The 72,089-nt window shown below is 33.4% G+C and overlaps 1 protein-coding gene across 1 annotated transcript; it reads right to left on the bottom strand.

Moving 5' to 3' along the window:
* Positions 1-19,854: 19,854 nt before the first annotated feature.
* LOC115717921 (uncharacterized) lies at positions 19,855-23,057 on the bottom strand. The gene is made up of 6 exons (XM_030646889.2): positions 22,747-23,057; positions 22,211-22,460; positions 21,677-21,895; positions 20,890-21,627; positions 20,294-20,775; positions 19,855-20,209 (listed from the first exon to the last, which is right to left on the bottom strand). The coding sequence occupies exons 1-6, from the start codon at positions 23,055-23,057 to the stop codon at positions 19,855-19,857; spliced, it is 2,355 nt and encodes a 784-aa protein (XP_030502749.2).
* Between the last annotated feature and the right edge of the window lie 49,032 nt (positions 23,058-72,089).

The raw sequence follows: 72,089 nt of genomic DNA, 5'->3' as shown, positions 1-72,089 counted from the left end.
TTTAATGCCAAATAATTCAAACCTTACCCTAGTGGAATGCTATAAATAGATAGTGAAGGCTTCAGGAAATTTACACTTAATTTTCTACACTTCTGATTCAGAAAACCTGAGCCTTTCTCTCTCCCTATCTTTAGCTGCCACTTCTTCTTTCTCTTCCCTCTTGAATTTCGAAATCCTTAGTGTATGAGTAGTGCCCACACACAACAAGTGATACCTCAATCATAGTGAGGAAGATCGTGAAGAAAGACATTCAGCAAAGGAGTTTCAGCATCAAAGATTCAGAGAAAGAGATCCAGGTTCAGATATTGATAATGCTCTGCTACAGAAAGGAATCAAGGGCTAGATATCTGAACGGAAGGAGTCATATTATTCTGCTGCACCCAATGTAAGGTTTCCTAAACTTTATATGTGTTTATTTCATCGTTTTAGAAAGTTCATATTTAGGATGTTAATAAACATACTTGTGAGTAGATCTAAGATCCTGGTAAAATAATTTCCAACAACTATATATATAAGAGTATATATGTATGTCGACTAGAGAGAAAAGAAAGAGGAATTCAAAAATTCCTATAGCCAAGTGAAGGGCAGTGAATCTGATAATGAGAGGTATGTATGAATGAGAGCTATAGAGGAATATTTATAGTATTTTCTTAGGGTTAGAATTAGAATTAAATGGAATTAAAAAGAAATAAAATGACCTTTTATTACTCCATAGCCCAATTCTATATAGTAGAAGCCCATGGATTTCAAAATTGTCATTTTAGTTAAACTTATCTTTTTTCTCAATAATACTATTTTTCTATTCTAACCATTTAAATGTTAATTTTTGTCTATTTAATAATTATAAATAATTATCAAATAAAACTACCATCTATCTTATTTATTAATTGGACTTACCAAAGTCTCTTAATTAACAAATAAACTCTTTATTTCCTTTTTCTTCTCAAATTTGTCTTTGCTTAGTGAAAATCATAAATAAGACTTAGTCTCATTTAGAATTCTAATTGATTAGCTAAAACGAATTAATTGAGTCTACAAGGGAATATTATCTTAGGTAGTGTCGGGACAATGTGCATATATAATCAAGCTCCCAATAAGTAGTTCTAGAATTTACTAAGTAAATTCCTTATCTTATTAATTCCTACGGACTCCACTATAGATTCAGAATTACTCTCTTGATTACATAGAACACTCTATTCTCCAAGAATACATACGCTGTTAGTTACCCATTGTTTTAATCTAAATACTAAATTATCCTCTATAGATGATCTACATTGAATATGGACTAAATTATCGTTTTACCCTTCAATGTATTTTATCCTTAAAATAGTTAGCTACTTGTTAATGATATTTTAAAAATTTAATATAATTACCAAATGAGACCTCAATCATTTAAACGCGTTTAGCCAAGCTCTAAGGAAACCACATCATTTCACTACTATGTACTTAAAGAAGTTATAGATTCTATATCTATGACTAGCACTCCCACTCAATTGTACTATCCTGCTCCAAAGATGTAAGTATTGAGCCAAACCTACAAGTAGGCTTTGAACAAACAAATCAAAGAACAAGAATAACACAGTTAAGTCAGAACTTAATCATCTCAAGATTAAGATCATTGATCTAAGATCAACTATTATAGATTTACCTAGAAAAGATATTCTATTAAGCTTACGATATCTCTTCCACTGTAAATATCGGTCCAGTCCGATGTATGGCCAATACATCCAATGCTAATTTACTTTACTAATGTCTTGGAAAAGATATTCCACTTATCCAAGAGTAAGTAAACCCTATCGCTGACTATCACGTCAGTGTAAATCTAGTACACTAATAAATCATGGGACTAAATAAATTGAAGCATACAATCACAATTATTTTTCACTGTGATAACATCATTATAATTGTGGATAACGATATGTTTGGGATTTAATAAAATTTTTATTAAACCTATAATCATGCATCAACCATGTGAACAAAGATTATGACTGAGTCATGATATGATTTATGATCTTTATTGAAAGTAAATAAGATTACAATAAAATTGGATTTCATTTATGGCACAAAATCCCAACATACTCCCACTTGCACCATTATAAAACTAAAGTGCATTTTAATTTAATCTTTTATACTTGATATTTTGATCATATGTAGTGTTTGGCATAAACTGTGTAATAGGATATGATAGGTTGTATTTGTTGGATTTATTTTACTAGGATCTAGATTTACTAACAAGTATGTTTCATTAACATCCTAATAGGAATTCTAAAACAATGAAGTAAATACATATAAAGTTTAGGAAACCTTACATTGGGTGCAGCAGAATATAATGACTCCTTCCGTTCAGATCTCTAGCCCTTGATTCCTTTCTCTAGCAGAGCATTATCAAGATCTGAACCTGGATCTCTTTCTCTCCTTCTTTGAGTCTGATTCTCCTTCTTGTTGATTGTATTCTTCACAATCTTCCACACTATGATTGAGATACCACTTGATGTGTGTGGGCACTCACTCATTCACTCAAGGTTCAAAATTATTGAAGATGAAAAGAAGAGGGAATGGTTTCGGCTATAGAGAAAGAAGGCTTAAAATTTTTACTGAAGGAATGTGATGTATCATCAATCTCTTTCTCTTAAGCCATCACTATCTATTTATAGGTAACCACCTAGGTTTAGGTTAGAATTATTTGACATTAAAATAATAGAAAAATAAATGGTAATTGCTTAGTGTGGCTGACCATAGGATGTTATTGGGCTCCAATTTGTAATTTTTCTATTTTGTCATTTTTCCATCCCAATTTCTCAAAAACGCCAATTTTCCAATTTAACCACTTAAATGCCGATTCCAATTATCTAATAACTAAAAATTAATTATTAAATAATATTGTCATTTAATATATTTATTAATTAGACATATAAAGTCTCTTAATTAACAAATAAAACCTAGAATCTCTTTTTTTTTTCACAATTTTGCCCTTGCTTAATGAAAATTCATAAACTAGACATAGTCTAACTTTAGAATTATAATTGATTAATTAAAATCAATTATCTGAGTCTTACAAGCAGTATGGTCTCAACTAGTATGGGGACCATGGGCCTATATAACTGAGCTTCCAATAAGCAGATCAAGAATTTACCAAGTAAATCCACTGACTTATTAGTTCCTTATTGCATCCACGCATAGAACTTAGAATTGCACTCTCAGTCATATATAACGCTCTATATGTTCCACGATTTAGATACGCTATTAATTATCCATTGTTATAATCCTAATTTGATCAATGATCCTCTAATAGATGATCTACATTGTACAGGGATTAAATTACCGTTACACTCTTCAATGTATTTTATCCTTAAAACACTTAGCTGTGTATATATGATATTTCAGCGAAGTGAAATGAGTACTCAACCATTTATCTCTGTTTAGCCAAGCTCGAAGAAAATCATCGTTTCACTTCTAAATACCTATAGAAGTTATAGATTCCATATCTATGTTTAGCGCTCCCACTCAATTATACTACCATGTTCTCAAAATGTACGTATCACCCTGACCCAAAAGAGGCTTAACTAACAAATCAAAGAACATGTATAATACTCTTGAGATTGAACCTAATCATATCAGGATTAAGATCATTTGATCTAGGATCAACTAGGTGATATTGAATTGAATAGATATTACGGTAAATTTAACATATCTAATCAAAGTTCAATATCGGTCCCTTCCAATGTATACTCCATACATCCGATACTGGTAAAATTTGCCAATGCCCTGGAAAGGACATACCACTTATCCAAGGTGTAAGAATACCTATCGCTGATTATCATGCCAGTCTAAATCAAGTGAACTGACAAATCAGGGTATTAAACTTTCGAACCTATTATCATGATTATATTCCACTGTGCTGACAACACTATAATCATTAACAAATACATATGCTCTGGACCTAATATAATTTATACATTAAACAATCATGAAATAAATCATGTGAACCATGCAACATAAAATGTTATTTGTGATCTTTATTAACTAGTAAATTTGATTACATTGAAATGGGTTTTATTTAGGGCACAAAACCCAACAGTATTCAGTATCAACCTACCCCACCATTACATTTTCCTTAGTCACAAAATACATGATTTTGTGAATTCCCCATCTATATGCTTTACTCCTCTTAGGGTACAAGATTCTTTACTGTTTGGAAATTACATCTGTGTCAACACTGAGTCTGAATAATTCCCTAATTGCCATTAGGGAATCCTTATTATTCATCCTTACTTGTAGAGTTAGTGACTCTAGATAGACTTTTACACTTCTTCATAAACCACTGCTCTACCCACACAGTAATCACCATGTCTTAAGTAGACTTTCTAGCATTGATGCAAGTCTAGAAAAATGATTGGTGTAGCCTAAGGGTTTTAATATACCACCCTTACTGACTAACATATAGTTCTTCTTCTTGTATTTCAAGATGTGTTTGATTATCTTCCAATGTTCCTTTTTGGATTTAACTAATACTTATTCATAGCTCCCACTCAATAGAAGATGTCTGCTCTTATTGCATACAAGAGTATACATAAGACCTCTTACAATTGGAAACAACCCATTAGATAAATAAATCCATGTCTGGAAGTCAAGTGACCTCTACAAGAGTTAGCCATTTAAAAGTTTCTGTAGCATCTTACTAATGTGAGTTGCTTCCAAGAAAGTAAGTAAATTACCATTTATACCACAGGCCATAAGGTTTGATGTTCTAATCAAACCCTTGATATTAGGAACGAGAAATTTCCTTAAGTCCATTGAATAGACTAAGCATGGTTTCTCATCTTATCCTTGTATTATGAAAACTCTAGGTTGCTCCATGTGAATGGCTAAACCATAGTTCTCTAGGCTTCAAATCTTAGTTCCTTATTTGGACTTTCCATTGCTTATTCAAACTAACAAATAGTCGTCATCACTAGTGTTATCCAAGTCATACTAGGGTGGGTTCCTAAAAACCCTCCCACTATGATTCAGTACCATGATAATATATCTAGGAACTTCAGTGGTATAGACCTTTTTAGTTGTAGCAATAAAGCAGAGGTTGTGGGACTATATTATATAATATAAGATGACGGAACACTTTTGTATAACTAATTGGTATCTCTGCTTCTATAACGCCCTAAAACTTAAGCGCGCTATAGTGACTTTCAACGTGCCACCTCTACTAATCAAAGGGTTTTTCTTGAAAATCGTGCCAAATTAAAACTTTTGATTTCATTACGAAACTTTATAATTTAATATATACATTTACATAGTCGGGATCTCAAGTAAAACTTATATAACTGTTAACAAATTACATTTTAAAGATTGGTCGCACAGCAACTACAAAATACAACCCCAGATGTCCCGAGACCGAACACTCCAAGTCACGTCGCCTTGACATGTACAATCACCATCCAACCCTAGAGCTCACTCTTGTTCAGCCATCGCCTTTCCTTTACCTTCACATGAATGTAGCATCTATGAGTTAACAGACTCAGTAAGAAAAGCATACAACAAATCATATAATCACGACTTGTTTCTAGGCACCCATACACCTATCCATAAGGCTTACCAGATGACTTAAGAACGTTCTTAACCGTTGGTGCTATTGACCATGATATCACCCACTACCAGCACTATGATTGCACTGCGGGACCGACACTATGTTCGTATCGCTGTGATAGCATCAATAACACCTGAAAGTATAATTGGCCATGATATCACTCTTAACCAGCACAATGTCTATACTGCTGAACCGACACAATGATTGCATCGCTATGATAGCACCAATTAATACAATATGGGGTGATTATCACTCTAAACCAGTACGATACCTATACAGCCGAACTGACACAATGGTTGTGCCGCTATGATATCACCCAAATCATATACAATCACAAACACAGCATGTATATATCACACATACATACATTCACATATATAATATGTTCTATACTATTCTTACCTCGTTTCCGAATTTAAGTAAGTTGGCCGACCTAAACAAAAAACCTCATGTTGGATGGATGCCCTAGTCACAATCACACATACAGGTAAAGGATATGTCAAAACCCTAATCCGGAAACCCAAACTCCAACTAAGGGTTCTGTTATAGACAACTAAAACTACAATATCCTAAATAACAAGGAATCACCCAACCAAGGCTCTGAAACTAACACAAATCAACAAAATGGATTGCTCGGTAAACCTATCCCAAAACCGGTTAACCGATTTTACAAGGCCTGACAAACTGGTTAACCAGTTAGCACTAGGTTTCCCCAAGCAATCCAAAACCTGATCAAAACGTGCCCAAACCTCACCAAAACTTCTAGAACACCTATATTGACCTCAAATAATATAAGTCAAGCAATAGTGTCCAGAAAAACATTCAAAAACCAAATATGCCATTGTTGAGCCAAGTTTGAGTTCTTAGAACTCAAACTTGCTCAACCAAAGAATTAAACTCCAAAACCAGATAATTCAGACCTAAAGCAACTCCAACTATCACAAGAAAATAATCAAGCACTAACCCTAATACAAACAGTAGCAAAATCACAATTTCAACATACCTAAACTAACTAATAACCTAAAAACTCCAAAAGAGAAGCTAGAGCTCTTTACCTTAGGATTTCTCTACTTTAATTCAGCTGAAAACATTAAAATTACACCAAGAAAACTTCAGCAAGCTGCTGGTTTAAGGGAGGCTCGAAGAGAGAGAGAGAGAGAGAGAGAGAGAGAGAGAGAGAGAGAGAGAGAGAGAGAGAGAGAGAGAGAGAGAGAGAGAGAGAGAGAGAGAGAGAGAGAGAGAGAGAGAGAGAGAGAGAGAGAGAGAGAGAGAGAGAGAGAGAGAGAGAGAGAGAGAGAGAGAGAGAGAGAGAGAGAGAGAGAGAGAGAGGGGATTCAATTTGATTTTTCCTTTTCTTTATTTTCTAAAATAATAAGTCTTCTTTCTCTAATTAATTCAAAAATAGAGTAATGCTAAAAATAAGATTTAGAGACCAGCTGTCTCATCCCAGAACAACCACTTAACCCAAAGATAGAAGATGACCAAAATGCCTTTTTATCCCAAAAGTTAACCTTAGCAAGCCTAGGGGTAAAATGGTCAAAAGCCATAACCCTGCTCACACTGGGTATTCTAATAATCTTCAATATTGATCCCACTAAGAAAAAAGTTCTAGACTTACCCATGTGACTCAAATGGCCGTTATCGCCGACCAAAAATCATAAAAATTGCATATTTCATATATAATATAAATAATATCTCTAGAGTTAATAAAATTTCTAGAATTGAAAAATTATAACTCTAGTGCACACTTTTAATAATGGGGCCCACAATTAAATAAATATATGCATAATTCTAAAAAAATCAATAATTAACGCTAATTGCCATTACTAATTCATATTCTAAAATGTGGTCATTACAGCTTCTTTGCTACTTTGTTTTTGAAGTTACATCTATGTAGTCATCACAAAGAAAAGTAGTATTTGTGAAAACAAACACTTTCTATTCTTGATGACAGTGTAGTCCACCCAAAGTCACTTTAGAATAGCCAACAAGCATGCAACCTCAGTTAGTAGTTCTAGCTTTTCCTTAAGATATGATCAAACTTAGATGGGACGACATTTACAATATTGGTTGCTATCTCAAAGGTATATCCTTAGAAGGACTTTGTCAGCCTCTAGTAAATAATCATAAACCTAATCATTTCATTAATATGCGACTCCAAAATTTTGAGGAGGTAAGTTTGATTATAATTCTAAGTTTATTTAAATGATCTTTGAGCTGCATATTAAATATTTCTGTACTCCTATTAGTTTGCTAGATCTTTTAATGACTTTCTTAACTGTTTTTGCTAGAAATTTATGAAATTTTCAAACATATCAAATTACTGGCATAAGTTAAATATCAATATTAACTGTCTAAGAAATTGAAGAATTACTCCTAACCACCCGTGGCTTGTACATCCATATGTCTAAGGACACCTGAATATACCATCCAAGTTGTTATGTAGTACAAATATCTCTTTTTAGTGAGTAATCTTGTCAAAGCCACTATGACAAGATAGAGTGCAATAGATAATCGATAGTCATTATCATTTTTGATGTATATGATTACTAGGTCTAGTTACAACAAAAAGTTGCTTCAATAATAATGGATACTCGGTCTTAGAATATCAAACTCATGTTCATATATCAACACTTAGTTTGATCCATGGAAATGGATATCTAAACTTGTGAAAGTTAAACACAGTATTTACATAGTCTAGAAATTCGTTACTATTCTAGCTTGGACCACCACTAAGACATTGTTAAACATTAAGTTCAGCTTGTGAATGCTTAATATCAATTTTAAATCTATAACTCAAGTATATGTTCAATTGATGTTAAGTAGAAATTTAGAAAGGAGATTCAATACCTGAAAACATGAGGATAGTCATCATTTCTTGGATAGAATATCTTTAATAAGTCATCCACGCTACTCAATTTCTTAGAAGAAATAAAGCAACATCATAAGTAGATGATTACAATCATTCCTGTCCAATGGTGTATGATTTCAACAATTTCCTAATAAAAAAGCTATAGAGAAAATCTAAAGAAAAAATTCAATTAAAATAAGAATTTAACGATGTCCCGAGAGTCAAGGTTATTCTTATTTTATAAACTTTTTCATTGTTTCAGTATTCTAAACACCAATCCTAGTTGTCACCTTTAGGGATGATTCAACAAGATTTTTTATTGATAAAATACTTATCTTACGAGATTTAACACTATTAATTTGTCTAATGGATGACTATCCAAATTACTAAGTTAGATCATCAATGAAAATTTGAAATTGATACTGCATAATCAATAATAAAAATAAAAGCAATGTTCAATATAAATTCTACTAACCCTAAAAATTAGCATATTTGATGGGTTTACTGTTGGGTTTTATGCCCTAAATAAAACTCATTTCATATAATCAGATTTACTTATTAATAAAGATCAGAAATAACATTTTATGTTGCATGGTTCACATGATTTATTTCATGATTATATGTGTATATAATGTATGAATTCTTTTTAAGTCCAGAACATATGAGTTGGTTAAAGATTATAGTGTTGTCAGCACAGTGGAATATAATCTTTATTATATGTTCAAAAGTAGATTCCCTGATTTGTCAGAACACTGGATTTAGACTGACATGGTATAATCAGCGATAGGTATTCTTACACCTTGGAAAAGTGTTATGTCCTTTCCAGGACATTGGCAAAGTTTACCAGTATCGGATGCATGGAGTATGCATTGGAATGGACCGATATTGAACTTTGAATTAGATTTTGAAACTTACCGTAAACATCTATTCAATTCAATATCATAAGTTGATCCTAGATCACATGATCGAAATCCTGATATGGTTAGGCTCAATTTCAAGAGTATTATTCGTGTTCTTTGATTTGTTAGTTAAGCCTAATCTTTAGTCTGGGCAATACGTACATTTTGGGAACACGGTAGTGCAATTGAGTGGGGGAGCGCTAACATAAATATGGAATCTATAGCTTCTATTTGGCAAATAGAAGTAAAGGATGATTTCCTTCGAGCTTAACGAAACGAAGATAAATGGTGGAGATCTCATTTCACTTAGGTGAAATATCATTTATACAGGGTTAAGTGTTTTAAGGATAAAATACATTGTAGGGTGTTACGGTAATTTAATCCTGTACAGTTTAAATCATCTATATAGAGGATCATTGATCACATTAGGGTTATAACAATGGATAACTAATGACGTGTCTATATCGTGGAACATATAGAGCGTTTCTATATGACTGAGAGTGCAATTCCAAGTTCTAAGTGTGGATTCAATGAGGAATTAATAAGTTAGGGAATTTACTTGGTAAATTCGGTTCGACTTATTGGAAGCTCGGTTATATAGACCCATGGTCCCCATACTAGTTGAGGCCATACTGCTTGTAAGACTCAGTTAATTGATTTTAATTAATCAATTATAATTCTAAAAGTTAGACTATGTCTACTTTATGAATTTTCACTAAGCAAGGGTAAAACAGTAAATAGAGAGTTTAAAGGGTATATTTATTAATTGGGAAACTTTGATTAGTTTTTATTAATAAATAAAATAAATGACAATATATTATTTAATAATTAATTATAGTTATTAAATAATTAGATTTGACATTTATGAAGTTGAAAGAGAGAATTGGCAATTTTGAGAAAATGGGAAACTAGAAATGATGAAATAGGAAAGTTTGAAAAGTGGAAGGATTTGTTTCCCTCTATGAATGGCCGGCCACTTAATGCTCCTATTTCTCATTTTATTTTTCATTTTTTAAATACCAAATAATTCAACTTTAACACTATGTGGTATTCTATATATAGAAGGTAAAGGCTTCAGTTTTGAGACACACACTTTACAGTTTATTCTCTCAAACACTATGAAACCGCCACTCTCTCTTTCTTTCATCCTTCTCTGTTTTTCGAATTCCCTTTAGTGAATGAGTAGTGCCCACACACATCAAGTGGTATCTCAATCATAGTATGGAAGACTATGGAATTTCTACATCAAAGGAGGAGAAAAGAAGATCCAGGTTCAGATCTTGGTGATGCTCTGCTACAGAAAGGAATCAAGGGCTAGAGATCTGAACGGAAGGAGTCATATTATTCCGCTGCACCCACTGTAAGGTTTTCTAACTTTATATGTGTTTATTTTCATTGTTTTAGAATTCATATTAGGTTGTTAATCCAACATACTTGTTAGTAAATCTAGATCCTGGTAAAATAATTTCCAACAACTGGCACCAGAGCCATGGTAATGATTTACTTTCATGTAATATGAATTAAAACGATGAATGCATGTTTTTGTGTTGATTTGGATGGTTTCATGTTGGTTTATGTGTTGTTTGATGAATGTTGATGTTGTACAGTTTCGTTTTCCATGAAAAACATTTTTTCAATTTTTGAAAATATTTTATTTGGATTCTTTGTGAAAAATTGAGCAATTTTTGTTTTTACGGAACTCGATTCCGATAAAAATTGAGAAAGATATGATTTTTGGAAAATCGGGAATGATGGCTGTGGAAGCTAGGTGCACACGTGCACCAGGTGCTTCGGACAACCTCCCATCCGCGCGCGTACGTGGGTCAATCACTCAGGAGCACGCCCGTGCGTCTCGCCTGGGAATCCTGCAGCCCGCCGAGTTTTCTCGGCAGATGGGGCTGTAATTCCCCTTGTCCGCGCGCGCAAGGCTGGTTTTGCAGCCTATCTGGGCTGCTCGTGCAGCCTTGGTGCCAGCTTTCCCAAAAAGTTGCGATTTTTGGGATTTTTTCCCAAAAATCCAATTTTTTCATGGGATTGTTTCCCAAAATTCATTTTTCCAATTTTAAATATTTCTAAATTGAAATGTTTCCAATTTTAAATATTTTCAATTTGGAATTTTTCTAATTTTAAATATTTCTATTTTGGATTGTTTCCAATTTTTAAATATTTCCTATTATGGTCAGATTTAAAAATTTGTTAAGTTCTTTAATATTTATTTATTATTTAATTATAAGATTAGATATTTTGATATTTAAGATATTTTAAATTAAAAGATATCTTTGTCTTTTTATTTAAAATATTATATTAAAATTATCTTATATGGCAAATTAATTAATTAATAAATTTGAAATTAACATAGATATTTTTATAGATATACTTACCATAATGTTTTCAAATTCAAAAATTTGTTATTTTGTTAAATATTTAATTATTTATAAATTATAAGTATAAAAATGATATTTTTTCTATATATATCATTTTTTCCTTATTAGAAATTTATAAATCATATCTTAAATATTTAAATAACATAGATATTTTTGTAGAGGTTTGAATATTGCTTAATTTGAGATATTTTGACATATAATTATGGTAATTATTATTTAACCAAATCTATTTTAAAATTGGTTTATTTTATTAAATTATAAGATCTGAAAGTGATATTGGAGATTCTTTCCTTTCAAATCATTGATCTTATTAGATATTTAATTTAATTTGATCAAATAAACCTAGATATTTTAAAATTAGTTTCCTTTATTTGGTTAGTTTAAGAATAATAATTTAATTATATTAATATCTTGATTCACATCTGTTACATGGACAATGTTTGTTTATATTGTTTATTCAAAACTTTTTAACAAACCTATTATTTATCTGATCTAAATTGCTATGATTAACTTGTTGACAGATCATGATCCAATGATCTGATTTTAATCATAGTCCAATTGACGATAGATCTTATAAATAATTTGTAATAGGTAAATTTTGTACTTCTTCATGATACTTTAATATTGTTATTTTCATGTTATTTAATTAAAGTTGAAAATTATTTTAAGTTTGGAATTTTATTTCAGAATAACTTAAGTTTGAATAATTTTCAAAATATATTTTATTTTATTTTATTAATCATTTCCCAAAATTTCAAAATTACATTTCTTTAATGTAGAAATTTCGAATTTTATTTGAAAAATAGATTAAAGTTGAAAATTATTTATTTAATTTTGGACCAACTTAAATCAGTGACTTTTTCATTTGATGGTTAATTAAAATAAATGAACTAAAATATAGAATAATTAGAAATTGGATTAATTAGTCTATGAAAGTCTAGATAGATATTATCTATTTTGCTTGAAGTATTTTTCTAAGTGTATTTAATTAAATAGAAAATTAATATTTAAGTTGATTTTTTAATCATGATACTTAAATATTTGAAATTTTTCTTAGATATTTAATTAAATAGGAAAATTATATTTTTTGTTGAAAATTAATTTTTATTAATTTTGGGCCAACATAAAATTAGAGTAATTTTCCAGGATTTATTTTATTTTATTTTAAAGTATTTTCGAAAATGCAATATATATTTATAGAAAATTAAATTTGAGTTGTAAATTAATTCAAATTAATTTTGAAACAACTTAAATTGAATAATTTTCTAAATATTTATGGAAATTATTACTAAGATGGAAATAATTCACGTTATTTATCCATCTAAGTATAATTTATAAATATTAAATTAAAATTTATATTTGGAATTTTTCATTCTAAATTGGAAATTTTAATTAAATAAATATATATTTAAAATAAATGGATTAAAATAAATATTAGAAGAAAATACAACCCTTCATTAAATAATGAGCTTTATTATTATAAGGATATTCGATCTCCATTGTTGGTTTTACATAGCTATTGTTTTAGTGAGTAATCCTCCCTAATGGAGGAACGTTCATTAGCAAGTTAGCACCGTTTAATCTCGAAAGATAAGTAATCTTGTAAGTTTTTTATATAGTTTATGACCACCCTAATGGTGGCGACTGTATAAGACTTGCAAGAATATGAAACAATGGTGGAAGCTCATAAGATAGAATAGCCTTGACTCTCGCCTAAACGGGACAACGCGGATTCACATCTTGATCGAATAAAAGGTTGCTAGAATGTTTGACATTTTAGATGAGCTGGCAACTCTATTCAATGAATGATAGCTTTGACTCTCGCCTAAACGGGACACTGATATCAGTTTGTTGAAAACCTTGGAAATTATTTAGGATTGTACGTTTTAGTATTTTCACTTGTCATTCCTACTTGCTATATGCTTTGATAATTTCTGAATTGTGTATGAATTTGTATTGAACCATGTTATTTTCTGTTATTAAATTGTAGTTTAATTTCGAATCTTCATTGTTGGTCTAACTTGATTTGTTTTTCTAATGAGATAAATCCCTAATGGATTTTCACCATTAGACTAACATAATAGTGTTAGATCTCGAAAGATAAATATTGTATATGCAACATCTAGCTGTTCATCAATTGATGACAACTTAGACTAGTATTTTACAATATGAAACAAGAAGATTGTATAAATAAGATTACTTTGACTCTCGCTAATCGGAGCATCGTTGGATTCTTATTTAAAACGAAATTATCCTAATTCCTCTTAGCTTATTCATTTCGAATTAGCTTAATGACATATCATTGGATGAATGGTCTATAAATCATATAAAGTCTTATTTTCTCTTAAGAAATTAGATGACGCATATGATTATATTCCTGGAATTCTATCCCAAAATGATATAAATCCTCAATCTTAGATATCTCCTACTTGTATAGGCAAATCATAGAGTTAGATTAGTAGTGGTGGTCCAAGAGAGAATTACTAATTATACAGTTACACTTTCACAAGTGTTTAATAACCATTCTCTTTCAATGGATTTAAACTGTATGAGTTTAGTATTCTGTGACCAGAATCCACTTGCACTATTCTAAGAACTCTTTGATGTAACTAAAGTTAGTCATCAAAAGATACAACCACATATTTTATAAATCTATGGCATTTGTATCTTGTTCATAGTGGTTTTGACAAGATCATTCTCTGCAAAGAGTTAATATGCCTATATCCACTGAAATTAAGTTCATCTCATTCGCAGATGGATGTACATTCAGGGGTGGATATGAGTTTTCGTTGTATTCTTAAAACGATCACTCTAGATTTTACCTTATGCAAAAGAAGTTTGAAATGTTTGAAAAATTTCATGAATTTCTAGCAATGGTAAGTGGTTAAAGATCTTGCGAACTGATAGGGGTGGAGAAAAAGTTAGTAGATATGCAGTTCAAAGATCATTAATTTGATTTTTGAATTATATCAAAATTTACCTCCCCAGAAATTCGAGTTGCATATTGATGATTAGTTGCTAGTAGTTGCCTTAATCCTTCTATGGTAATTTCAGAATGATGTAATGGTTGTATACTTAATGTAAATCATTACTAGATTCATGGATGACCTAATCGAAATCTTAAGAAAAGCTAGAATTGCTAACCTTGGTTTGCATGTTTGTTAGCTATTCTAGGTGATTAGGGGTGGAGCATCCCATAGTCATTAGACAAGAAAGTGTTTGTTTAAACAAATACTACTTTTCTAAGAAAATGACTAAGTCTGAAAGTAAAGTAGCAAATAAAGGAGATATTTTTTCTTGATTCCATAAGTGTTCTATCATCTTATTCGTTACAAGATGATCCCACTGCCTCTGTTGTCTTAACACAACTGAAGAGGTCTATACCATTTAGTTTTCTTTGACATAGTTCACGGTACCTTGTTGTAGTGGGAGAGTTTCTAAGAACTCACCTTCTTATGACTTGGAAGACACTAGTGATTAAAATCCATTGTGAGTTTAAACAAGTAATGGATTGTCAAGATAAGAAACTAAGAAGAAATCCAATAGAAGTATGGTTTGATCCATTCACATGGAGTAACCTTAAGTTTTCTATTACAAGGATATGAAAGGAAATTTTCGTTCATAAGTCTATTCAATGGACTTAACAAAACTTCCTGTTCCTAGTATTGTAGGTTTGAGTTTATCTAAACCTATGGCTTGTGGTATACCTGGAAATTACTTACTCTAATGCAAGCAACTTACTTTAGTAAGATGCTGAAGCTTTTTTCTTTCCAATGGAAATCTATAGAAGCTTCGCAACTTCTAAGCATAGATTTTATTTATCTAAGGAAAAGTCTCAACTATTCCAGAAAAGATAAAGCCATGAAAGAATTTCTTGAATCAACAGTGAGAGGTCTTAGATATGCTTTAGTATGCCTTAGACCAGACACCTACTGTTGAGTGGGAGTAATGAGTAGGTATCAGATTAATCCAGGAGAGGAACATTGGAAGACAATCAAGTAAATTTTTAAGATTAAGAAGAGGAACTATATGTTAGTCAATAAGAGTGGTTTTAAAACTCTTAGACTACACCACATCAGATTTCGAGACTTGCCTGTGTGCTAGAAAGTCTACTGATGAGATGGTGATTACTTTGGGGGTGGAGTTGCGATTTTGGAGAAGTGTAAAAACCTATCTGAAATCTCTTGGTCTACCAGAAAGAGACTGAATGTTAAAAGTTGCAGGAAAGATACTTTTTCAGTCTAAGGAAAGTTCTATACATTTGTGGCAGTGTTCCAACTTGCCTTAACTACTAGGGTTACTTCCTGAATAACAAAAGAGTAGTTGCCCAAAAGTATAGAATCCAGTATCCCAAAAGAGTAGACATATAGAGAGGAATTTCACATTATCAAGGATTTTGTGATTAAGGAAGAGTAATGGTGGAGAAGAGGTTGTGTTTAATTCAACCTGTCAGATCCCATTACGAGGAGTTTACTACTATTACACTTGATTGGTATATCAAGGTGTTAATGATTATTTGAAATGCACTTTTTGTTTTATATTAGTGCAAGTGGGAGTTTGTTGGGTTTTATGCCCTAAATAAAACTCATTTCATATAATCAGATTTACTTATTAACAAAGATCAGAAATAACATTTTATGTTGCATGGTTCACATGATTTATTTCATGATTATATGTGTATATAATGTATGAATTCTTTTTAACTCCAGAACATATGAGTTGGTTAAAGATTATAGTGTTGTCAGCACAGTGGAATATAATCTTTATTATATGTTCAAAAGTAGATTCCCTGATTTGTTAGAACACTGGATTTAGACTGACATGGTATAATCAGCGATAGGTATTCTTACACCTTGGAAAAGTGTTATGTCCTTTCCAGGACATTGGCAAAGTTTACCAGTATCGGATGCATGGAGTATGCATTGGAATGGACCGATATTGAACTTTGAATTAGATTTTGAAACTTACCGTAAACATCTATTCAATTCAATATCATAAGTTGATCCTAGATCACATGATCGAAATCCTGATATGGTTAGGCTCAATTTCAAGAGTATTATTCGTGTTCTTTGATTTGTTAGTTAAGCCTAATCTTTAGTCTGGGCAATACGTACATTTTGGGAACATGGTAGTGCAATTGAGTGGGGGAGCGCTAACATAAATATGGAATCTATAGCTTCTATTTGGCAAATAGAAGTAAAGGATGATTTCCTTCGAGCTTAACGAAACGAAGATAAATGGTGGAGATCTCATTTCACTTAGGTGAAATATCATTTATACAGGGTTAAGTGTTTTAAGGATAAAATACATTGTAGGGTGTTACGGTAATTTAATCCTGTACAGTGTAAATCATCTATATAGAGGATCATTGCTCACATTAGGGTTATAACAATGGATAACTAATGACGTGTCTACATCGTGGAACATATAGAGCGTTTCTATATGACTGAGAGTGCAATTCCAAGTTCTAAGTGTGGATTCAATGAGGAATTAATAAGTTAGGGAATTTACTTGGTAAATTCGGTTCGACTTATTGGAAGCTCGGTTATATAGACCCATGGTCCCCATACTAGTTGAGGCCATACTGCTTGTAAGACTCAGTTAATTGATTTTAATTAATCAATTATAATTCTAAAAGTTAGACTATGTCTACTTTATGAATTTTCACTAAGCAAGGGTAAAACAGTAAATAGAGAGTTTAAAGGGTATATTTATTAATTGGGAAACTTTGATTAGTTTTTATTAATAAATAAAATAAATGACAATATATTATTTAATAATTAATTATAGTTATTAAATAATTAGATTTGACATTTATGAAGTTGAAAGAGAGAATTGGCAATTTTGAGAAAATGGGAAACTAGAAATGATGAAATAGGAAAGTTTGAAAAGTGGAAGGATTTGTTTCCCTCTATGAATGGCCGGCCACTTAATGCTCCTATTTCTCATTTTATTTTTCATTTTTTAAATACCAAATAATTCAACTTTAACCCTATGTGGTATTCTATATATAAAAGGTAAAGGCTTCAGTTTTGAGACACACACTTTACAGTTTATTCTCTCAAACACTATGAAACCGCCACTCTCTCTTTCTTTCATCCTTCTCTGTTTTTCGAATTCCCTTTAGTGAATGAGTAGTGCCCACACACATCAAGTGGTATCTCAATCATAGTATGGAAGACTATGGAATTTCTGCATCAAAGGAGGAGAAAAGAAGATCCAGGTTCAGATCTTGGTGATGCTCTGCTACAGAAAGGAATCAAGGGCTAGAGATCTGAACGGAAGGAGTCATATTATTCCGCTGCACCCACTGTAAGGTTTTCTAACTTTATATGTGTTTATTTTCATTGTTTTAGAATTCATATTAGGTTGTTAATCCAACATACTTGTTAGTAAATCTATATCCTGGTAAAATAATTCCCAACATTTACCTACTCGGTATGTATTTCGTAATGCCGCCATCGATACTCGTAATTCCTAGGGGCACTCATGCAATTTGATGTGATGTTTGGTCCCATAGCGATCCATTGACGAGAGCAAGGGCATAATAAGGAAAGGTTATACATGTGTGGATGAGTGCTACGTGCATTGGTGTGTGAGGCAGTGTCAATGTGAGTAGGGGGCTGACATGCGAGCCATGGGTATGTGTGTAGGTTTTGGTGCGAGTGCATAGGGGCTTCCATGAGAGCCCATGGGGGGCTCGCATGCGAGTTGCGTATGTGTGTGGGAAGGAGCATGCGTGTGTGTGTGTACATGGGGGCTCACATGTTAGCCCGTGGGGGGCTCGCGTGTGATTCATGTGTGTGTGGGGGGGGGGGAGGGTTTACTTGTGTGTGTGAGCATGGGGGCTCATGTGCGAGCCGTGTGTGTGGGGGGTGTACGCGTAGTGTGTACGAGTGATGGCGGCTTGCATGCAAGTCCATGGGGGGCTCACATGTGAGACGTGTGTATATGGGAAAGGGGTGTTGAGTGTGTATTGCGTGAATGTGTCTTGGGGAGGCTGTACGTATAAGGTGAGAGGTGAATGCACACCGACAAGGATGACGTTGGATGAGGACTCAAGGGACAAGGTGTGCAAGGGAAAGCGTACCACCATCCCTTCTGAAACCTCTGAATGCATGGATGTACGAGTCGCAGCGACAAGACTTGCAAGGTCTGAGGACCCGACCAAGGGTATGCTACAACCACTCTCCTGCAACTTCCAAGCGGGGACCACATGCTTGCAACTGGGGATCACCTTCCTGCAACCACAGACCACAAGCTTGTAATCAGGGACCACCTTACACCAGACAAAGTAAGAGGTGCCAAGACACCTCTAGCAACTGCGGTCTACAGCTTGAAAGCAACGTTTTGTCCCTTTGGGACCACTTTCTATTCTAGGCCATTATAGCCTATAAATACCCTCTTCTCAGATGACAAGTTCAGACAAGGTTGATCCTTTGCACACAATTGTTAAAAATGACTAGACACTCTCGTCATTGTCAGTACGTGAAAACTCACCTTGACAAAGAATAGTTGGTTGCACCGGGGTGAGACCTGTCACCATCCACCGTTAGAAGTGGAGGTGCGAACATCAGTAGGGTGCAAATAGACAAAGAGCACCGGCATAGAGTGCCCAGTGAAGTCCCCAAAGTGATGGAAGACGTCAGTACAATCATCAGAGGGTCTTGCATAGGAGGCCAAACTCAAAGAGGGAGGGACATATATGCCTGAGAGGTAAGATGAGAACCTCACTCTTAGAACTTGGAGCGAAGACCTCTGAAAAACTTTGAGGGGGAGAACACCCCAGTCATATTTACAGAGGAAGATGCAAGAGCAGTGCATTTCCCACACAATGATCTATTGGTGCTTACGGTGTTGATGGCTAACACCAGGGTACACTAGACATTTGTTGATAACGAGAGTTCAGTAGATATCCTATACTCACCTGTTGGGATTATTTTACCAGGATCTGGATTTACTGACAAGTATGTTAAACTAACATCCTGAATATGAATATCTCTAAAATAATGATTTTTTTTCGATGAATCAGAGATTTCATTGCATAAACAACCAATTACAACATTTACAAACTAACAGCACCTTAATCAAGGCCTTTTGTATAATATATACAATTATGTGTGATATGAAAAATGATTCTTAAAGATTGCTAAACCAAACTCTATCTTTCTCAGCTACTTTCCCCGGCATTACACTTGCTATTCTGTGCTTCAGTATCCATTTAATCTGCTGCATCAAGGAACCGACTGTGTGCATGTGGGAATTCCAAATTTGAGCATTTCTGTTTTGCCAAACAGAGTATACCGAAGCTGCAATTGCAGCATAATACACTTGCTTCCTAAACTTGGAATATTTCCCTCTATCAACTCTTCGAACTAGGGCCTGTAGACTACTCGAAGCAACCCTCCAATCAAGCCAAAGTTTCACCTGCTGTAACACTTCCAGAGAAAATCTGCAGGCAAAAAAGAGGTGGTCTGCTGTCTCTTTATCCGAACTGCATAAGGAGCAGTTTTCATCATCTGTTATTCCAAATTTTGTAAGTCTATCTTTGGTTTTTAGTCAATTTTGCATTGTTAACCAGACAATGAAGCTATGCTTAAGCACATTAAGCCTACTCCAGCTGCCCTTGCACCAGAAAAAGTGCTCAAAATTGCCTTGAATCAGTTTATAGCCTGCTGCTATTGAGTACTGGTTTGAGGAGAAAGTGTTGATGTTCATTAGCTGCTTCACTTTGTCTCTTGCCTCAGCTATTTTGCACCAATACCAGCTGCTATTCGGGGGAGCTTTATGCTCCCACCATTCCTCCTTTTTGATGTAAACACTATGGATCCACCTTATCCAAAGGTTATCTTTCTTATTTGCGATAGACCAAACATGTTTGAAAATGGCTGCCTCATTCAAATCTGAAGTGCTCATAAAACCTAAACCACCTGCTGCCTTAGGCTTACATAAACACCTCCAAGCAACACTGCCCGACCCTTCACTTCTACCTTGCCTCCACAAGTAGTTCCTGCACACAGTCTCAATTTCAGATATGATCTTTTTTGGCAAAATCAAAATCTAACACCAGTAGGTATGTACAGTCAGCAACACAGAGTTTATTAGTACAACTCTCCCCGCAAACGAGATGTTCCTCGAACTCCAAACTTTGATTCTAGCAGTCATTTTCTGTACCAATCCTGTGCATTCAGCAGCTGATATTCTCTTAGCACATATGGGAATGCCAAGGTACTTAAAAGGAGCTGGATGTCTAGTAAAACCGGACATGTTGAGAACTCTTTGAATTTCTGATTCTTGCATGCCGCTGCAATATATAGCAGTTTTTTTCACATTCAGGTTCAGCCCCGAGGATTGAGAGAAAGTTTTCAAGCCTTGTAGCATAAAGTATGTACTCTTGTAATCACCATTACAGAAGAGTAATACATCATCCGCAAAGCTAAGGTGATTCAACCTTAAGTCTTTGCATCTATCATGAAACTGAAAATCCTTCTTGCATCCAACCTTAGTCATGATTCGACTTAAGTACTCCATTCCAAGCACAAATAGTAACGGGGACATAGGATCACCCTGCCTCAGTCCTCTTTTAGCTTTAAAGAAACCATGTAGAGAACCATTAAAGAGTAAAGAAAATCGAGGAGTGGAAACACAAGTCATTATGAGTTTAATGAACTTTGTTAGGAATTTAAAGGCCTCTAGCATTTCTTCTAAAAAGTCCCACTCCATATTATTATACGCCTTTTGAAGATCGAGTTTGATCATACAGCTAGCCTTGTTCGTTTTCCGCCCATAGTGCCTAATAAGGTCTTGACATATCATAATATTGTGAGCAATATATCTTCCTTTAACAAAACCTCCTTGATTTTGAGAAACAATTTCAGGGAGGATTTGTTTTAATCTAACACATCTTAGTTGCTATTTTGTAAAGAACATTACAACAAGCAATGGGGTGAAAATCACTCACAATATTGGGGCACTTCACTTTTGGGATGAGTGTAAGCACAATAAAGTTGATCTCTTTTAATAATGCACCTGTATGGAGAAAAGAAGTAACTGCAGCAGTGATATCATCCCCAATCAGATCCAAGTTTTCTTGGTAGAAAGAACTTCCATAACCATCCGGTCCCGGAGCTTTGATACTAGGAATGCTGAATGCTGTGGCTTTAACCTCCTCGCCTGAATACTTTTCATCAGCAGGTGAATGTGATTATCAGTGATTAGTGCTCCTTGCTGGACAATTTTTTTTGTTCACAGACTTTCGGTTCTGAATTTTAGAGCCTAATAATTCCTCATAGAATGACAAGAAAGCATCAGTAACTTTAGTTTGATTTTCTACTCTAGTACCTTCTTTGTTGACAATAGAGTAGATATTGTTTTGAGTTCTTCTCTGCTTGAGTGCCTGGTGGAAAATTGATGAATTAGAGTCTCCTTCTTTGATCCAAGTGATCTTCGTTTTTTGCTACATAAAGGAGTAATATGCTTGTTGAGTTTCAAGAACTTTGTTTCGGGCTTCCAGTTCTTCTTCAAGGAGTACAACATTAAGAGGATCCTTATGCAGATTGTTCTCGCAGATCTCCATATGCTTTTTAGCCAGCAAATGAACATTTTGAATGTCAGAAAAACTATCTTTATTAATTCGCTTAAAAACCTGCTTCAAGGACTTCATTTTCGACACAACCTGGTACATTTTAGTTCCAGAAATTGGCTGATTCCACTCATCTTCGACTAGCTTCTTGTACTGCAGGTGGCTTCACCACATTTGGAAATACTTAAAAGGCTTTTTCCCTGTAACAAGAGTCGGGTAAACACTTAGTATAGCAGGGGAGTGGTCAAAAAGCCCTTCATTTAGGAATAATACTTCAGCTATTTGAAATAGATCCATGCATGCCCGATTAGCCATCACTCGATCTATTTTGGAACAAATTCTATCTCCTCCTTGTTGCTTATTACTCCAAGTAAAGAAATTACCTGTGTACTTTACATCTTCCATTTGGAAAAAAATCCACACATTGAGGAAATTCAGATGAAACATACCTCACTCTATCACCAATTCTCTCATCCTTTTTTAGAATATCATTAAAATCACCCAAGATTAGCCAAGGATCATTCGTCATTTGCATCTTCAACTCATTCCAGAGGCCTTTCCTTTCTTCCTCTTTATTAAATCCATAAACAAAAGTCACATAGAACTCCTTTTTGTTATCAATAGCAGTAACAAACAAGTGGATTAGTTGCCTGGTGCATCTAAGGATGTTAACAACAAACCTGAGAGGGTTCCAAGCAACTATAATACGCCCACCTGCATGCCAAGCTATGTTCGTCGTAAAGCACCATCCAGAGCACATTTTCACATACAAAGCCCCAAGTTTTGGGGCTTTGACTCTCGTCTCGAGGAGACCCACTAAACCAGCTTGTTGAATGGAGATTAATCGCCTAACATTCTTTTGCTTGTGCTGGTTATTGAGCCCTCGGACGTTCCAACTCAAGATTTTATCCATTGGAAAGAGGAGGTGCTCCTCCTCCTCCTTTCAATTGCGATTGAGGCAAACTTCCTGGCTGCTGTTGTATTTCTTCTGAGGGCATTTCTGCTACATCTGCTACACCTAAAGCATCAAAAGCATTAGAGATAACAGGTGTTGTAGCATCAACAATAGGTTTCACCTTCCAACCTCTCACAACTGTTTGGAACACTTCAGGATCCGATTGTTTCTCTTCAATTTTCCTCACATTTTTCTTGACTACCCATTCCTGTTTCTTCCCTTCTTTCTTCTTGCAATCTGTGGCTGTATGACCCATCCCTTTGCAATGAGCACAAGTGATGGGTTTCCACTCATAATTGATAATCACTATTACATTGGAACCAAGGTCATTTTCAAAATCAACTAACTCAGGGAATTCTTGTGTCATAGAGACTTCAATCAGTACCCATGGGAAATTCAGCTTATCCTTCTCTTTGGTCACTGCATCCACCATTAATGGTTTCCCAATCTGCCCTACAATCTTGAACAACAATTTCTGCCCCCAGTATTTAAGTTCCAGATCTTCTAAGTGAATCCAAATTGGTACAGTACGAATGTTTTCCTTCTTAAAGTTCACATTTGGATCCCAATGTTTCATAATGATAGGACGCTTGTTAAAGAATGTATAACCCCCATTCAACACAGAATTCCTTTCTTCAATGTTAAAAAATCTAATAAGGAAGATGCCATAAGAGATCATACCTACTTTATCAATTTTATCCTTCCAAATCCTCCTTGCAAATCCTTCTAGAACTGTCAGGGGTGGATTAGCTCCCAGAACGTAGCATACTATCGAGGAATTCCAAAAGTCCACATCCTCCTGAATGTCATCAGCTGTAATCTTCACTTTACTCTGTGTTGCATATGCTGATTTAAGATTTCGAATAACACCTCCCGATCGAAGAACAAGTGGTACTGCATCCATACCTTGATTAACCATAGAGGAACACCTCTGATTTGCTGCCATGAACATTGTGAAATCTTCTTTAATGGCATCTTGCCTCTAAATTGTCTTCAAAGAAGTCTTAGGGGATAGCGGCATAAACACATCTGTTAGTCTTCCATCATCTTCATCTGGTTTTGTTTCCTCCCCAGTTGAATGATCATCATAATTAGAGAATTCTAGGGGTTCAACCCCTAAAATTTCTTCCATAGTCTTAGTTTGCTTCACATCAGCTGAAGAGTTCGGACCTCGTTTCTTCTTCTTCTTAGCAGTAGCCTGGATCTTGGATTGAGTTTTTGCCCTTGTTTTAGCCATGGCGCCAGCCCGAGAGAGCTGCAAGCACGAAAACCTTACATAAGATAATGAAATTAAACACATAAGAGTTTAGATAACCTTACATTGATTGCAGAGGAATAATATGACTCCTTCTACTCAGGTCTTTAACCCTTTCTCCTTTCTGTCGCAAAGTATTGTCAAGATTTAAGCCTGGATCTCTTTCTCTCCTTTAGGTTTGGTTACCATCGTCTTCCGCACTATGATTGAGTACTTGACTTTCTATGTGTGGGGATGGCACTCTATCACTACAAATTAAGTATGAAGAACAGTGAAGGAGGCTCGAAATCACTATAAAAGGTGTCTCTCATCTACTAGTTGTTAGAGAATGGAAACTAGGTTTAGTTTGGTTGAATAGTCAGTTAGATGAGATGAGAGCTTCATGTTCCTTTTATAATATTTCAACTAGGGTTTAGGTTTAAATTATATGGATTAAAAAAGAATAAAATATTGACAAAATTACACACTAAGGCCGACCACTTAGTGGACCACTCTCTAGTAACAATTTTGCCACTTTATTTCAACCACTTATTCTTCTTTCAATAATACCATATTTCTAATTTCAATCCTATAAATGCCAAAACTATTTATTTAATAATTATAATTAATTATCAAATAAAATTGCCATTTATATTATTTATTAATTAGACCATACAAAGTCTCTTAATTAATAAATTAACCCCAAAACTTCTTTTCTTCACAATTAAGCCCTTGCTTTGTGAAAATTCATAAATAAGACGTAGTCTAATTTTAGAATTATAATTGATTAATTAAAGCCAGTTAACTGAGTCTGCAAGCAGTATTATCTCAACTAGTGAGTAGACCATGGGCCTATATAACTGAGCTTCCAATACGTATATCTAGAATTTACCAAGTAAATTCCCTAACTTATTAATTCCTCATTGCGCCACAATAGATTCGATATTATACTCTCAATTATATAGAATGCTCTATATGTACCAAGATATAGATACTTTATAATTATCCATTGTTGCAATCCTAATAGTCAAAGATCCTCTATAGATGATCTACATTGAATAGGGACAAATTTACCGTTCTATCCTTCATTGTATTCTATATCTATGATTAGTGCTCCCACTCAATTGAACTACTATGTTCTCAAGATGTAAGTATCTGCCAGATTCACTAGTTAGCTTCTACGAACAACTCTAAGAACATAAATTATACATTTGAGCTAAACCTAACCATATCAGGATTAAGATCCATAGACCTAAGATCAACCAGTGATATTGACTGATAAAGATATAACGGTAAGTTTTTGATATCTTATCCAAGATCAATTCCAATCTAATGCATACTCCATGCATCTGATACTGGTATACTTTGCCAATGCCCTAGAAAGGACATAACACTTATCCAAGGTGTAAGTATACCTTATCACTAATTATCGTGTCAGTCTAAATCCAGTGTACTAACAAATTATGGGACTTAAACTTTTGAACGTATAATCATGATTATGTTCCACTGTATTGACAACACTATAATCATGAACAAATATACATATTTTGGACTTAATAGAATTTATACATTAAACATATAATCAGGAAATAAATCATGTGAACCATGCAACATAAAATGATTTCTGATATTTTATTAAATAGTAAATTTGATTATATTGAAAAGTGTTTTATTTAGGGTTAAAAATCCAACAAAACAACCCCAATTGTGAAGGCCCATTTACCTTATTTAAATAATTGTATTAGGCTAATTATACTAGTTTAACCTAATAAAAATTGAATTAGCAACATAATTAATTTTGAAATAAATGAAATTAATTTTTCATTGGATCATTTTAAATTTAATTTCGTCAAACACACTTAGTTTAATAAAATATTCTAGATAAAAATTTCTAGTAACTAATTAATATTTAATTAACTAGAAAAATATATTTAAGTTGAAAATTAATTTTCTAATTAATTTTAGACCAACTTAAATTAGAATATTTTTCTAAGAACTTAAACTAGAATTAATAATTAAGTTTATTTTATTCAAGATACTTAATTATTCATTTCTATTTCAAGAAAAGTAATTAAATGAGAAAATATATTTAAGTTGAAAATTAATTTTTTAAATAATTTTTAACCAACTTAAATTAGAATATTTTTCTTAGATATTAAATTAGAAAATAATAAGTTAATTTTGTTGAAGATACTTAATTATTTGTTTCTATTTTAATAAATTTAAAATTATATCTAAGTTGGAAATTTTTAATTTCAGATCAACATAAATTAGAATAATTTTTAGAATATATTTTATTTTATTTTAATAATTATTTTCCCACATAAAATTTCAAAATACATTTATTATTTAAATGTAGATATCTCAAAATTTTGAAATTAGATTCAAATTGAAAAATAATTTAATTAATTTTAAATCAACTTAAATCAAGTAATTTTAATTAATGATTTATTAAAATGAATAGACTAATATATATAAATATATTAGATTAGAAAATTAGTAATTACTTTATGAAATATCTAGATAGTTATTATCCTGGTAAACTTTTTGATATTTTCTAGATATATTTAATTAAATAGAAAATTGATATTTAAGTTGATTAGTTCAAGACACTTAAATATTTGATAGTTTTCTTAAGAGATTTAATTAAATAGGAACATTAAATTTATGTTGAAAGTTATTTTTTACTAATTTTAAATCAACATAAATTAGAATAATTTTCTAGATTTATTTTATGTTATTCTAAGTAATTTCGAAAAATGTATTTTTTTTAATACATTGAATTTTTAATTTAATTATAGATATATATTTATAGAAAATTAAATTTGAGTTAAAAATAAATTTTATTTAATTTTGGACCAACTTAAATTAAGTAATGTTAACGCAGATTTTTGTTAACTAATTAATAAGTCTTAATCGTAATAAATTAGACACAGAAACTAAAAATTACGAGAAGAATAATAGTGATGATAATAATGACACCAATTTTTTACGTGGTTATGTAGTTAGCTATGCGTAGTCCACGAGTCTATCTTATTCAGATAATTCTAGATACAGAATTATGGTTTTACGATTAGTGATCTCTTTTCTAAGATTTTTTTCGTCCCCCTAATCTGTATAATCTGCCCCTATTTATTAGAATATAGCTTGACAATTATTTACATTTGAATTTGAAAGACATAATTATTTTAATGAAACGTGGGTTTTGACCACATCCCATTGTAACGCGTGTATAGCTAAAAATTTGCATAACCGTTTGTTATTCTTATCTTTGAAGTAGTGGATACGGACATGGGATAGGAGCATCTCGCTCTATTCATAGATGAATGACTTGGTTTATATGTATTCTAGTAATGGCATGAGCACCAGTGTATTGAGCAAACTTAAGAACTGCTCTTTGACCATAAGGCCTTACAGACTGGACAATCATGTCCTCCATGTTCTCAAGTTCTTACACTTAGTTATTATAACGCAAAATATACGCTGTGTTTCAACAACCGATTCACCTCGTAAATACCTTCTTACATGTAGCGAGGTAGATGTCTCGCTATGCATTGTCCGTAGTTCCCTCGTGATTATGCCATCCGAGGCAAGATGGTTTCTTGTCAATACATGAATTGATTGTTTGTGTATCCTTGTCTCGCCTAAGACTATGCAGCCAGTGAGTTATGAATATACTCTATTAATTCTATATTTAATGAGTTATTCCATTTTTCATTTAATAATATAATTATCATTATATCTGTTAATATATATTCCACTTGTTCAACACGTGTCACTTTCTGAAGTACAGCCGAATTTCGGGTATAACAATCGCCCCTTAAAAAGTCCTTTTCAATGAAAAGTACTTTTTAAAGGGAAATTTTATTTTTTATACTTAATAAAAATCCCTATTACAAAAAATACCCTATAAATTATTTTATACAATACTATCCTAAGAACTCCTCATTTTACCTAAAATACCCTTACCATTTAATTTTTTTTTTCAAAACCTAAAAAACTTAAAAATAATCCATTATCTCTCTCTAACCCCATATGAGGAGAACCACTTTACAAAAAAAACCCTACGCTGCCACCTATTGCCTCTGCGATACTCGGCCAACCACCGTGAAGGACGTCCGCTCAACCTTCCCTCATCAGCCCAACTGATGCCCCTCGTTGTCAAGGATGTCCGCCCTACCTCCCTCTCATTGTGGATTAATGGGTAAGTGTTTAGTAAAATATTTTGTTTGAAAGTATTTTGTAAACTTCCTTGCCCCATGTACAGTATATTTTCGTTAGATTTATGTGGTTGTTGTTGGTTTGTTCGCTTTTTTTTTAGTTTTGATATAAATTTTTCAGAAATCGTGAGATCTCGTTGTTTGGATTATTTTGTCTGTTCGTATTTTTCTGGATCGGTTCTCGACACGTTCTCAATGGGTTCTTGACACCATTGTTTGAAGGTTAGAAATGATCTTTCTCGACTAGTTCTTGATACGTTCTCAATAGGTTCTCAACACGGATGTCCCAAGGTCAGGGAAGACCTTTCTCAACGGGTTATTGATACGTTCTCAAAAGGTTCTTCAGAGATACTTTCTATAAATCTTCAAGTATTCAAGTCACGATTATATCCCTATTTTATGAAACAAATTTGCATTGACAAGAAAATAAGAGGAACCCTACTTAGTTTCTTTTTTTTTTTACTTTATTTGTTTAAGGAAAGTACTTAAGTTTCCTATTTTAATTCTTATTAATTTTGGGAAACCTAGTTGATGTAATCATTACCTATAAATAGTGAATTTATTTCACTATTCTGGGATCCGAAATAAGTTTTTCCAGAGCACTTAAGTTGCAAAAACTATTGTAAGAGCTTTCAAGATAGATTAAGAACTTCTTGGTTCTTTTCTCACAATTTATGTGTTTTATTTGTTTAATTATTATTATCATTACTTATAATTTCTAATCACTTTAATTGATTCATTGTCGTTGTCTAAAAATGAGGCCAACACTTGTGTTTCCCTTTCTATCTTATTATTCTGTTACATTTTATATTTAATGATTTATCCATTAAACTTTCTTTAATTAATTAATCTTTTAAATCGGCAGGTAATGCTTCTTAAATTTTAATTATCGTTGAGTCAAAGCTGATTTGAAGGTCATCAAATGGATAGTTGATTTTGTACTTTCATTAATGTTTGCTTTATTTTTTTGTAATTTTATTAAAGTACATAATTATATTAATTCTAGCAACAGAGTAATTCTTAAAGCTTCATCATCTTCCTCATTTGACATATACATATATGTGTTGTTTATATTGACAAATCTTTTATGTAATAAAAACTGTTTGTTACAGCTGTCATTAACCAAGAACATTATACAATTAATTGTAATAATATAACGTAACCACCACTATTGTTTGTTTAACAAGTGATAATTTGTAAGATATAAATAAAAAAAGTAAAGTTACGAGATACCAACATATTATATTATATATTTGATCTATTGTTTTTACTCAACTATTTTTATTTTTTCTTCTTATAATATTCCACTATGCACCAAAAATTAGACCACTTTTATTTGTTATAACCTGTCAAGATTTTGGCGACAACCCATCAATAATCAATTGATATTCAAGCAATTATCAATAAAAAACAAAATTACAATTCGTTTGTAATGCTTTAACTATCGAGAACTTGTCAAGAACTTATCAATAACACAGACTTTAACATGTTAAGAACCAAACGCTGAATCTTAATTGATAACCTATCAACAACCTGTCAATAATTAATCGATATTCAAATGATAATCAATAAAAAACAAAATTACAATTTTTTGGCAATGCTTCAACTATCGATAACATGTCGATAACATATCGATAACCCATTGATAATAGCTAAACTTAATAACTATCACCAAAAGCTAAATCTTATCAACAACTCGTCGATAATCAATCAATATTCAAACGAGAATCAATAAAAAACAAAATTATAATTTTTTTTCAATGTTTCAACTATGAAGAACATGTCGATAACATATCGATAACACTGTTGGTATTATATTTATCCAGGATCTTAGATCTATTTGCAAGTATGTTGATTTAACAACCTAATATTGAACTTCTAAAATGATGAACTAAACACATAAAAGTTAAGAATAACTTACAGTGATTGCAGCGGAATTTATGTCTCCTTCCACTCAGATCTCTAACCCTTGATTCCTGTCTGTAGCAGAGTATAATCAAGATCTGAGCCCGAAAGTTCTTCAGTTGGATGTGATCCTTCACAGTCTTCCAAACTATGATGAGATACTGAATGATGTGAGTGGGCACTTCTCTCTCACTAGGGAATTTCGAAATCTCTCTTTGTTTTTCTCTCTTAATTTCGTGTGATACACTTTGCAAAGCAAAATTTTCTCAAGCAAACACATGCATGCAAAGAGAGGAGAGGGGCTGCTATAAATAGGAAAAGGGAAGATCACAACTTTCCAAATAAACAGTTTCCTCTTTTACTGTGTAATTGAATAACTGCCTTATTTAGTGTGATTCACCACTTTCCTATTTAGGCTAGGCTTTGATTAGCAATTAAATGACAAATTAAATTGAAAATAATAATTGGGAAAAGGCATTGATGTGCCCGGCCATGGTGTGAATGGGCCTCACATGATTTTTGCAGTTTCCTCAATTTTATTTCTATTTCTCCAAAAATGCTATTTTTCCAATTCTAATCATTTAAATGCCAAAACCAATTATTTAATAACTAAAATAGATTATTAAATAATATTTCCATTTAAAATTAATTATTAATTCAGACATGCAAAGTCTCATAATTAATAATTAAACCTAGAAACCCTCTTATTTACAATTTCATCCCTAAACTGTGAGAATTCACAAATTAGACATAGTCTAACTTTTAGAATTATAATTGATTAATCATAAATCAATTATAGAGTCCTACAAACAGTATAGTCTCAACTAGAATGGGGACCATGGATCTATATTCTGAGCTTCCAATAAGTTGAACCGATTTACCAAGTAAATCCCTAACTTATTAATTCCTCGTTGAATCCACTCTTAGAACTTGGAATTGCACTCTCAGACTTATATAGAGCATATCATATGTTTCACGATATCAATATGCTATCTCATTTAACCATTGTTATAATCTTAATGTGATTTAGAGATCCTCTATATAGATGATTTACATCGAGACGCGACTAATTTACCGTTTACACCCCTCAATGTATTTTGCCCATTTGAACACTTAGTTACCTGTAAATGATGTTTTAGTGATCTAATATATAGTCACTGAAACAAGAGCTCATCCATTTACTTCTATTTAACTAAGCTCAAAAGGAATCATCACTTTACTTCTATACACCAGTAAAAGCTATAGATTTCCATATTTATGTTTAGCACTCCCTATTCAGTTATGCTATCATGTTCCCAAAATATATGTATTATCCTGACTCAAAGCAGGCTTTAACTAATAAATCAAAGAACAAGAATAGCACTCCTGAGATTGAGCCTAAGCATATCAGGATTTAGATTCTCTTAATCTAAGATCAACTTCTGACATTGACTTGGAAAGATACAACGGTAAGTTTACAATATCTTTAACCAAGTTCAATATCGATCCAGTGCAATGCATACTCCATGCATTCAAAACCAGTATACTTTGCCAATGTTCTGGAAAGAACATAACACTTACTCCAAGTGTAAGTATACTTCATCGCTGATTATCACATCAGTGTAAATCCAAAACACTGATGAACAGGGACCAAATCTTTTGAATCATAAAATCACAATCACATTCCACTGTATTGACGATACTGTAATTGTGAATAACTATATGTTCTGGATTTAACTGATTTTGTGCATATATCAAGTATATGTATTAAACCATAAACATGTAACATACATGTAAACATACTTCACTTCTAAATTGATAACTAATCAGATTGTAATGAGTTTTATATAGGGCATAAAACCCAACAAACACATCGATAATATCTAAACTTAATGATCCTCACCAAAACCTATCGATAACCTATCGAGAATCTGTCGATTAATAATCGAAAACATACATCATTTTTATTCTTTCTGACCAACACCATCGGATCGAAAAACACCATAACATAACCACCATTCAAACCTGACCAAATATTCTGAAGAACCTTTCGAGAACGTATCGATACCTGTCGAGAAAGGTCTTCCATGACCTTGGGACATCCGTGTCGAGAACCTATCGAGAACGTATCAAGAACTAGTCGAGAAAGATCATCCTTAACCTTGAGGCAATGGTGTCAAGAACCCATCGAGAAAAATATGAACAACAAAAATACTTCAAACAATGAGATCTCATGATTTCTAAAAAATTTATATCAAAACCAAAAAAAAAAAAAAGCAAACAAACAAACAACAATGTAATGACCGCTTTAGTAATTTGGATTAGTAAAGACAATTAGCACTAATTTCAGTTATTTTTATAATTATTTATGAATCTAATTATTTGTGGACCCCATTATTAGAAATGAGCATTAGAGTTAAAATTTCTCAATTTTGGAGATTTTATTAAACTCTAGGGGTATTATTTGTCTTATATGTGAATTATGCAGTTTTTATAATATTTGCTGGACGACAACGGAAAATGCGATGGATGGCTAGTTTGATCACATGGGTAAGTTTAGAACCTTATTTCTTAGTGAGAAATATTTTGGAGAAAATAAAATATCGGGATTGAGCGGGGTTAAGGAATTTGACCATTTTATTCCTAGTTTTGAGAAACACCTTAGTTTTAAGCTATGGGCATTTTGGTAATTGTCCAAGGTTTGGGATAGGTGGCTGCCTAGCTTTTTGACACCTAGGCCTTTTAATTTTCAGCAAAGGATTAGTTGGGAAAATCCTTTTTCATTTTGAGGAAAAATCAAGAAATAGGAAAAATTGGGAAAAGCTCTCTCTTCCTTCTTCTCCCTTTCGAATCAGCCGTAACCAAGAAATTGGTTGCTGATTCTTGGTGTTTTCAGTAAAGAGTTTCAAGGGAAATCAACCCAAGGTAAGCTTTAGCATCTCTATCTTCTAGTTCTTGAATTTTAAGTTTTGCTTGAGTAATGATTTTGCAATATAGGGGCTGCTAGGGTTAGAAATGTTTAGGGTTCGAATTTTGAGCTTCATTTAAGTTAATTTTAGCCTCAAGTAGCTGGTTTGGTTGAATGGAATTGGATTTATGCATGTTTGGGTTTGAAAACCTAAACTTTGATCTTTAATGGCATGTTTTGATTCAGTGGGTTTTTCTGTGGTGTATTGGCTGGAATATGTTGTGTATGCCTTAATTAGGTACTCTAGAAGGTTTGGTTATGTTTGGTGGAGTTTTGAGCGAGAAATGAGCTTTCTTGGGTGAACTGGTGCAAGCCGGGTAACCGGTTTTACACATACCTGTAAAACCGGTTAGCCGGTTTCGGCAGGGTTCCCTGAGTGTCTTGTTTTCTCAAAATCTTGTCCATTATGTGCCTTAGTTGGGTGTTTTCCTATTTCTTGAGTTAGAGTAATCTCATGAGAGTATAACAGAACCTAGGGTAGTAGGTTCTGGTTTCCAGAATTAGGGTTTTAACCATGTGATTTACCCGATTTTATTATGTGACTAGGGCATCCATCTAGCGCAAGACTTTCTGTTCAGGTTGGCCAGCACACTTGAATCTGGAAAGAAGGTAAGAACTATGTATAATGTGTAATATGAATATCTGAATGTATATATGTGTTAAGTGTACATGCATGCTTATGGCTTAGTTGCACTACCAACACTTGTACAGTTTTGGTACAGAGTGCATTGGTACAGTGAATATTATTTATGGGTACAGTATAGTGATACCAGCAGAAGTACGGGAATGTACTGAGTGTGTGTGGTATATCACTCAGTAGTACTTAGGGTACGAGACAAACCCTACCAACACTCGTACAGTGAGGTACGTAGTGTATGTGGTATAGTGGCTATACCCTAGTATTGAATGTTCTTACTCATCTGTTAAGCCTTGTAAATAGGTGTATGGGCGCCTAGATACAAGTCGGAAATTATATGATATGTTATATGCTTTTCTTACTGAGTCTATCGACTCATAGTTCTGCTTCCATGTGTAGGTAAAGGAAAGGCGAAAGCTGAACAGGAGTGAGCCTGGCTAGGATGAGATTGTACATGTCGTGGCAGCGTGACCTGGAGTGTTCGGTCTCGGGACATCTGGGGATTATATTTTTTAGTCAATGTGCGACCTGAAAATTGTATTTTGGCACATTTTCTATAAAAGTTTAGAAAGGGGATCCCGATGTTTGTAAATTATTATGTAAATTATAAAGTTTAATATTTATTATAAAAGTTTTAATTTGAGACGCTTTTCCAGAAAAATATCTTTGATTAGCAAAGATAGCATTGTAACTGAAAAAGCACTGTAGCGTGCCTTAGCATTAGGGCGTTACAAACAACCACATAGATCTAACGAAAATATACTATACATGGGGCAAGGAAGTTTACAAAACACTTTCAAACAAAATATTTTACAAAGCACTTACCCATTAATCCACAATGAGAGGGAGGTAAGGCGGACATCCTTCACAACGAGGGGCAGCAGTTGGGCTGATAAAAGAAGGTTGGGCGGATGTCCTTCAAGGCGATTGGCCGAGTATCCCAGCGGCGGTAGGTGGCGGCTGTAGGGTTTTCTTTTTGGAAAGCGGTTCTCCTCATATGGGGTTAGAGAGAGAGAGAGAGATTGGATTGTTTTTAAGTTTTTCAGGTTTTGATAAAAAAAATAAATGGTAAGGGTATTTTGGGTAAAATGAGGAGTTATTAGGATAGTATTTTATAAAATGAAATTTCCCTTAGTAAATGATTACTGAGGTATATTCGTCATAATCCAATTTGAAAAAATATATGCTTTTGAATTTGGCGGTTTATGTTTTTGAAGCATATCATTAGCATTAATGAGCCATCCTTTCCAATTCTCCCTTATTCCTATCCGTTGGATCTCAGACCTTTGATCTTACGGTAATTATGCTTAAAGTATAAAATGAAAAAGGAACCATTTTTCCACTATTTTCATCTTTTCAAAAAATTTCAAGCTTTTCTACAAAAAACCCATTCTGATTTCTCGAAACCTTACATGCCCTCATTGTCTTTGACACATTTCTTGCGCATCTACTCGAATTTATTTTTCATCCTCAACTATCCATAGAAGTCATCACGCTATTCATCCCATCCTCAGTTGCAGAGCTTTTTATCATGTGACAACTCGACTCCGTATGGTAAGTGATCCATTTTCTTTCCTCTGATCTTTTTCATTACCTGGGTTATGATCATTATTTTATTATTTGCATTTTCTTGGCTCCGTTGGATTTTAGTAATTTTTATTTAATTTTTTGGGTAACCATTAGGGTTTAGGCAGAGTAAGAATTTAGGTTTATCGTATTTATAAGCCTCTGGTTTGATGAATTTCATCCAAGAATTGAGATTGCTCTTTTTGTAAAAATGTCCCAATATGGTTTAGAAGTTTATTCTCCAGAGTCCTTAAAAATAGAATATCCTAATGAATTAGCCCTCCTGTACAATCCCAGAATTTTCAAACCTCAGTCCAAACTGGACATAAATGATGCAAAAATTAGAGACCATTTAATAAAAACCAACTAGGATGAAGTTTCTAGTCGCTATAGGCGTTTCCTTCAAGAAATAACCGACGGTAAACGTCGTTACTTGCGAGACGCAGCTTGGCCTGAACCCCCATATTTATCTTCTATTCCTTTCGCTAAACCCTTGTTTTTACCCAGAGTCACAATTACTTTTTCACCAGGTGACCTAGACTTTGAAATTATGTCTTCCAAGCCCCGTAAGTCAAAGACTCCCCAAGATCCCAATGTCACTTTCGAGGCCGAGCTCATTGAGTTAAGGATAAAGGCCATAGAGGACTATGTTCGTGGTGTTTTCTCATTCACACTTAACTTTTGTTAACTTTGTCAGATGAAAAGTTGAGCCTCCTATTCATTTCTCTATAGCCGAAACCACTTCCCTTCTCTTTTCCTCTTCAATTTCGAACCTTGAGTGAATGAGTGAGTGTCCACACACATCAAGTGGTATCTCAATCATAGTGTGTAAGACTGTAGGAGATTCCAAACAACAAGAAGGAGAATCAGCATCAAAGGAAGGAGAGAAAGAGATCCAGGTTCAGATCTTGGTGATGCTCTGCTACAGAAAGGAATCAAGGGCTAGAGATCTGAACGGAATGAGTCATTATATTCCACTGCACCCAATGTAAGGTTTACTAAACTTTATATGTGTTTATTTCATTGTTTTAGAATTCATATTAGGATGTTAATGAAACATACTTGTTAGTAAATCTAGATCCTGGTAAAATATTTCCAACACTTTGAACTTGGTACAAACTTCAAATGACGAGAACGTTGACAATGGTCCATGATGAGGAGGAGCATGTTATTCGAATCGACCTTGTCGATTACTGCTAGTTCTAGGTGTATTGCAATTTTCATTATGAGGTCGTCGTTTTCACTGTGTACCATGGTTGCTCGGTGCACACTCTAACCTCAAGGAAGGCACCTCTATGATTTCATCGACTTCCAAATCATATTCTTCATTCATATTCAAATATACAATAGGATCATTATTTTAGAAGGAAGCATTGAACTCCTCAAACTGATCAAATTCTGCCACTTCTTATTGTTGATCTACATTGGTAAGAACCTCCTCATTCACATCAATCCCTGCTGGAATTATTTTACCATGATGTAGATTTACTAACAAGTATGTTTCATTAACATCCTAATATAAATTTCTAAAACAATGAAATAAACACATATAAAGTTTAAGAAACCTTACAGTGGTTGCAGCGGAATATAATGACTCCTTCCGTTTAGATCTCTAGCCCTTGATTCCTTTCTGTAGCAGAGCATTATCAAGATCTGAACCTGGATCTCTTTCTCTCCTTCTTGAGCCTGATTCTCCTTCTTGTTGATTGAATTCTTCACAGTCTTACACACTATGATTGAGATACCACTTGATGTGTGTGGGCACTCACTCTATCACTCAAGGTTCGAAATTATGAAGAAGAAAAGAGAGGAAGTGGTTTCGGCGTAATAGAAAGAAAGCTCAGGAAAGTTTTCTGAAAATGAAATTTTATCAATCTGTCAAGTGTGAGTCATCACTATTTATTTATAGGTAACCACCTAGGTTTAGGTTAGATTTAATTAGCATTAAAATAATAGAAAAATAAAGTGGCAAAATCAATCCCTAATGGTCGGCCATGTATTGGATTGGGCCCCCTTTGCAATTTTACCATTTTGTCATTTTCCCATCTTATTTTCTCAAAAACGCCAATTTTCTAATTTAACCACTTAAATATCAATCCAATCTATATGATATTATTAGTGACAAGAAGCAATTTACGTGAAAAGACAAGTGCGAGTATTCAACCTAGAATGGCGAGTACTCAACTGGGAATGAGAAATAGTTAACTAAAAACTGGAAAATAACAATGAGATAGAGAAATTATAGTGGTTCAGTTAGATTATGGTCTGCTTAGTCCACTGTAACAAGAGATTCGTCGGTCCCATTTCACGGTGGATCACCCCTTTATATACAAAGTAGGTGTCCGATCAATTGTACAAGGATTGCATTCATTGTTTATCTATTTTTACACATTGAATTACAATAATTAAACTAAGCAACGTTAACATTAATAAATGAATGACAGTTACTAAGTTCATCAACGTATGCGTCTTCAGAATCTGTGAGTTGACTGTTCATATTCTTATGTTAAGCTCGCAGGGTTATCATTATGTTTAGGATTTCTGCATCCTTAGGTAGTCGCTTCTTGTAGACATCGTATGTCGAGCTGATAGAACCTAGACATGCGAGTCTATATTACATTATAAAGGCTGCAGGGTTCTTAAGACCAACTCGTATTTACAGAGAATCGTTCTCCTGGTTTACACAAGGACAAGGGGAGGATGCTCGCATATATTCGATATATGCGATATATGCGATCTACTCTCTTGTTTCGGATGCGATTAGACTTCGGTCATGCTCGCCACCTCTCGCTGGTTATATCTTAAGCGAGGTTTAAAACTTCGAGGAGTCCCTCAAGGACATCTCAACTTTCTGTGGAAAATCTGAGTATACGTGTCCTTTAAGTAGGGGTATGGTCTCGAGTTTCTAGGTGAGAAAAATCTCACTATAACACATGCCCCTAGTTTCGCGATGTGACAGGTGCGGTCACAAGGGAAACTATACTCGAGAGACAAGTGAAAGGTTGTCACGAGGAGGTGACCTTTGATTGTCCCTTAGAGGTTTTCGAAAAATGACGGCAATAATCATTACTTTTATTGCATTTATGGTGCCACGTCACAAAACTCTTCGGTTTCTGTGTAGGCGTGGCCATCTCTCGCCGTTGGATTGGGCGACTCTAGGCATTCCAACTGCCACGTGTCATGATCCCAATTAATGAGGGATTTGGGTATTTAAACCCCCTGATTCGAACCAAAAATCCCCATTTTCCCTCATTTTCCTTCAACTCCCTTAACTTCTTTGTTCCTTCACTCTCAAAGAAACCACTTAAGAAAAATTTCCATAAATTGCTCAGATTTTCGCCTTTCTTCATGGGTTCTTCTTGATTCTACATTGCTGTCAAGGGCGATTCGTGGGAACAGATTTGGCAAAGAAAAAGGTTAGTTTTCGAATCTTCACCGTGCTTCGTTTTCTGTTTGAGGGGGGACTGCATTTTCTGGGTTTTTAGTGTGCATGAGGGTTGTTTAAAGATGAATGTTTATAGATGGTATGCATGAGCCTATGTTTTTTAGGTAAAAACCTGGGTAACTTCATAGAATATGGCTTGTAAGTTGGCATAACCGCATACGAAATACTTGAATAGGCACTGTTTCATGCTTTGAATACTCGCGGGTATTCAGATGAACAATTCGAATACTCGCACATTGACAAAATTTACTTACTTCTGATTGTTGGCTAGATCTTTTAGGACTTTATATGCTGTGAATTAAGTCGCGAGAGCATTAACTGAGTTTCCAAATGGTGGGTGTGTCACAGTATTCTAATGGTCATATACGCGGTTATATGTCCCTTGAGATACTGTGATACACCCAGCCATTCGTGACATGTGTTAACGTTCAAATGAGCGTACTCTTTGGCTGGTAGATATTCTCGGAACGGTGGGAGTAACTCAGTAACTTCAGGGTCATGCTTGAAAACGCATGCCCCTTGAGTCACTGATGTTGGATATTATTTTACCAGGATCTTAGATCTACTCACAAGTATGTTTATTAACATCCTAAATAAGAACTTTCTAAAACGATAAATTAAACACATATAAAGTTTAGGAAACCTTACATTGGGTGCAGCGGAATAATATGACTCCTTCCGTTCAGATATCTAGCCCTTGATTCCTTTCTGTAGCAGAGCATTATCAATATCTGAACCTGGATCTCTTTCTCTGAATCTTTGATGCTGAAACTCCTTTGTTGATGATCTTTCTTCACGATCTTCCTCACTATGATTGAGGTATCACTTGATGTGTGTGGGCACTACTCTAATCACTAAGATAATTTCGAAATTCAAAGGAAGAAGCAAGAGAGAGAGTGGCGGCTAGAGAAGAGAGAGTGGAGGCTAGGTTTTTCTGATTCAGAAAGTGTAATTTTCCTGAAGCCTTCACTATCTATTTATAGCATTCCACTAGGGTTAGATTTGAATTATATGGCATTAAAATAATGAAAAAATCAACTTAAAATACCTATAAAGGTGGCCGGCCATGGCTAGGTGGACTGGGCCTTGATTTTTGCAATTTTGCAATTTTAACACCTTTTGTATCTGATTTTCTCAAAAATGCCAATTTCCTAATTCAACCATTTAAATGCCAATTCTAACTATTTAATAACTATAAATAATTATTAAATAATATTGTCATTTATCATATTTATTAATTGAACCATACAAAGTATCATAATTAACAAATATGTCCCTATAAACTCTTTCTTTACAATTTCGCCCTTACTTAGTGAAAATTTCACAAATAGACGTAGTCTAATTTGAGAATTATAATTGATTAATCAAAACCAATTACATGAGTCTTACAAGCAATATTATCTCAACTAGTGGGGGGACCATGGGTCTATATAATTGAGCTTCCAATAAGTAGATCAAGAATTTAGCACTAAAATTCACTAACTTATTAATTCTTCGTTGAATCCACGCATAGAACTTAGAATTGCACTCTCAGTATATAGAATGCTCTATATGTTCCACCATATAGACACATCATTAGTTATCCATTGTTATAATCCTAATGTGATCAATGATCCTCTATATGAATGATCTACACAGTAAAGGGATTAAATTACCGTAACACCCTACTATGTATTTTATCCTTAAAACACTTGACCCCGTATAAATGATATTTCAGCTTATGTGAAATGAGATCTCCACCATTTATTTTCGTTTGGTCAAGCTCGAAGGTGATCATCCTTTGCTTACTATTCGCCAGATAGAAGCTATAGATTCCATATTTATGTTAGTGCTCCCACTCAATTGTACTACCGTGTTCCCAAAAAGTATGTATCACCCTGACTTAAAAGTAGGCTTAACTAACAATTCAAGGAACACGAATAGCCTTTCAAGATTGAGCCTAATCATAACAGGATTAAGATCATTTGATCTAGGATCAACTAGGCGATATTGACTTGAATAGATTTTACGGTAAGTTTAATAAATCTAAGTCAAAGTTCAATATCGGTCCCTTCCGATGCATACTCCATGCATCCAACCTAAGCTTTACTTTAACCAATGTTCTGGAAAGAACATAGTATTTCTCCAAATACAAGTTAACTCTTGTTGTAGATTATCATATCAGTAAAACCATGTGTCTGATAAATCTAGGAAACTTTATTCACATAGTCATGTTTACTTTCAAATGTGTTGACGGCACAATAAACAGGATCAAGTATGTGAAAAGGGTTTCAGATGAATCTATACATTATGTACATATAATCATGAAATAAATCATGTGAACCATGCAACATTAAATGTTATTTCTGCTCTATATTAATAAGTAAATCTGATTATATTTAAATGAGTTTTATTTAGGGCATAAAACCCAACAAACTCCCACTTGCACTAATATAAAACAAAAAGTGCGTTTCAAATAATCTCAACACCTTGATATACAAATCAAGTGTAGTAGTAGTAAACTCCTCGTAATAGGATCTGAAAGGTTGAATTAACCACAACCTTTTCTCCACCATTACTCTTCCTTAATCACAAAATCATTGATAATGTGAAATTCCTCTCTATATGTCTACTCTCTTGGGATACTGGATTCTATACCTTTGGCAACTACTTTTGGTTAATCAGGAAATTAACACCAGTAGTTTAAGGCAATTTGGAATGATGCCAAAAATGTATAGAACTTTCCTTAGACTGAATAAGTACCTTTCTTGCAGCTTTAACATTCAGTCCCTCTCTGGTAGACCTAGAGACTTCAGATAGGTTTTTACACTTCTCCCAAATCACTATTCCACCCCCAGAGTAACCACCATCTTATCAGAAAGGTTTACTAGCACAAAGGCAAATTCCGAAATCTGATATGGTGTAGTCTAAGAATTTTAAACACACTCTTATAGACTAACATATAGTTCCTCTTCTTAATCTTAAAATTTACTTGATTGTCTTCCAATGTTCTTCTCCTGGATTAATCTGATACCTACTCATTACTCCCACTCAATAGCAGGTGTCTGGTCTAAGGCATACAATAGCATATCTAAGACCTCTCAGTCTTGATATAAGAAATTCTTTCATGGCTTTATCTTTTCTGGAATAGTTAAGACCTTTTCTTAGATAAATAAAATCTATACCTAAGAAGTTGTGAAGCTTCTATAGATTGCCATTAGAAAGAAAATGCTTCAGCATCTTACTAAAGTAAGTTGCTTGCATTAGAGTAAGTAATTACCAGGTATACCACAAGCCATAGGTTTAGATAAACTCAAACCTATAATACTAGGAACAGGAAGTTTTGTTAAGTCAATTGAATGGACTTATAAACGAAAATTTCCTTTTATGTCCTTGTAATAGAAAACTTTAGGTTATTCCATGTGAATGGATTAAACCATAGTTCTATTGGCTTTCTTCTTAGTTTCTTATCTTGACAATCCATTATTGGTTTAAACTCACAATGGATATTAATCACTAGTGTCTCCCAAGTAATAAGAAGGTGAGTTCCTAGAAACTCTCCCACTACGACAAGGTACCGTGAATTATGTCGAAGAAAACTAAATGGTATTGATCTCTTCGGTTGTGACAAGACAACAGAGGCAGTGGGATCATCATATATTATATAAGATGATAGAACACTTTTGGAATCAAGAAAAATATCTCCTTTATTTACTACTTGTTTTTCAGACTTAGTCATTTTCTTAGAAAAGTAGTATTTGTTTGAACAAACACTTTCTTATCTATTGACAATGGGATGGTCCACCCCTAATCACTTAGAACAGCTAACAAACCATGGTTAACAGTTCTACCTTTTTTTAAGATTTTGATTAGGTCATCCATGAATCTAGTAATGATTTACATTAAGTATACAACCATTACATCATTCTGAAATTGTATTACCATAGAAGGAATTAGGCAACGACTGGTAACTAATCATCAACATGCAACTCGAAATTTCTGGGGAGGTAACTTTGGATATAATTCAAAAATCAATTTAATGATCTTTGAACTGCATATCTACTAACTATTTCTCCACCCCTATCAGTTCGCAAGATCTTTAACCACTTACCTTAATGGTTTTAACCATTGCTAGAAATTAATGAAATTTTTCAAACATTTCAAATTTCTTGCTAAAAGGTATAATCTAGAGTTATCGTTTTAAGAATACAACGAAAAACTCATATCCACCCCTGAATGTACATCCATCAGCGAATGAGACGAACTACTTTCAGTGGATATAGGCATATTAACTCTTTGCAGAGATTGATCTTGCCAAATCTACTATGAACAAGATACAAATGCCATAGATTAATGAAAAATGTGGTTGAGTCTTTTGATGATTTAGGTTTAGTTACATCAAAGAATTCTTAAAATAGTGCAAGTGGATCCTGGTCACAGAATACCTAACTCATATTCCATACAGTTTGAATCCATTAATAAAAGATGGATATTAAACACTTGAGAAAGTGTAACTGTATTGTATCTGGAATTAGAAATATAAGAAAATTTCTGTTTGGATTCTAAAATTAAAGTCAAAGACTTAAATTCAACCAAATATAATGAGTAATTCTTTCTTGGACCACCACTACTAATACAAACTCTAAGTCAGATTTGCCCATACAAGTAGGAGATTTCTAAGACTGAGGATTTATATCAATTGGGAATAGAATTTCGGGATTATAATCATAAGCGTCATTTAATTTCTTAAGAGAAAATATAATGACATGAAATGATTTATAGACCATTCATCCAATGATATATTTTTAAAGCTAATTCGAAATGAATAAGCTAAGAGGAATTAGGATAATTTCGTTGTTTAAATAAGAATCCAACGATGCTTGGATTAGCGAAAGTCAAAGTAATCTTATTTATGTAATCTTCTTGTTTCATATTGTAAAAAAAATACTAGTCTAAGGTGTCATCAATTGATGAACAGCTAGATGTCGCATATACAATATTTATCTTTCGAGATCTAACACTATTATGTATGTCTAATGGTGAAAATCCACTAGGGATTTATCTCATTAGATAAACAAACATGTTAGACCAACAATGAAGATTCGAAATTAAACTACAACTTAATAACAGAAAATAACATGGTTCAATATAAAATCATACACAATTCAGAAATTATAAACATATAGCAAGTAGGAATGACAAGTGAAAATACTAAAACATACAATCCTAAATAATTTCCAAGGTTTTTCAACAAACTGATACAGTGTCCCGTTTAGGCGAGAGTCAAAGCATCATCCATTGAATAGAGTTGTCAGCTCATCTAAAATGATAACCATTCTAGCAACCTTTTATTCGATCAAGATTGGAATTCAGCGTTGTCCCGTTTAGGCGAGAGTCAAGGCAATCTATCTTATGAGCTTCCACCATTGTTTCATAATTTGCAAGTCAAGTATGGTCGCCACCATTAGGGTGATCCATACCATACAAAACACTTACAAACTACTTATCATGCGAGGTTAAACGGTGCGAAATTGCTAATGAACGTTCCTCCATTAGGGAGGATTACTCACTAAAACAAACGCGGTGTAAAACCCACAATGGAGATCGAATGTCTTAATAATAAAGCTCATTATTTAATAAGAGTTGTATTTTCTTTGATTCTCTTTATTTATTCTATTTATTTTAAATATATATTTATTTAATTAAAATTTCCAATTTAGAATGAAAAATTCTAAATATAAATTTTAATTTAATATTTATAAATTTTACTTAGATGGATATGAAATAACATGAATTATTTCCATCTTAGTAATAATTTCCAATAAATATTTAGAAAAATACCAATTTAAGTTGTTACAAAATTAATTTAAATTAATTTACAACTCAAATTTTATTTTCTATAAATATATATTGCATTTCGAAAAATTAAAGTATTTAAGAATACAATTTTCGAAAATGCATGTTAAAATAAAAAATAAATCCTGGAAAAATTATTCTAATTTAATGTTGGCCCAAAATTAATTAATAAAATTAATTTACAACAAAAAAATATAATTTTCCTATTTAATTAAATATATATAAGAAAAATTTCAAATATTTAAGTAGATGATGAAAATCAACTTAAATATTAATTTTCTATTTAATTAAATACACTATAAACATACTTCAAGCAAAAATATCATCTATCTAGATTTTCCTTTGACTAATTAATTCAATTTGTAATAATATACTTTAATTCAATTTATTTTAAATTAATCAATTAATGAAAAAATCATTGATTTAAGTTGGTCCAAAATTAAAATAAATAATTTACAACTTTAATCTATTTTTCAATTAAAATTCGAAATTCCAGCATTTAAGAAATGCAATTTCAAAAATTGATTAATAAAATAAAGAAAAAATATATATTTTGAAAATTATTTAAATTTAGTTGAAAAAATAAATTTCACCTAAAAATAATTTTCTATTTAATTAAATGTCATGAAAAAGAAATATTTAAGTATCATGATGAAAATCAACTTAGATATTTAATTTTCAAATTAATTAAATGTATTAAATTCAAGAAATAAATAATTAAGTGTAGAGAAGGCTTAATTATTAATCTCTAATTTAATACTAGGAAAAAATATACTTAAAATAAATTGTACCAAAATTAATTATTTAAATAATTAATTTCACAATGTATAATATTTCCTATTTAATATTAGAAATAATAAGTAGTCTAGAAATAACTATCTAGAAAATATCTTATTTGACTAAGTATCTTTTCCACAAAATTTGAAAAAATATCTAATTTAAGTTGTATTAGAAAAAATCTAGAACTTAAATATTTTTCAAATTTAAATTTAATTAAATATCAAAAATTAAGTTGTAACCACTTAATTTGAAAATATTCCATTTTAAGTTAATATTCGAAAAGATATCAACTTAAAAAATATCTAAAATATTCCATTTTAAGTTAATATTCGAAAAGATATTAACTTAAAAAATATCTAAAGAATCTTAATAACCAATGCCTAAAATTCCTCAACTTAATTTTGAAATTTGAAATTAAAAAGATATTCAGATTTAAGTTGGTTAGTTGTAGATAACTAAATATCAACTTAAATAAGAATATTTAATGAAAAATTTAAATTAAGTTCCAGAAAGAATCTAGATGGTTATAATATTATATTTAATTAAATTCAAGAAAATACATATAGTTTAGCTTAGAATAAAGAATTCTTTAAACTATAATTTTCTTAAATTAATTTCAAAATAAATGAAATTAATTATGTTGCTAATCAATTTTATTAGGTCAAACTAGTGTAATTAACATAGTACAGTTGTTCAAATCAGGCAAATGGGCCTTCACAATTGGGGTGGTTCATATGAGGGGGTGCTGGGTTCAGTATGTCGTACCCACTACTATGGCTCCCAACTCTCACACAAGGCCCAAAAGAGAGGAATTTAACCTTAATAAGAACAACTGTTATTAATTGAATAAGCCCAATAACTAAATGGGCCTAAATAAATTCTATCAAAAACTATGATAATTTATTTTAGCAACAACAACCTATATGCATCTATAATAAAATTAAACACATAGGCTTACACAGGCACACTTTGGATGGGTCCTATCATGTTGCTAGGTCATACACAGATGAAAGAAGATTGTACATATACCTGTTACAAATTATTAACTTGACCAAGGGAGCCATCAGATCATTAGATCTAGCAAAAAGTAACCATGGCTATTTGCAATCAAGTAATAATAGGTTTTGAAAACTTACAAACAAGCTAAAACACATACTCCTGCAACAAGGTTAGCTGGATAGTTGGATGTAGGATTTATTTAATTTTAAATTAAATATTTAATTTCGAAAATAATTAATTAAATAATAAAAAAAAATTCGAAAATTTAAAAATTCGAAATTTTAAAAAAATTTAAATTTAAAATTAAACCTACAATTTTTGAAAAATTAGGTTTCAACCAACCTAAATATCATTTCAAAATTTGCTAACTACTTTTAAATTTTAAATGTTATTTTATAAATAAAAATTAAATAAAAAATTAGAAAAAATAAATGAATATCTTTTTCAAATTTTAAATGTAATTTAAATAAATAAAATAACAAAATTTAAAAAATTAGCAAAATATCTTATATCATTTAAAAATTACATGATTATAATTATCTTATTTTAAATTTAAAATAAGATAAGATATAATCAAATTTTAAAATAAGATAGATTTTTAAGCAAGAAGATAGATACTAATTCTATTCAAATTCAAATTACACTAATATCTTGAATTAAATTAAAAAAATATTAAATTAATTCAAAATGATAATTAGAATTGAATTATGAATAGTAATAGTATAAATACAAAACTATACAAAAAATTAGAAGTTAATTCCATGAAAAAGTATGAAAAATCGAAGAAAAACGAAAAAAATTGTGAATTGTACGGACAGATTTGCGATCGCAGGAAAATATCAGCACAACCCCGATTTTTTCAAATCTTCAAAAAATCATAACTAATTCAAATAAAATCCAAATTAAGTTCTGTAAAAGGCTAACTTGCTTAATTTGTTCCATACTATCCAATAAAAATAATTCCAGAAACAGAATCGCAATTATTTTTCACGAAAATTTACAAACATCAATCAATCATCAAATAACACTCAATACAACATGATACCATCCAAAAACAAACAAACAATCGTTTTAAAGTCCAAATTTCATGTAAGTAAATCAATTACTATGGCTCTGAGGCCAGTTGTTGGAAATTATTTTACCAGGATCTTAGATCTACTCACAAGTATGTTTATTAACATCCTAAATAAGAACTTTCTAAAACGATAAATTAAACACATATAAAGTTTAGGAAACCTTACATTGGGTGCAGCGGAATAATATGACTCCTTCCGTTCAGATATCTAGCCCTTGATTCCTTTCTGTAGCAGAGCATTATCAATATCTGAACCTGGATCTCTTTCTCTGAATCTTTGATGCTGAAATTCCTTTGTTGATGATCTTTCTTCACGATCTTCCTCACTATGATTGAGGTATCACTTGATGTGTGTGGGCACTACTCTAATCACTAAGATAATTTCGAAATTCAAAGGAAGAAGCAAGAGAGAGAGTGGCGGCTAGAGAAGAGAGAGTGGAGGCTAGGTTTTTCTGATTCAGAAAGTGTAATTTTCCTGAAGCCTTCACTATCTATTTATAGCATTCCACTAGGGTTAGATTTGAATTATATGGCATTAAAATAATGAAAAAATCAACTTAAAATACCTATAAAGGTGGCCGGCCATGGCTAGATGGACTGGGCCTTGATTTTTGCAATTTTGCAATTTTAACACCTTTTGTATCTGATTTTCTCAAAAATGCCAATTTCCTAATTCAACCATTTAAATGCCAATTCTAACTATTTAATAACTATAAATAATTATTAAATAATATTGTCATTTATCATATTTATTAATTGAATCATACAAAGTATCATAATTAACAAATATGCCCCTATAAACTCTTTCTTTACAATTTCGCCCTTACTTAGTGAAAATTTCACAAATAGACATAGTCTAATTTGAGAATTATAATTGATTAATCAAAACCAATTACATGAGTCTTACAAGCAATATTATCTCAACTAGTGGGGGGACCATGGGTCTATATAACCGAGCTTCCAATAAGTAGATCACGAATTTAGCACTAAAATTCACTAACTTATTAATTCTTTCTTGAATCCACGCATAGAACTTAGAATTGCACTCTCAGTATATAGAATGCTCTATATGTTCCACCATATAGACACATCATTAGTTATCCATTGTTATAATCCTAATGTGATCAATGATCCTCTATATGAATGATCTACACAGTAAAGGGATTAAATTACCGTAACACCCTACTATGTATTTTATCCTTAAAACACTTGACCCCGTATAAATGATATTTCAGCTTATGTGAAATGAGATCTCCACCATTTATTTTCGTTTGGTCAAGCTCGAAGGTGATCATCCTTTGCTTACTATTCGCCAGATAGAAGCTATAGATTCCATATTTATGCTAGCGCTCCCACTCAATTGCACTACCGTGTTCCCAAAAAGTACGTATCACCCTGACTTAAAAGTAGGCTTAACTAACAATTCAAGGAACACGAATAGCCTTTCAAGATTGAGCCTAATCATAACAGGATTAAGATCATTTGATCTAGGATCAACTAGGCGATATTGACTTGAATAGATTTTACGGTAAGTTTAATAAATCTATGTCAAAGTTCAATATCGGTCCCTTCCGATGCATACTCCATGCATCCAACCTGAGCTTTACTTTAACCAATGTTCTGGAAAGAACATAGTATTTCTCCAAATAAAAGTAAACTCTTGTTGTAGATTATCATATCAGGAAAACCCTGTGTCTGATAAATCTAGGAAACTTTATTCACATAGTCATGTTTACTTTCCAATGTGTTGACGGCACAATAAACAGGATCAAGTATGTGAAAAGGGTTTCAGATGAATCTATACATTATGTACATATAATCATGAAATAAATCATGTGAACCATGCAACATTAAATGTTATTTCTGCTCTATATTAATAAGTAAATCTGATTATATTGAAATGAGTTTTATTTAGGGCATAAAACCCAACAACTGAGTACCAGCCGTTTCTGGAGGTATATCGCTTGGCCCAGGATGTGTGACTTATTCGCATTTTTAGTATTATCTCTACTCGCATATTGATGGGGTGGTCAGCATTCGCAAGGATGCTGACCATTCTATCAAGTGCGACCTTATAGTTTAATGCGGGTGAGATCACTTATTTTGCTTTCGCACATTCACCACGCTGAAAAGATCTTCTATCTTTCAGATGAGCGACCTGTCGGATAGTCAACTGCTCGGCTCGGGAGGCCACGCGTTCGATGGTGGCGAGGACCAGGAGGAAGATAGTTTTCTCCCAGCTTCGATTTCAGAGGAGGACATCGCGCCTACCGTAGGCATAGAGCTAGGTCCAATGTCTTCTTCGGACATAGAGAAAATGGTGCAAGAGCTCGCTGAGCCTAGGACCATTGATATTCGAGACAGCGAGTCCACAGTGTCAGCCCGCGACTACCTTATTCATTCGAGGCATGCGCCTGATGTCGAGGTCGAGGAGACAGACGACGACTGGACGGCCCCAGCTCGCGAATCAGGCGATGAAGAGGAAGAGGCAGAAGGGAGCGGTACTGACTCGGTCGATGACACCCAGCTGAACGAGCCTTTCTCGTGCGAGGATTTGGTTTCGAGGGTTACCAAATCAAACCTTACCACCTTTACGAGGCTGAACCTACTGCGACTTGCGTCTTTACGTCCTAAGCCAACTCAGAGGGTGCACCTTCCTTTTACAAATCCTGCGATTATCCCCACAGAGGATGTGGTAATCTCAATACCCATTCTCCGATGTGTGGCATCAGTCCCTTTCCATCCTTTTATCGCGACTATCCTCAAGCGATATGATGTATCACCTTTCCAGCTAACTCCCAATAGTTATCGCACCGCCCTGGCTTTTTACGCGATGTATATGGAGTATGTTCATAGGGCTCCCTCGGTAGAAGAGTTCAACTACTTCTACGATATAAAAAGCGTAGGCCTTCACAATGGTTTCTACTGCTTTAGCAAATGGGCGACTTCTGAAATTAACGGGGTAGAAGGAATGGTATCTAACATGGGAGATTGGAAATCGAAGTGGTTCTACATCTTCAAAGTCCCAGGGATTAGAACTGATTTTAACCGTAGACCTAGTACGTCGCATGTTTTCTGACATAGACATTTTTCTAAGTTGCTTTGAGGTTTTAATCTGACTTGCTCTTTTCTTTTGGTTTTCGCAGATAGACCGTCTCGTCCAACACTCGACGCGACTCGCAAAGAAATAGCAGAAATTCTTAGAAGCCTTCCTGTACAAGATCGCGACTGGCGATTATTATGTAGGACTGCTAAGCTTCGCGAACATAAACTGATCCCTGAGAACGCGAGTCTTTGGAGAGAGCCGGTGTATAAGGAACCTTCTGAAAAGCAGCAAGAGCGAATTGATAAACGCCTTTCTAAGCAAACTCCGCGACCATCATCAGGTATTTTATCGCATACGCAAACTTAAGGTGTTGGAATTTTATCCCTAGTTATATTAACCCTTGTTGTTTTTTGTAATCGCAGAAATCACTTTCCTAAAGTCTGCACCTATGCTCAACCGCAAATTGAAACCTGGGACAGCATCGACCTCTCCGATTACATCCCAGAAGAGGAAAAGCGATGTGGTTGTCACTCCTGCCACAGATTCCTCCAAGAGGCCTGCTAAGGGTGTTCAAGACAAAGGGAAGAAGGTCGTGATCGATCCAGCGGCTCGAGCTCGTCATGTGTTGTACCTTCAGGAGAGGTTTGTCAGTGATGAGTTTTTGTCGAAGATTGACAAGTCATCTTCAGAAGAGTTGCTTCCTCGTGCTGCAGAGTTAGCTTCGCGGTTCATGGCTACATTTGCAAAGGCTTTTGCTGTAGGGCCCAAAGAAGTTGAAATCGCGAAGAAGCATATTGCTCAGCTTCAAGAAGACGTTAAGAAACTGAAGCAGGATGCGTCTTCCAAAGCCAAGGAACTAGAGGAACTTCGTAAGGCCAAGGAACAGGTCAAGCTTGAAGCCAAGGCAAAGATTGAAGAGATGTCTCGTGACCTGGAAACTGAGAAGGAGAACGGCAAGAAACAGTACGACCAGGCGGTTTCGGACTACAGCTATACTACTCTTTCCAAGATTCCAGACTTCGACTTCTCGATTCTTGGAGCGGAAGCCGTAGAAATGGCCGAGGCTTTTCCCGCTATGTCACCCACACCAACTCAAGGTGGTGGAGGGAACATTCTCGAGGAGACTAAAGTTGCGGAGGTGGAGGAGGTCGAGAACGAGGTGGCCAGTAAAGGCGCGGATGAATCTATTCCTGCTGCTCCCAACGCTTGATTTTTCTCTTCTATGTTTAAACTATTTTTCTTTTGAATTTGATAGTTAGTTTTTTATGCGGTACAGGGGTAGTCGCACTCTGGACTTAGACATATTTGTAATTTATTTTGGACAAATTCATATCCTTGCGGGGATAATTAATGTTTAACATTTTCGCAGTACACAGGTACTCGCGTATATTTTTTTATATATATATTCGACTTTGATTACAGCTTGGTGTAATAAGTAGAAAATCTTACAAGACTTGTCAAAACTTTGTTTAAACTTGAAGACTTAATAAATATGAGGCATTTCCTTTATATAATCAATAGTACATTATGGCATATATACTCCCCTATACTTAGGATTTATCTTTTATAAAAAATGTCTAAGTATAAGTACAAAGCGAACATAATTTAATAATGCGAGTACTATTGATAATATAATTTTAGGCTTTCCCCATTCCAAGCTCGTGGAATCGCAGTACCATCGAGTGCTGCGAGTCGGTATGTGGCGTCACCTATTTTTTCTGCGATGAGATATGGTCCTTCCCAATTATCTCCAAAGACCCCATGCGCTGGGTTCTTGGTATTTGGCATTACTCTTCTAAGGACCAAGTCTCCTGCTCGTAGGACTTTTGCTTTTACCTTAGAGTTAAAGTATCTTGCAGTTCGCCGTTGGTAAGCCGCATTTTTTAAGTGTGCTTGATCGCATTTTTCCTCCAGAAGATCAAGGTAGAGTGACTGCTTCTCTTCGTTCTGCGAGATGTTGAAAACATCTCTGCGTAGGGAACCTGACCCATTTTCAACTGGCACCATGGCCTCGCACCCGTAGGAAAGCGAGAAGGGTGTTTTGCCAGTTGTGGATCGAGGAGTTGTATTATAAGACCACAGGACTTGCGATAACTCGTCTGGCCAAGTCCCTTTACGTTCTTCTAGTCTCTCTTTAATGGTGTGTTTTATTATTTTATTAACAGCTTCAGTCTGTCCGTTGCTTTGCGGGTAAGCAACTGCGGAGAACGCCTTTTTGATTCCCAGATCGTCACATAGTTGTCGCATCTCTTTACAATTGAACTATTTTCCATTGTCTGAAATGATTTTGTATGGAATACCAAATTGACAAATTATGTAGTTATAGACAAACTCGCGCAATCTAGTTGCTGTGATGGTTGCGAGTGCTTTGGCTTCTGCCCATTTCATGAAATAATCTACTGCAACTACCGCATATTTGACTCTACCTTTCCCTTTAGGTAGCTCGCCTATTAAGTCAATCCCCCATACTGCAAAGGGCCATGGACTTGTGATAGAATGTAGGTTACTCGGAGGTTGGTGGGTATATGTGGCTATTCGCTGGCACCTGTCGCATTTCTTCGCAAATGCGAGAGCATCTTGTCGCAAGGTTGGCCAGTAATACCCTTGTCGTATGATTTTTAATGCAAGGGAGTTACCTCCGGTATGATTGCCGCAAATCCCCCCGTGTACCTCACGGAGTATATAATCGCAATCTTCCCCGCTGATGCATTTGAGTAGCGGTTGACTAAAACTTCTGCGATACAACCTTTGATCATACATTACATAACAGGCGGCTCGTTGTCGCAGCTTCCTTGCTTCTACCTTGTCATCGGGCAAGACGCCCTTTTCCAGATATGCGACGATTGGAGTAATCCAGGTGACCTCCAGAACGGTATCTATCTCCATGATCACTTCGCGATTTATAGTTGGGTGAGCTAATACATCTATCAGAATTACATCGAGCAATTCGGCTTCTCTGGTTGAGGCCAAACGGGCCAATGCGTCTGCGTGCGAATTCTGAGCACGCGGTATTCGAGACACAATTACTTTTTTGAACTTCTGCATTAGCTCGCATACAATGGCTAAATACTTAACCAATCTCCCGCCTCTTGCCAGATATTCTCCATTCACCTGACACACCACGATTTGGGAGTCGCTAAAAGCCTGAAGATACTCGACTTTCATCTCAAGAGCGAGTTTCAATCCTACGATTAATGCCTCGTACTCGGCTTCATTATTTGATGCAGGAAATTCAAAACGTAAAGCAGCATGTACCTTAAAATTGATGGGGCTGATTAATAAGACTCCGCTACCAGAACCCTCGCTATTTGAGGCTCCGTCGACGTACAATGTCCACAGTTCACTATTCGCTATAGCGATGTCACTTTTGTTCTCTATGAGTGCTACCTCGGTGCTGGGGAATTCAAGGATAAAATCTGCTAGGGCTTGCCCCTTGATCGCAGTTCTCGGTTTATACTTGATGTCGAATTGACTCAACTCCATCGCCCATTGTAATAACCTCTTTGATGTTTCTGGTTTTGCCAAAACTTGCCTTAAGGGGTAGTTTGTCAAAACTTCAATACTGTGAGCCTGGAAATAAGGTCGCAATTTCCTTGACGATGTTATCAAGGCAAACGCCAACTTTTCCATTTGGGGATAGCGCGTCTCGGCATCCAATAATCTCTTACTGACATAATACACCGGATATTATCGTCCTTGATCCTCGCGTACTAGTACTGAACTAATCCCATATTCCAACACTGCTAAATAGATGGACAAGACTTCACCGGTCATTGGCTCCGACAAGATCGGAGGTTGCCCCAAGTGCATTTTTAAGGTTTGAAAAGCTTGCTCGCATTTTTCCGTCCAGTGGAACCTTTTGTTGCCTTTTAGAATCTGAAAAAAACTCCTTGCACTTATCAGAAGATCGTGATATAAAGCGGTTTAAGGCTGCGACTTTACCTGTGAGGCTTTGAACTTCTTTTGGCTTGGTTGGTGATGGCATTTCCACCAATGCCCTGATCTTCGCAGGATTGGCCTCTATTCCTCGCTGGTTAACCATGAACCCAAGGAATTTCCCGGAGCCAACTCCAAAGACACATTTCAGAGGGTTTAGCCGCATCTTATACCGTCGTAATATATCGAACATGGCCTGTAAGTGGGCAATATGATCCTTCGCATGTTGAGATTTTACGAGCATATCATCAACAAATACCTCCATGGTTTTTCCAATGAGATCTGTGAACATCATGTTCACTAGCCTCTGATAAGTCGCACCTGCGTTTATTAAATCAAAGGGCATCACTTTGTAACAGTATAGTCCTCGATCAGTAATGAACGAAGTGTGTTCATGGTCGGGTTCATACATCGGGATTTGATTATATCCCGAGTATGCGTCCATAAAACTCAGGAGTTCGTGACCTGCAGTGGCATCAACAAGCTGGTCAATGCTAGGAAGGGGAAAGCTGTCTTTGGGACAGGCTTTGTTTAGGTCTGTAAAGTCAACGCATGTGCGCCATGAGCCATTAGGCTTAGGCACGAGTACGGGCTTCGCTAACCAGTTGGGGTAAAACGACTCCCGTATAAAGCTGCAGGCAAGGAGGTAGTCGACTTCTTCTTTTAGCGCTTGGTACCTCGCGGGGTCCATTTTGCGGCGCTTTTGTCGGACACCTCGGACCTCAGGGTCAATGTTCAAGCGATGACACATGACATGCGGAGATATCCCGACCATATCTGAGTGTTTCCAAGCAAAAACATCAAGATTTTGCTTTAAAAAGGTCATTAATTTTTCTCGCTGCTGAAAATTTAATTTAGAACCAATTTTTAAAACTTTGTTATTATCTGCAGGATCTATAGGTACCTCAATGGTGTCTTCCGCAGCTTGGGCTGCAGCGGCGTGATCGAGGATTCTTGGATTCAAGTCTGGTTCATCTATGTGCGGCACCTCCTCGATTCTGAGGATCTCCTGGCGAGGAGGTGGCGCCTCCAACAGGTAGATAACATTAGTTATCCATTGTTATAATCCTAATTTGATCAATGATCCTCTATATAGATGATCTACACTGTAAAAAGATTAGATTAACGTGACACCCTACAATGTATTTTATCCTTAAAACACTTAACCCCGTATAAATGATATTTCAGCTAAGTGAAATGAGTACTCCACTATTTTTTTTTCGTTTGGTCAAGCTCGAAGCAAATCATCCTTTACTTTCTATTTTCCAGATAGAAGCTATAGATTCCATATTTATGTTAGCGCTCCCACTCAATTGTACTACCGTGTTCCCAAAATGTACGTATCACACTGACCCAAAAGTAGGCTTAACTAACAAATCAAAGAACACGAATAACACTCTTGAAATTGAACCTAATCATATCAAGATTAAGATCATTTGATCTAAGATCAACTAGGCGATATTGACTTGAATAGATATTACGGTAAGTTTAATTAATCTATGTCAAAGTTCAATATCGGTCCCTTCCGATGCATACTTTATGCACCCAACCCAAGCTTTACTTTAATCAATGCTCTGGAAAGAACATAGCAATTTTCCAAATGCAAGTAAACTCTGTTGTAGATTATCATATTAGTAAAACCCCGTGTTCTGATAAATCTAGGAATCTTTATTCACATAGTCATGTTTACTTTCCACTGTGTTGACAACACAATAAACAAGATCAAGTATGTGAAAAGGGTTTGGATGAATTTATAAATCAAATAGACAAGTAATTGATAAGATGAACCAAAACATACAAATGAATGAAAAATACTTTTGTTTCTTTATTGATATTGAATAAAATGGAATACATTGAAATGGAGTTTTATTTAGGGCATAAAACCCAACAAACTCTCACTTGCACTAATATAAAACTAATCAGTACATATCAATTAATCCTGAATTCTGACGGTGCTTTTCAAATGCAGTCACTGCCAAGACTTTGGTGAATAGATCGGCTAAGTTGTCTTCTGTGTCCACTTTCTCAACCAGTACATCCCCTCTTGCCACATATTCTCTGATGATGTGATATTTCCTTTCTATGTGTTTGCTTCTCTTGTGGCTTCGAGGTTCCTTACTGTTGGCTATTGCTCCATTGTTATCACAAAGTAGGACAAGAGGCTTTTCCATTCCAAGCACGACACCGATATTGGTGAAGAACTTTCTTAGCCAAACAAGCTCTTTGGCAGCTTCTGTTGCAGCTATGTATTCTGCTTCCATCGTAGAGTCTGAAATCGCGGTTTGTTTAGCACTTCTCCAAACCACTACTCCACCCCCAAGAGTAAACACCATCCCAGATGTAGATTTCCTGTCTTCAAGACATGCCTGGAAATCTGAGTCGGTATAGCCTATGGGATTTAAAGCACCACCCTTGTAGACTAACACAAGATTTCTTGTACTCTTTAAGTATTTCAGAATATACTTAACTGCATTCCAATGTTCCTGACCTGGATTTCATTGATACCTGCTTACGATTCCAACTGCATAGCAGATGTCAGGTCTAGTGCATAACATTGCATACATTAGACTTCCAACTGCAGAAGCATAAGGAATTTTTGCCATGTCCTCTATCTCTTGAGGATCAGTAGGAGACTGTTCCTTAGATAGACGAATACCATATCTAGAAGGCATATTCGCCCCATTGGTGTTGTTCATGGAGAATCTCTCTAAAACTTTGTCAATGTAGGTTGTTTGAGAGAGAGCAAGAGATCTGTTCTTCCAGTTTCTGATAATCTGAATACCAAGAACATAAGCTGCCTCACCCAAATCTTTCATATTGAATTGAGTGTCAAGCCATTCCTTGATGTTAGTCATTTTCTTGATATTGTTTCCAATAATCAAAATGTTGTCAACATAAAGGACTAGGAATACTACTACTTGGTCTTCCTTGAGTTGGTAAACACAAGGTTCATCTTCATTCTGAAGAAAGCCGTGGGTCTTGATGATTTCATCAAACCTTTTGTTCCATGAGCGAGAAGCTTGCTTAAGTCCATAGATAGACTTATTTAATTTGCAAACTTTCTTTTCCTGCCCTGGAAGAACATAGCCTTCTGGTTGCTCCATATAGATGGTTTCTTCAAGTACCCCATTAAGGAAGGCTGTCTTGACATCCATTTGTCAGATTTCATAATCGAAAGCAATAGCTATGGAGAGAAGAATTCGGATGGATTTGAGCATGGCGACAGGACTAAAAGTATCCTCATAGTCCACACCTTCTCTTTGGGTATAACCCTTGGCTACCTGTCTAGCTTTAAAAGTTTCGACTTCGCCTCCAACGCCTCTTTTCTTCTTGTAAACCCACTTACATCCGATTGGACGATAGTCATCGAGTGCATCTACATATTCCCAGACTTTGTTCTTTTCCATGGAATCCATCTCTGAATCCATGCCGGCTGACCATCGTTTCTGTTGTGGACTTGCCATTGCCTGTTTATAGGTTAATGGGTCGTCATCAATACCGTCACCAATGACCATATTGATTTCACCATCCAAGCCATAACGAGCTGGTTTTGTTGAAACCCTCCCACTACGACGAGGAGAGGTGATCTTCTGAACATGAATTTTGGTAGTAGTGTTCTCAGTTGGTTCGACTGAGGGAGTGGGATTATCCTCTTCTTGAGTGGAAGAGGAAGGAACATTGGAAGGAGTTATATCTGAAAGCATTTCCTCTAATACAACTTTATGTTGGGTTTTATGCCCTAAATAAAACTCATTTCAATATAATCCGATTTACTTATTAATATAGATCAGAAATAATATTTAATGTTGCATGGTTCACATGATTTATTTCATGATTATATGTACATAATGTATGAATTCATCTGAAACCCTTTTCACATACTTGATCCTGTTTATTGTGCCGTCAACACATTGGAAAGTATACATGACTATGTGAATAAAGTTTCCTAGATTTATCAGACATAGGGTTTTACTGATATGATAATCTACAACAGAGTTTACTTGCATTTGTAGAAATGCTATGTTCTTTCCAGAGCATTGGTTAAAGTAAAGCTCAGGTTGGATGCATGGAGTATGCATCGGAAGGGACCGATATTGAACTTTGACTTAGATTTATTAATTTTACCGTAATATCTATTCAAGTCAATATCGCCTAGTTGATCCTAGATCAAATGATCTTAATCCTGATATGATTAGGCTCAATCTCGAGAGGCTATTCGTGTTCTTTGATTTGTTAGTTAAGCCTACTTTTAGGTCAGGGTGATACGTACATTTTGGGAACACGGTACTGCAATTGAGTGGGAGCGCTATCATAAACATGGAATCTATAGCTTCTATCTGGCGAATAGTAAGTAAAGGATGATCTCCTTCGAGCTTGACCAAACGAAAATAAATGGTAGAGTACTCATTACACATAAGCTGAAATATCATTTATACGGGGTTAAGTGTTTTAAGGATTAAATACATTGTAGGGTGTAACGGTAATCTAATCCCTTTACAGTGTAGATCATTCATATAGAGGATCATTGATCAAATTAGGATTATAACAATGGATAACTAATGATGTGTCTATATGGTGGAACGTACAGAGCATTCTATATAACTGAGAGTGCAATTCTAAGTTCTATGCGTGGATTCAACGAAGAATTAATAAGTTAGTGAATTTTAGTAATAAATTCTTGATCTACTTATTGGAAGCCCGGTTATATAGACCCATGGTCCCCGCACTAGTTGAGATAATATTGCTTGTAAGACTCATATAATTGGTTTTGATTAATCAATTATAATTCTCAAATTAGACTATGTCTATTTGTGAATTTTTTCACTAAGTAAGGACGAAATTGTAAAGAAAGAGTTTTAGGGGCATATTTGTTAATTATGATACTTTGTATGGTTCAATTAATAAATATGATAAATGACAATATTATTTAATAATTATTTATAGTTATTAAATAGTTAGAATTGGCATTTAAATGGTTGAATTAGAAAATTGGCGTTTTTGAGAAAATCAGATGCAGAAAAGGTAAAACTGCCAAATTGCAAAAAGTGAGGCCCAAATCCACTAAGCATGGCCGGCCACATTTGTAGGCAATTTAAGCTGATATTTTTCATTATTTTAATGCCAAATAATTCAAACCTAACCCTAGTGGAATGCTATAAATAGATAGTGAAGGCTTTAGGAAAATTACACTTTTCATTTAGAAAAACCTGAGTCTTCTCTCTCCCTATCTGGCCGACCACTCCCTCTCTCTTTCTTCCCTCTCAAATTTCGAAATTCTTAGTGTATGAGTAGTGCCCACACACAGCAAGTGATACCTCAACCATAGTGAGGGAAGATCGTGAAGAAAGACTTTCAGCAAGAAGGAGTTTCAGCATCAAAGATTCAGAGAAAGAGATCCAGGTTCAGATATTGATAATGCTCTACTACAGAAAGGAATCAAGGGCTAGATATCTGAATGGAAGGAGTCATTATATTCTGCTGCACCCAATGTAATGTTTCCTAAACTTTATATGTGTTTATTTCATCGTTTTAGAAAGTTCATATTTAAGGTGTTAATCAACATACTTGTGAGTAGATCTAAGATCCTGGTAAAATAATTTCCAACAACTGGCCTCAGAGCCATGGTAATTGATTTACTTGCAAGAAATTTGGACTTTAAAACGATTGTTTGTTTGTTTTTTGGATGGTATCATGTTGTATTGAGTGTTATTTGATGATTGATTGGTGTTTGTAAATTTTCGTTAAAAATAATTGAATAATTGTTTCTGGAATTATTTTTATTGGATAGTATGGAAAAAATTAAGCAAGTTACTTTTTTACAGAACTCAATTTCGATTTAATTTGAATTAGTTATGATTTTTTGAAGATTCGAAAAAAACGGAGTTGTGCTGAAATTCTCATGCGCGCGCGAAAACTGTCCGTACAGCTCGCATTTTTTTCGTTTTTCTTCGATTTTTCATGCTTTTTCATGGAATTAACTTCCGATTTTTTGTGTAGTTCTGTATTTATACTATTCCTAATTCAATTCTAATTATCATTATGAATTAATTTAATATTTTTTAGATTTAATTCAAAATATTAGTGTAATTTGAATTTGAAAATAGTTAGTATCTATATTTTTTGCTTAATAATCTATCTTATTTTTAAATTTGATTATATCTTATCTTATTTTTAAATTTAAGGTCAGATTTTAAATATTTTAAATTAATTTTTTTTTAAATAATTTGACCTTATTTAAATTTAAAATAAGATAACTATAATCATGTAATTTTAAAAAGATGTAAGATATTTTGCTAACTTTTAAATTTTGTTATTTTATTTATTTAAATTACATTTAAAATCTGAAAAAGATATTCATTTATCTTTTTTAATTTTTTATTTAATTTTTATTTATAAAATAACATTTAAATTTTTAAAAGTAGTTAGCAATTTTGAAATGATATTTAGGTTGGTTGAAACCTAATTTTTCAAAATTTTAGGTTTAATTTTAAATTTAAATTTTTTTTAATTTCGAATTTTTTCAAATTTTTTTTTTAAATTTTCGAAAATTATTTTTTTTATTTAATTAATTATTTTCGAAATTAATTATTTAATTTAAAATTAAATAAATCCTACATCCAACTATCCAGCTAACCTTGTTGCAGGAGTTTGTGTTTTAGCTTATGTGTAAGTTTTCAAAACCTATTATTGCTTGATTGCAAATAGCCATGGTTAACTTGTTGACAGATCCTATGATCTGATTTTAACTCATGGCTCCCTTGGTCAAGTAAATAATTTGTAGAAGGTATATTTACAATCTTCTTTCATCTGTGTATGACCTAGCAACATGATAGGACCCATCCAAAGTGTGCCTGTGTGAGCCTATGTGTTTAATTTCATTATAGATGCATATAGGTTGTTGTTGCTAAATAAAATGTCATAGTCATTGATATATTTTATTTAGGCCCATTTAGTTTTTGGGCTTAGTCAATTAATAACAGTTGTTCATTTTAAGGTTAAATTCCTCTCTTTTGGGCCTTGTGTGAGAGTTGGGAGCCATAGTAGTGGGTACGACATACTGAACCCAGCACCCCCTCACATGAACCACCCAAATTGTGAAGGCCCATTTGCCTGATTTGAATAACTGTACTAGGTTAATTAAACTAGTTTAACCTAATAAAATTGATTAGCAACATAATAAATTTCATTTTTTTTTAAATTAATTTAAGAAAATTATAGTTTAAAGAATTTTTTATTCTAAGCTAAACTATATGTATTTTCTTGTATTTAACTAAATATAGAATTATAACCATCTAGATTCTTTCTGAAGCTTAATTTAAATTTTTCATTAAATATTCTTATTTAAGTTGATATTTAGTTATCTACAACTAACCAACTTATATCTGAATATCTTTTGGATTAAAATTTCAAAATTAAGTTGAGGAATTTTCGGCATTAGTTATTAAGATTCTTTAAGATATTTTTTAAGTTAATATATTTTCGAATATTAACTTAAAATAGAATATTTTAGATATTTTTTAGGTTAATATCTTTTCGAATATTAACTTAAAATGGAATATTTTTGAATTAACTGGTTACAACTTAATTTTTGATATTTAATTAAACTTAAATTTGAAAATATTTAAGTTCTAGATTTTTTCTAATACAACTTAAATTAGATATTTTTTCAAATTTTGTGGAAAAGATACTTAGTCAAATAAGATATTTTCTAGATAGTTATTTCTAGACTACTTATTATTTCTAATATTAAATAGGAAAATATTATACATTGTGAAATTAATTATTTAAATAATTAATTTTGGTACAATTTATTTTAAGTATATTTTTCTTAGTATTAAACTAGAGATTAATAATTAAGGCTTCTCTACACTTAATTATTTATTTCTTGAATTTAATACATTTAATTAATTTGAAAATTAAATATCTAAGTTGATTTTCATCATGATACTTAAATATTTCTTTTTCATGACACTTAATTAAATAAAAAAAAATTATTTTTAGTTGAAATTTATTTTTTCAACTAAATTTAAATAATTTTTCAAAATATATTTTTCCTTTATTTTATTAATCAAATTTCAAAATTGCATTTCTTAAATGCTGGAATTTCGAATTTTATTTGAAAAATAGATTAAAGTTGTAAATTATTTATTTTAATTTTGGACCAACTTAAATCAATGATTTTTTCATTTAATGATTAATTAAAATAAATGAAGTAAAATATATATTTCTTTATTTTATTAATCAACTTTCGAAATTGCATTTCATAGTGCAAGATGATTTTGAATTTATCTTGAAAAATAGATTAAGTTGTAAATTAATTATTTATTTTAATTAATTCTTGGATCAACTTAAATCAATGATTTTTTCATTTATTGATTAATTTAAAATAAATTGAATTAAAGTATATTATTAGAAATTGAATTAATTAGTCAAAGAAAAATCTAGATAGATGATATTTTTGCTTGAAGTATTTTTCTAGTGTATTTAATTAAATAGAAAATTAATATTTAAGTTGATTTTCATCATCATACTTAAATATTTGAAATTTTTCTTATATATTTAATTAAATAGGAAAATTATATTTTTTGTTGTAAATTAATTTTGGGCCAACATTAAATTAGAATAATTTTTCTTGGATTAATTTTTTATTTTAACATGCATTTTCGAAAATTGTATCCTTGAATACTTTAATTTTTCAAAATGCAATATATATTTATAGAAAATTAAATTTGAGTAGTAAATTAATTTAAATTAATTTTGTAACAACTTAAATTGAATATTTTTCTAAATATTTATTGGAAATTATTACTAAGATGGAAATAATTCATGTTATTTTCATATCCATCTAAGTAAAATTTATAAATATTAAATTAAAATTTATATTTAGAATTTTTCATTCTAAATTAGAAATTTCAATTAAATAAATATATATTTAAAATAAATAGATTAAATAAAAAGAATCAAAGAAAATACAACTCACTTTAAATAATGAGCTTTATTATTACTAAGATATTCGATCTCCATTGTTGGTCTTACAATAGTTAAATGTTTTCAATATAACCTCGAGACGCTAGACTTCGTCCCCCTATGGATGGTTATTCGTTGAATGCATTTAACACCGTAAGATCTCCTTTGATAAGTGTTTTGTAAGTTTTCGTCTCTATTAGACTCTCCCCTACGGTGACTACTTAGAGATAAACTTATAAAACATGAAACAATGGTGGAAGCTCATAAAATGAGAATAACCTTGACTCTCGCCTACCGGGACAACGTTGGATTCTTATATTGATCGAATAAAAGGTTGCTAGAATGGTTTCTATTTTAGATGTGCTGACAACTCTATTCAATGAATGGTAGCTTTGACTCTCGCCTAAACGGGACACTGATATCAGTTTGTTGAAAACCTTGGAAATTATTTAGGATTGTATGTTTTAGTATTTTCACTTGTCATTCCTACTTGCTATATGCTTATAATTTCTGAATTGTGTATGAATTTATATTGAACCATGTTATTTTCTGTTATTAAGTTGTAGTTTAATTTCGAATCTTCATTGTTGGTCTAACTTGGCTTGTTTATCTAATGAGATAAATCCCTAGTGGATTTTCACCATTAGACATACATAATAGTGTTAGATCTCGAAAGATAAATATTGTATATGCGACATCTAGCTGTTCATCAATTGATGACACCTTAGACTAGTATTTTTACGATATGAAACAAGAAGATTGTATAAATAAGATTACTTTGACTTTCGCTAAGTGAAGCATCATTGGATTCTTATTTATAAACGAAATTATCCTAATTCCTCTTAGCTTATTCATTTCGAATTAGCTCAATAACATATCATTGGATCAATGGTCTATAAATCATTTCATGTCATTCTATATTTTCTCTTAAGAAATTAAATGACGCATATGATTATAATCCCGAAATTCTATTCCCAATTGATATAAAACCTCAATCTTAGAAATCTCCTACTTGTATGGGCAAATCTGACTTAGAATTTAAATTAGTAGTGGTGGTCCAAGAAAGAATTAATCATTATATTTGGTTGAATTTAAGTCTTTGACTTTAATTTTAGAATCCAAACAGAAATTTTCTTATATTTCTAATTCCAGGATGCAATACAGTTACACCTTCACAAGGGTTTAATATCCATCTTCTATTAATGGATTCAAACTGTATGGAATATGAGTTAGGTACTCAGTGACCAGGATCCACTTGCACTATTCTAAGAACTCTTTGATGTAAACCTAAGTCATCAAAAGACACTACCACATTTTTTTTAATCTATGGCATTTGTATCTTGTTCATAGTGGATTTGACAAGATCGATCTCTGCAAAGAGTTAATATGCCTATATAAACTGAAAGTAGTTCATCTCATTCGCAGATGGATGAACATTCAGGGGTGGATATGAGTTTTTCGTTGTATTCTTAAAACGATAACTCTAGATTATACCTTTTAGCAAGAAATTTGAAATGTTTAAATATTTCATTAATTTCTAGCAATGGTTAAAACCATTAAGGTAAGTGGTTAAAGATCTTGCGAACTGATAGGGGTGGAGAAATAGTTAGTAGATATGCAGTTCAAAGATCATTAAATTGATTTTTGAATTATATCCAAACTTACCTCCCCAGAAATTTCGATTTGCATATTGATGATTAGTTACTAGTCGTTGCCTAAATCCTTCTATGGTAATACAATTTCAGAATGATGTAATGGTTGTATACTTAATGTAAATCATTACTAGATTCATGGATGACCTAATAAAAATCTTAATAAAAGCTAGAACTGTTAACCATGTTTTGTTAGCTATTCTAAGTGATTAGGGGTGGACCATCCCATTGTCAATAGATAAGAAAGTTTTTGTTCAAACAAATACTACTTTTCTAAGAAAATGACTAAGTCTGAAAATCAAGTAGCAAATAAAGGAGATATTTAATTCTTGATTCCAAAAGTGTTCTATCATCTTACATATGATGATCCCACTGCTTCTGTTGTCTTGTCACAACCAAAGAGCTTAATACCATTTAGTTTTCTTCGACATAATTCACGGTACCTTGTCGTAGTGGGAGAGTTTCTAGGAACTCACCTTCTTATGACTTGGGAGACACTAATGATTAAAATCCATTGTGAGTTTAAACAAGTAATGGATTGTCAAGAGAAGAAACTAAGAAGAAAAGCCAATAGAACTATGGTTTAATCCATTCACATTGAATAACCTAAAGTTTTCTATTACAAGGACATAAAAGGAAATTTTAGTTAGTAAGTCTATTCTACGGACTTAACAAACTTCCTGTTCCTAGTATTATAGGTTTGAGTTTATCTAAACCTATGGCTTGTGGTATACCTGGTAATTACTTACTCTAATGCAAGCAACTTACTTTAGTAAGATGCTGAAGCATTTTCTTTCTAATGGCAATCTATAGAAGCTTCTCGACTTCTAGGCATAGATTTTATTTATCTAAGGAAAAGTCTCAACTATTCCAGAAAAGATAAAGCCATGAAAGAATTTCTTAAATCAACAGTGAGAGTTCTTAGATATGCTTTTGTATGCCTTAGACCAGACACCTGCTGTTGAGTGGGAGTAATGAGTAGGTATCAGATTAATCCAGGAGAAGAACATAGGAAGACAATCAAGTAAATCTTAAGATTAAGAAGATGAACTATATGTTAGTCTATAAGGGTGTGTTTAAAACTCTTAGACTACACCATATCAGATTTCGAAATTTGCCTTTGTGCTAGTAAATCTTTCTGATAAGATGGTGGTTACTCTAGGGGTGGAATAGTGATTTCGGAGAAGTGTTAAAACCTATCTGAAGTCTCTAGGTCTACCAGAAAGGGACTGAATGTTAAAGCTGCAGGAAAGGTACTTATTCAGTCTAAGGAAAGTTCTATACATCTTTGGCACCATTCCAAATTGCCTAAACTATTAGTGTTACTTTCTTGATTAACTAAGAGTAGTTGCCAAAGGTATAGAATCCAGTATCCCAAGAGAATAGATATAGAGAGGAATTTCACATTATCAATGATTTTGTGAATAAGGAAGAGTAATAGTGGCGGAAAGGTTGTTGTTAATTCAACCTTTTAGATCCTATTACAAGGAGTTTACTACTACTACACTTGATTTGTATATCAAGGTGTTGAGATTATTTGAAACGCACTTTTTGTTTTATATTAGTGCAAGTGGGAGTTTGTTGGGTTTTATGCCCTAAATAAAACTCATTTCAATATAATCAAATTTACTTATTAATATAGATCAGAAATAACATTTAATGTTGCATGGTTCACATGATTTATTTCATGATTATATGTACATAATGTATGAATTCATCTGAAACCCTTTTCACATACTTGATCCTGTTTATTGTGCCGTCAACACATTGAAAAGTAAACATGACTATGTGAATAAAGTTTCCTAGATTTATCAGACATAGGGTTTTACTGATATGATAATCTACAACAGAGTTTACTTGAATTTGAAGAACTGCTATGTTCTTTCCGGAGCATTGGTTAAAGTAAAGCTCAGGTTGGATGCATGGAGTATGCATCGGAAGGGACCGATATTGAACTTTGACTTAGATTTATTAAACTTACCGTAATATCTATTCAAGTCAATATCGCCTAGTTGATCCTAGATCAAATGATCTTAATCCTGATATGATTAGGCTCAATCTCGAGAGGCTATTCGTGTTCTTTGATTTGTTAGTTAAGCCTACTTTTAGGTCAGGGTGATACGTACATTTTGGGAACACGGTAGTGCAATTGAGTGGGAGCGCTATCATAAACATGGTATCTATAGCTTCTATCTGGCGAATAGTAAGTAAAGGATGATCTCCTTCGAGCTTGACCAAACAAAAATAAATGGTGGAGTACTCATTTCACATAAGCTGAAATATCATTTATACGGGGTTAAGTGTTTTAAGGATTAAATACATTGTAGGGTGTAACGGTAATCTAATCCCTTTACAATGTAGATCATTCATATAGAGGATCATTGATCAAATTAGGATTATAACAATAGATAACTAATGATGTGTCTATATGGTGGAACGTATAGAGCATTCTATATAACTGAGAGTGCAATTCTAAGTTCTATGCGTGGATTCAACGAAGAATTAATAAGTTAGTGAATTTTAGTAATAAATTCTTGATCTACTTATTGGAAGCTCGGTTATATAGACCCATGGTCCCCGCACTAGTTGAGATAATATTGCTTGTAAGACTCATATAATTGGTTTTGATTAATCAATTATAATTCTCAAATTAGACTATGTCTATTTGTGAATTTTTTCACTAAGTAAGGGCGAAATTGTAAAGAAAGAGTTTTAGGGGCATATTTGTTAATTATGATACTTTGTATGGTTCAATTAATAAATATGATAAATGACAATATTATTTAATAATTATTTTTAGCTATTAAATAGTTAGAATTGGCATTTAAATGGTTGAATTAGAAAATTGGCGTTTTTTAGAAAATCAGATGCAAAAAAGGTAAAACTGCAAAATTGCAAAAAGTGAGGCCTAAATCCACTAAGTATGGTCGGCCACTTTTGTAGGCAATTTAAACTGATATTTTTATTATTTTAATGCCAAATAATTCAAACCTAACCCTAGTGGAATGCTATAAATAGATGGTGAAGGCTTCAGGAAAATTACACTTTTCATTCAGAAAAACCTGAGCCTTCTCTCTCCCTATCTGTACGACCACTCCCTCTCTCTTTCTTCCCTCTCAAATTTCGAAATTCTTAGTGTATGAGTAGTGCCCACACACAGCAAGTGATACCTCAACCATAGTGAGGAAGATCGTGAAGAAAGACTTTCAGCAAGAAGGAGTTTCAGCATCAAAGATTCAGAGAAAGAGATCCAGGTTCAGATATTGATAATGTTCTGCTACAGAAAGGAATCAAGGGCTAGATATCTAAACGGAAGGAGTGATTATGTTCTGCTGCATCCAATGTAAGGTTTCCTAAACTTTATATGTGTTTATTTCATCGTTTTAGAAAGTTCATATTTAAGGTGTTAATCAACATACTTGTGAGTAGATCTAAGATCCTGGTAAAATAAATTCCAACACTTTACTTTTCGGTTTGTTGTCTTTAAAATAGTTTTCTTCAAGAAAAGTAGCATTTGTAGAAACAAACACTTTGTTATCCTTGTGACTATAAAACAGTCCACCCCTAGTCTCTTTAGAATTCCCGACAAACATGCAAACTTCAGTTCGCGATTCCAATTTGCCTTCTTTCTTTCTCAAGACATGAGCAGGGCACCCCCAAATTCTATAATGGCGTAAACTAGGTGTACGACCATTCCATAGTTTGACGGGTGTGTTAGGGACTGCTTTAGATGGAACAACATTTAAAATTTCTTTTGCCATCTGTATAGCATATCCCCAGAAGGACGTCGATAGAGTTGAATAACTCAACATAGACCTAACCATTTCCAAAAGAGTGTGATTTCTTCTTTCTGCAACTCCATTTTATTGTGGAGTGCCTGGGGCAGTGTATTGGAATTCAATTCCAAGTTCAATTAAATGATCTTTGAACTGCATATCCATATATTCTCCACCCCTATCAGTTCGCAAGATCTTTAATGTTTTACCTAATTGGTTTTGAGCCAAAGCATGAAATTCTTGAAACTTTTCAAACGTTTCAGATTTCTTTTGCATTAGGTAAAGAAAACTATATCTAGAGTAATCGTCAATGAAAGTGACGAAATACTCATAACCACCTTGGGCTTTTACATTCAGGGGTCCGCAAACATCTGAATGCACTAACCCTAGGGGTTGTTTGGCACGTTCTCCCTTTGCAGAGAAAGAACGTTTGGTCATTTTTCCTTCTAGGCAGGACTCACATACTGGCAATTCACCTAAGACGACATTTCTCAATGGACCGTCTTTGGTTAGCCTTTTGAGTCTATCAAAGCCTATATGACCTAAACGTAAATGTCATAGATAAGTTTGATCATCATTATCAATCTCTTTTCTTTTTAGGTTTCTAGGTTTAGCTACATTGAAAGTTCACTATTTAGTGAGATTTGTGTACTTGGTCTTAAAACATAAAGCCTTTGTTCCATGTGAGCAACACATATATGAAATCCATTACGAGAAATTGAACAATAAGAACTCGAAAAATTCAATATGTAAGATTGTGTTTGTAAACATGAAACGCTAATCAAGTTTCTACTAAAGTTTGGAATAAATAAAACATTTTCTAAAATTAAAATTTCTGTTGAAACTTGATACGGGCTTTTCCTCTAGCTTTGACCGACACTAACTCGCCATTCCCAACTTTAAGCTTTAACTTTTCTGGAAGCAGATTTTCCCATGTTTCAAGCAGCTGCAATGAAGAACATGTTGGGTTTTATGCCCTAAATAAAACTCATTTCAATATAATCATATTTACTTATTAATATCGCTCAGAAATAACATTTAATGTTGCATGGTTCACATGATTTATTTCATGATTATATGTACATAATGTATCAATTCATCTGAAACCCTTTTCACATACTTGATCCTGTTTATTGTGTTGTCAGCACATTGGAAAGTAAACATGACTATGTGAATAAAGTTTCCTAGAATTATCAGACATGGGCTTTTACTGATATGATAATCTACAACAGAGTTTACTTGTATTTGGAGAAGTTCTATGTTCTTTCCAGAGCATTGGTTAAAGTAAAGCTCAGGTTGGATGCATGGAGTATGCATCGGAAGGGACCGATATTGAACTTTGACTTAGATTTATTAAACTTACCCTAATATCTATTCAAGTCAATATCGCCTAGTTGATCCTAGATCAAATGATCTTAATCCTGATATGATTAGGCCCAATCTGAAGAGGCTATTCGTGTTCTTTGATTTGTTAGTTAAGCCTACTTTTGGGTCAGGGTGATACGTACATTTTGGGAACACGGTAGTGCAATTGAGTGGGAGCGCTAACATAAACATGGAATCTATAGCTTCTATGTGGCGAATAGTAAGTAAAGGATGATCTCCTTCGAGCTTGACCAAACGAAAATAAATGGTGGAGATCTCATTTCACATAAGCTGAAATATCATTTATACGGGGTTAAGTGTTTTAAGGATTAAATACACTGTAGGGTGTAACGGTAATCTAATCCCTTTACAGTGTAGATCATTCATATAGAGGATCATTGATCAAATTAGGATTATAACAATGGATAACTAATGATGTGTCTATATGGTGGAACATATAGAGCATTCTATATACTGAGTGTGCAATTCTAAGTTCTATGCGTGGATTCAACGAAGAATTAATAAGTTAGTGAATTTTAGTAATAAATTCTTGATCTACTTATTGGAAGCTCGGTTATATAGACCCACGGTCCCCGCACTAGTTGAGATAATATTGCTTGTAAGACTCATATAATTGGTTTTGATTAATCAATTATAATTCTCAAATTAGACTATGTCTATTTGTTGAATTTTTCACTAAGTAAGGGCGAAATTGTAAAAAAAGAGTTTATAGGGGCATATTTGTTAATTATGATACTTTGTATGGTTCAATTAATAAATATGATAAATGACAATATTATTTAATAATTATTTATAGTTATTAAATAGTTAGAATTGGCATTTAAATGGTTGAATTAGAAAATTGGCATTTTTGAGAAAATCAGATGCAGAAAAGATAAAACTGCAAAATTGCAAAAAGTGAGGCCCAAATCCACTTGTATAGGGCCGGCCACTTTTGTAGGGAATTTAAACTGATATTTTCATTATTTTAATGCCAAATAATTCAAACCTTACCCTAGTGGAATGCTATAAATAGATAGTGAAGGCTTCAGGAAATTTACACTTAAATTTCTACACTTCTGATTCAGAAAACCTGAGCCTTTCTCTCTCCCTATCTTTAGCTGCCACTTCTTCTTTCTCTTCCCTCTTGAATTTCGAAATCCTTAGTGTAAAATAATTTCCAACAATTATTTGGCATTAAAATAATGAAAATATCAGTTTAAATTCCCTACAAAAGTGGCCGGCCCTATACAAGTGGATTTGGGCCTCACTTTTTGCAATTTTGCAGTTTTATCTTTTCTGCATCTGATTTTCTCAAAAATGCCAATTTTCTAATTCAACCATTTAAATGCCAATTCTAACTATTTAATAACTATAAATAATTATTAAATAATATTGTCATTTATCATATTTATTAATTGAACCATACAAAGTATCATAATTAACAAATAT

Source organism: Cannabis sativa, chromosome 5 (genome assembly GCF_029168945.1).
Source record: "Cannabis sativa cultivar Pink pepper isolate KNU-18-1 chromosome 5, ASM2916894v1, whole genome shotgun sequence".
NCBI lineage: Eukaryota > Viridiplantae > Streptophyta > Magnoliopsida > Rosales > Cannabaceae > Cannabis > Cannabis sativa.
This window is presented reverse-complemented; position numbering and strand designations above follow the sequence as displayed.

What these genes read in the sequence shown, in the direction of transcription:
- LOC115717921 (XM_030646889.2), bottom strand. Translation starts at nt 23,057, where the DNA reads ATGTGCTCTGGATGGTGCTTTACGACGAACATAGCTTGGCATGCAGGT. An exon ending in AGAATTGGTGATAGAGTGAG is followed by an intron (nt 22,461 to 22,746) that starts GTATGTTTCATC and finishes AATGTGGTGAAG; the next exon opens with CCACCTGCAGTACAAGAAGC. An exon ending in AAGTGAAGTGCCCCAATATT is followed by an intron (nt 21,628 to 21,676) that starts GTGAGTGATTTT and finishes TTTACAAAATAG; the next exon opens with CAACTAAGATGTGTTAGATT.